This window comes from Sinohyriopsis cumingii, chromosome 7 (assembly GCF_028554795.1).
Source record: "Sinohyriopsis cumingii isolate HCF-2022 chromosome 7, ASM2855479v2, whole genome shotgun sequence".
In the NCBI taxonomy this organism is placed as follows: domain Eukaryota; kingdom Metazoa; phylum Mollusca; class Bivalvia; order Unionida; family Unionidae; genus Sinohyriopsis; species Sinohyriopsis cumingii.
In genome coordinates, this window is record NC_142967.1 from 23,969,850 (window position 1) to 24,030,797 (window position 60,948).

The following is a 60,948-nucleotide window of genomic DNA, read 5'->3' on the forward strand; positions in this document are numbered from 1 at the left end:
CGATCGTAAATTTTCTTACACCGCATCTTATTGAACATGCATACCTAGCGCCTCGTGATTAAAGTTATTGGAAACATTCCACAAATGCAGATCCTGTTTATTTAATTGCATTAGGAATCAAAAAGCACACTTGATACTGACTGGTTTGCATCAAAATACACCCTGTAATATTTTGACTGGCTTGCATCAAAATACACACTGTAATAGTTTGACTGGTTTGCATCAAAGTACACCATGTAATAATTTGACTGGCATGCATCAAAATACACCATGTAATAACTTGGCTGGCTTGCATCAAAATACACCATGTAACAATTTGACTGGCATGAATGAAACTACACCATGTAATAATTTGACTGGTTTATTCAAAAATACACCATGTAATATTTTGACTGGTTTGCATCAAAACACATCATGTTATAACTTGACTGGCTTGCATCAAAACACATCATGTTATAACTTGACTGGCTTGCATCAAAATACACCATGTAATAATTTGACTGACTTATACCAAAATACATCATATAATAATCTGACTGGCATGCACACAAAAACCCCATTAAATAGTCTGCATTGAACGCACCAAAATTCGCCATGTAACAAGTTTGTTACGCATCAGATTCACACGTTCATCGCCAAATAAAATCGCTGTGAGGAAATTTCCAAATGCTCGGCATTTAATTACGTAATATGTTTTGTAAATTGAAGTATAGCACTCAGTCCTCAGTTTAGGCAAAGTTAGAGATACTAGTATCTCACCAATGAGGCTATCTTTAGTACAAAATTAGTATGGACCAATCAAATTGTCAATCCGGATTACATGATCTGTGAACCTTCGCTTTCATGTCACTCGTGTTTCGCTTCAGACTGTACACTGGAGCACTCGATCATCGTGATGCACATCAGTTGTACCTATCACAGTTTGATAGAACAGAGGTTTATTTATATTTGCAATAAGCGCTTATTGAGCCCTCGGGGACAATAGACACCAGAATAATGATCTATATATCCAATTTATTATCAGAGTGACACAATTTATTGCTATCGCAACACGTAATGTCGGCTATTTGATTAAATATGCAACGAATTTCATGGTCAATACTAGTCATAGTGTGATAACATTTCAAGAAAACAATAATTTCCCAAAATTAAAATATAAGTCAGTCTGAAAACTGAAAATGTAAAACAATTTTCACAAAATGTCCGAATTACTTTTAAATGTCATATAATGCGTATAATGACACAGGGATTGTCTTGTCGCCTGACGAATATCAATATTCCTGATACATAGTGCCATGTCTGTACAACATTTGAATGTGTATCAAAATACAGCGTTTTTACTAGCCTTGTGAATATCGATAACCCATTTACATATGACCGTTTCGTTACAGATCTGTTACTTAAAACCTTGTAAAGATTTGCCCTGTGAAAAAAGATTAATATGTGATTATAAAACATACCTTACATGTACACCCCTCCCCACTGTATTGTGTCCCGGTTGTCAAACAAGAAGTCGCAAGTTCGAAACTTGCGGCGGAGTCCGGAATTATTTTTAAACTTTTTTTGTATTTTTATGTTCAAACTTTCTTTCAAACTTGCTTATCCCATTTTCCTTAGTTTTTGGTTTCCATTTTTTTTCTTCTTACGTTTATTATAAAAATTTATTACTCGCGTCCTTGGAGGGGCAATAGCTAATTCCTTAATAAGTTTGAACTTTTTTTGTCCACAATATCAGGTGCCATATTTAGTGACTAAGTGAACGAGTTGTTTTATTGCTTTAAAATGATCTTTTTTCTTAGTATTTTATTGATAACGATTTCAACAATAGATAAATACAGATTAGCAAGGATCATTGTTATACATTTATCCCTCTTTAAATATTCAACAGAGATGGCCGGTTGGCTGAGTGGTCCAAGACACTCTCCTTTGCAGACCACTGACGTCTCCCCTATGTCCGTGTGGGTTCCAGCATCGGACTTGACCAGCGTGAGTAGGTCTATGTGAGAAAGCTTGCCAGTAGCTTCCCGTATGTCTGTGTTTCTTCCCGAGGTTTCCCCGGGTTCTTCGTCCAACATATATATTGGACACCACGTATAGCATATCATGTGTTGAACAATGGCGTTAATGCCACAACAAACAAACATCATAGCGATCAGTCTTATCAATATTGCATTGTCACCAAAGTTTAAAATTAGTAACAATTCGTGTGTCTATTACTAAAAAAATATACAGAGCAAAATGTGAGCTTTAAAAGTGATGCTCAAAATTAATCTTGACTGAAATAATTGACACATATATTGAAAACTTTTATTGACACCCAAAATGTTAATCACGGAGACCACAAAATCTGAGATGAGTCATTTTTATAGAAAAATACATCTTAGAAATAGTTGTATCCTTATATTCGTATGAATAATTGAAACTTACGAAAAGATACAAGACCTATATATATATATATATATATATATATATATATATATATATATATATATATATATATATATATATATATATAAACTCCAATTACGAAAGGTAACACAAGAAAAGCAAAAGGAGTGTCACCTGGATGGAACCAGACGAAAATAGAGATTTATGATGTAGACTGGTATATGTAATTACCATCATTTAGGATACCATTGTAATCGGAACACGGTCATTATGTCTTGACAGACAAATATATATACTGTGACAAGATGACATGACAAGGCATCACAAACATTAAAAATTAAATCTCACAAGTTACATTATTAACAATTAAAACCTATTTCACCCAAAGACGGCCACGTGCATCCAAACAAGCTTTATATTCGGCCAGCTAGCAAAACTCCCCAAGATTAGGATTAAAATAGCAATAGTTATTCCTTATTTGTCAAATTTGGTTTCAATTATTAACGGAACACCAAGAAATCCAAATTAAATTTTTGAAATTGCCGGTTGGCAAGTTATTTGGAAACTCGACCTTGCCGGAGGCGAATTTGAGTTTGTCCCGAGAGTCTGGCAAGTTGATTTGTAAATATCGACACCAGTACTTCGCATGACATTGGAATGAAAGCATTCAAGTTTTGGGTAAAACAAAAAAGTGAAAACTTACATTTACTATTCAATCTTGAATTTGTAATTAAGCAAACGAAACTAAATTAAACTAGTACTTCTATGTAATTTATTTGATCTGTAATGGAAATTACTTCATACAGAAATAGTCATGACCATGGACGCCTGAGTGCAACGCTACTCTTAGGGTACCTGGAAGATACACTATCTTACAGAATTAGGGATAAACACATACAAAGATTTTGGAATTATCTTAGAAAGAACTGAAATAGATTTTAGACGATTACTTCATAATATTGAATATACATTATATATAGAAGATTTTTTTCAAGAATATAATAACTTGCATCCAGTTATAAAATTTACAACAAAAAAGAGATAAGAGTGAAATATGTATTCCTTGACATAATCGTCAGAATATCTTGAACCCAAATTTCTGCTGATGTTTATAGTAAACCATCTGAAACTCATAACCACCTCAACTTTCCATATTGTCATGCAAAACACAAAAGTGGAGAAAAGTTTTAATCTTGCCTCAAGGGTGATGACAATTTTAAAGGGCAAGCATATTTAAGAACAGACATATCACAATTATAAAAAAAAATTCGCATGCAAAACTACCCAGAGGAAAGTATCAGCATCTTACGGTACAGAGCCTGACCTCATTTATTAATATAGAGATCGAAAAGAAATGGACCCGTCAAGAGAGACAACCGTGAAAAACTTAACTCATCATCCAATATTATTATTTTAATTAGAACTTAAAACAAATTAAACCTTAACATCTTATTAATGGTACAAACATATAAACAAGTATTTCGGTGTAGTGATAAGTGATAAATAATCTGGAAAGATTGAAAATTATCTATCGTAAAAGAAAACAATCTGAAACAAATTCTTACCATTAATTTCATTGAAAAAGAGGGCAAAGAAACGCTAACAAGGTACGAGTGTATGCAAAACGTGTTTTGAAATAATAGAAGGAACCACGATTTAATCTGAAAATATAAGTTATTTCAAGTTAGCAAGATATGGATTGCAATTAAGAATATGATTTATGGATTGATATTCGGGAAATTTGAAGTCATTAGCAAATATGAACCAAGAGAATGCCAGTATATAGACATCGAACAAGAGAAGAAGCCAAACGTATGTACAGTTGTTATGGAGGAAGCTTCAGTGTCTACCCCTTACATAAAGTATTTACTGATAATGAATCGTTAAGTGAAGAAAGGGAATTTTATATCATACGCACCATACAACCAGACCTTAAAACTTTAATTCATTATTCAAGTTACATTAAAAATTGAAACGGGGTGCTTTGTATATTGTGTCAGTGCAATGATACATTGTAATAACATAACCATAGGAAGTGTACATTATTCTTCTTAATTTGTATGACCATATGACCATTTTGTCAATACAGTTTGAATACGAATATATATATCTATATATATATATCTATATATATATATATATATATATATATATATATATATATATATAATGCTTAAATGGTTTTAAAAGCAAAATTGAACTAATAAGTGCTCGATTCGATGCCGCATAGAATATAAAAATCAATACTTTCATCCTGTGTGTGCCAGACTTAACTAAACATATCAAAGGCCAGATCAATCGTATAAAATTTAAATTAGTAAGGTGTTTGTTTGTTGGGGGGGGGGTTTCAAGGTTGGGGACTGGGGAGAATTACCGCAATTTTAAGACAGTATTGACTACATTAAGTCGAGGAAATGAGAGCTTATTGCATTTCCCAGTGGCACACAGTGGCTTCTGATCTAGTGCTGGTCGGCGACGCTTGTATTACGAATCCAACGCTCCATCAACTGACCTACTGCTGACTCTAAAATAATAAAATAAATCTGACACTGCAATGGAGCAAAAATATAAATCTGACACTGCATCGGAGCAACAATATAAATCTGGCACTACTGGAGCAACAATATAAATCTGACACTGTATTGGAGCAAAAATATAAATCTGACACTGTATTGGAGCAACACTATAAATCTGACACTCTATTGGAGCAGCAATATAAATCTGACACTGTACTGGAGCAATAATATAAATTTGACACTCTATTGGAGCAACAATATAAATATGACACAGTATTGGAGCAACAATATAAATATGACACAGTATTGGAGCAACAATATAAATCTGACACTGCATTGGAGCAACAATATAAATCTGACACTGCATTGGAGCAACAATATAAATCTGACACTCTATTAGAGCAACAATATAAATCTGACACTGCATTGGAGCAACAATATAAATCTGACACTGCAATGGAGCAACAATATACATCTGACACTCTATTGGAGCAACAATATAAATCTGATACTGTATTGGAGCAACAATATAAATCTGACACTGCATTGGAGCAACAGTATAAATCTGAAAACTGCATAGGAGCAACAAAATAAATCTGATACTGCATAGAAGCAAATACTACTGATTATTCCGACTAGAAATTTCTCTGTATTGAAAAATATAATATTAAAGTAAATGTTTGATTTACTTTCTCATCACCGTGCCTTGTTCCTGTTGAGACTTTTAATTAACCGTCAAAAATACATGCTCATTCTGTCTGTAGCCGTCAATCTGGTCAAAGTGCTCTGTCACAAAACAGTCAATTCCTGTCAAAAGTGTCAGAAGATAATATATATGCTGCCATTTCCGACCGCCAGCAAAGAGTTTACAAATGAAAATAACAATTAATCAATCGCAATCATGTGCCATCGTTTGCTACGTACTGCAGATAATACTCAGCTTGTGTGCATTGAATCTCTTTTTAAAAAAGCAAAAATAATGGAAGGGAATAAAAATGACATTTCATTTAAAGTCGCAGACTGAGCCGTTATTCTACCCATTTCTTATGTAGTATGATGATACTCTAAAGATCATAATGCTCTGGACGCTATCTATCGCTAAATGAGGTCAGACTCGGCAGAGTAAGAGAGCTTTCATACATGTACATAAGGTATTTAAACTACACCATGATTGGCTAAATAGGATTTTTGGCAGGTATATGATCAAACCGTAATCCAGCAAAAGTCCAGAGACAGTGTTGGATAGCAAGGTGAAAGCACGTTGGAAAAAAAGATAGGGTAAAACAAAGCTAATCTCTCTCTCTCTCTCTCTCTCTCTCTTATCGTTATAATGACATATTATCCAAACGCAGGAATTATGTTTTGATTTCACAAATCGACGGAAAAGTTTAATTTCATAAATCAACGGAAAAGAAGTGCACAAGATCACAAATCAAAAAGATGCTACTCTATTCTGCACATTTATTTCAATTGTGCTTATTTCTTTCATATTTCTATGAACATGCAGTAAGTTCTTATTTGACCTCTGTGTAGGTAATGGGTAGCGGAATGGTTAGCATGTTGGATTTGCGACAAGAAAGGTAGAAATTCCAATCCTACCTTTACAACACCGAGTGGGTTGATGTAGTGTGCAAGGTGCAAAACACCTTACTCCAGTTTCATCGACATAATGAAATTCATGCGTCGATATGTTAATGTTATTCATGCATCGATATGCCTTAATGTAATTCTTGCGTCCATATGCCTTAATGTAATTCTTGCGTCGATATGCCTTAATGTAATTCATACGTCGATATGCCTTAATGTAATTCATACGTCGATATGTCTTAATGTAATTCATGCGTCGATATGCCTTAATGTAATTCATGTGTCGATATGCCGTAATATAATTCATGCATCGATAAGCCTTTGAACAGAATATTAAACCAAATAATTTTCCTATGCCATAATACTTGTAGATTTGGCCGCTGTTTACAACGATCTTCACCATTAAAGCAAATTTTTTTCCTATTCCATAACACTTGCAACTTTAGAACAAATCTTTTACTTAAGCAATAGCACTTGCAACTTTAGATCAAATAACACTTGTAGCTTTTCATGCTGCTTATAGTTATTTACACGTAATTTAGTGTCATTATATCGCGTTGTAAATTATCTCAAGATATCAGTCTGACTGTCCCTCATTTTAAAAGATTGGCAGTCAAGTTTGTCCATTTTACTGCACGCATTGGAACATGTATACCATTCCTTGGACATTTGTAAAGAAGCTTTGCTGAGAACATAGTTTTGATCACATTCTTACGCAGATTCTTAAATAAAAGGAAATAAAGTTCATGGTGGAAGGCATGCGTCTATAATATTACGAGTGACACATGGCAACACTTTTCTTGAATATTAAGGCATTAGTCTGTATCACCATTTGTTGCAAAAAGATCGTAATTTTAAGCGGTGCAATGTAGAGTGAAAAAAGCATCGCTAAAAGTCATTCTTGGTCTGCTTAAATAAATGCAACTTTTCTAAATTGCGTGTATCTGTGATTTGGAATTTTAGCGTAAATTTGGCAATGTTTGAGTCATATCGCTACGATGTCTGCAGTGTGGCAGTTTATAGTGACGTCTAGCACTGAGACATCATTCATGATGTATCATCTAGTAACATATCCTGACACCTGACCGACCAGTCCTTACACTAACTTCTTAAAGCTGAGATCCACGCAAAACAGCGGTTGTTCTCATTGTTTTAAAATAGGTTTATCCTAGGACTCGGCCAGGCTTCATATCAAAGCGGACGCTTTAAAAACTTAGGCCACCAGAACGGTTTTCTGAATTGTATTATATATCCACTTCGTACAATAAGAGTTATTATGTCCATCCGTTCTCTTCCCTGTCAATGTTTATCCAAGCTGTAATTCCTATTGTATCAAATATATTACTATCAAACCCTTACCATGGCTGTATTGTGAAATGAACATATTATGTGCGTTAAAATGGATGAATGTGACCATCTTTCTAAATTCATTTAAAAATTGCTTAAACATTTGACCAGGCTTTGATTCTAATTATGCCTTTTCACATATTGTCATCAGACTAATACTGAGAATACATCTTGCAATGGACGTGAGCCGTACCAAAACGTAACCCAATTAGTAAGCATTCAGACTGATTAAACCATGTGTATGGACTCTAATTCCTTTGCTTGTTGTATCCACCATACTAGCACTGATACTATGTCATGGGTATGAAGGAATGTCACGTTGTTTCCTCGAAACTATGACCTGATTGGAGCAATAGTTGGATCCGTATTTATTGAAACAACGGTCGCGTGGAAATACCTACAATTATATTATTTAATTGTCACGCTTTAAAGCTCTAAAACTGATCATTTTTAACCAACTTTCGATTTGAGCTGAAGTGTAGATATTTCCGTGGATCTTGGTCAAGTTCTACGTAAACATGAACATTTCAACATTTTAATTTATATGTTCGTCTAGATCCAAAGTGTGGAAACCCCAATCTGCATCTGTTTTGTTTCTGAGAATTCCATATATAGTCTAACTGAAAAGTCCTTTTGCAGATTACTCTTCGGCATGTTCTTGTCTCTGTCAGGCAATGCTAGCTGGCCTTTGAGAAATTCGGAATTTTTGGGCAACATTGACATAGAATATTGCAACCATTTAATCCTTACTCCGAAATGTATCGTAGATGATAAGCTTTTTAAAGGCCTCACTCATTATCTTGTCAGTGTTTATAATGATACTGTGCACTCTAATGACATTGGTACACTAGTCAAGAAAAGAGGTGATACAATTTGGTAAGCCCTCAAAAGCCTTGGATAATATATTGAGGTCTTCCGCAAAGAGCTCCACTGTCTCAAAATATGTCAGTAGCATTATCAAATCTTCAATAGATGCCACAAAATCTAGTATATCAAAATACAGCCTTTCTTTTTTTCATATATTTAGTTTAAAATGTGTTGCTTTTTCTCTTTATTTTCAGCTATATCTAACATACAATCGGGATGGAAACGGTTTTCTTCGTAATCCTACAGCTGATAGTGGTATGTGCCATTGTACAGGCATACTTCATACCCCACTACTTCCAGGGACACCATGGCTTCCATGTACCTTATGCCACCTACAACCCATACGGACACCCGGCCATGTACGACAGTGACGTATATGACTCCTTTTCATAAGGTGAGGCTAAGAGATCTCTTTTTCATAGTAAGAACTGCAGCGACTCAATGGTTAGACGCATAACTAGAGGAGTGCAGGTTTGGATCTTAGAATCTACTACCCTACAAGATATTGCTTGCTGTGCCGTAAAACACACAAAAACATTCATTTAAGTTAAATAGTTATTTCCTCACGTTTTGTTCTTTTCCATCCATTATTTCGGTTAATTGCATTACGCAGAAAGTATACATGCTAGAGAAATGACTTGGTTACTATTCGATATAAAAAGGTTTTTGCGTCAAAATATTTTTTGCAGTAATACCAACTTTTTTCGTGTAACTTGTGATCCTTAAATATAAAAATATAACATAAATACATGCACACATACATAAACATTTAATGCGTTCTGGTTTAATATTTCATCAATATAAAATGCATGTATAGCCCAAATGTTAACTCGTGTTATTTATTCAGAAACTATTTTAATATCAGTTTTATTTTTATTTCAATTAAACTTCGTTTCATGAAGAAATTAAAGAACGACTTCTCTTAATTCCACGTTTTTCTCTTTCTTTTCAGAGTTTGCAGGTTTAATGTTCTTGTTGTAAATGGCGACGTCATTATGCCATCAAAGCCATAGATTTGTTCTCATCTATTGATGATTGAAGATTAAAGGTTACATCAGTGAATGAAGCACACCATGTAAAAATCCCAAAGCTGTCAAAATAATTTGTCTGTTCTAATTGTTTGAAAGTCTTTTTCCATACTGTAAATGAAGCAAATGGCTGGAGAAAACAGATAATCACCACCAAAAAAAATCGCAAAAAATCGCATTGTTTCTTACATAAACTGGGTTTCCATCAGTGAGTCAAGTCTGATATTGAAATTCTGCGAAAAGGCCAAAGACCTTGAAAGATGTTTAAGTTGTTTCTTGTCTTTAGTGAACATTATGTACTTGTGCAATAACCACTTTTAACAAATTCAGATTATAATTTTGTTTATGTAATGGAATCTTGAATTTCCATTCGATCCTTAATTTTTGTCCATTTTGTTGTTCTTGTTATTTATCATGGAATAATTAAATGAATAATTTCAAGATATTTGATTTTGATTGTTTTTCTTGTTTTATGTCGGTATAGGACACATTTAACAAGAGTTCAAGAACTAAGGGATCTCGATAGGTTGTGGCACTTATCTTGACAAAGAGACATATATTAAGGCGGACAGAAAGAGAATAGCCCCCCCCCCCCATTATTTTTCATATTGAAATAAAAATTATAAACCTTACAATCCGAGTATTTAAGCAGACATTGGACTTACATGCTACCTGATACCCGTCTTGCTTGATCAACAGATAATTACAATTTAAAATATTGTCTTGACTTGTTATCGTTTTTTCTCACCCATGTGACAGAGAAGTCTAGCTGTTTTGCTAACTTTACTTTTCTTTTCTCAATCTGGTTGTCTCAGTCATGGTGTCCACGCGCTAGGAACTACTCTTTAAAGAAACCATTGTTGTCTTCTGATGTGCCTGATGGAGTTGTTATCTAATCAAACAACATCAGCAACAACAACAACAACAACAACAGGTACATACCAATAAGAACTTCACTCACACAGCAACTTATGTTCTCTCCAACTTTGATAACAAACAATACAAAACATTTTGAGAGAGACACACGCACACGAAGCCAAGCTATTTGGTAGAGCTCCAGACACACAGATAATACACACGGACAATATACATCATTGGCTACAAAAATCCAAACTCTCCCAAGAATTATTTCAAAACCAGAAATGTGCTATGTCAGACCTGCATTTTCCAATCTTTTTTGAACAGTCTAATCTGCCACAGTTTAATCAACGTGTTAATGAAATTGCAAATGAAAACTCCTGCACTTACCAATCAGAGTGGTTCATTCATCAGTCAACAGGCTATTCCATAAGAAGATTCCCATTTAGCATATCATTGTACAAATAATAGCAATACTTGCCATATGTCCAAGACAGAAAATATAAATTTCCAATAAATCATAAATTAGACGTCACTACACTCATCATTAAAACTGTGTGTCCAGTATTGTAATTTGTATGATATTGTACTGTCGTCTACCATATAACGTTTCCAAATTAGAACTAATGAAAGTTAAAAGTTATCGATATAAACGATATTAAATACTGGTTATTAGTTTCGTATGACATCCATCAACTAATTGAGATAGTATAGTAATAATATCAGTATTATTGTGGGATACCATAGGGCTTCTATGTTAAAACAGTGGGGTTGTACCTTAGGGTCTTTGGGAATCGAACATAAGGAAATCTAACATGGAGTGAATGGGGAATTGAACATGGCGACAAGGGATTGGGATACTTTAGTATCTATGGTACTTCTATGTTAAAAATGGGTGTTTGCACTATAGGGTCTAAGGGAATTTAATATGGATGGGACACTGTAGGTCAGTGGGAATTTAACATAGGGACTGTATGGCGTCAGTGAAAATTGAATATGGGGAATATTGGGGCTGTATAGCGTCAAGGAAAGTGGGGTTGTTGTATATTGACAATATGAGTGGAACAGATGTAGTGACGTCACGGTACTGGAGATTAGTATCAATGTAGCAAGGGGCTGACCTGAATACTCGCTACACTAGGGAGAGACAAATACAGGAGAGATATAGACAAGGACACACAAACGCACATATATGGAAAAGAGAATAAATATATTTTCAATGAACGTGAGTGGCCCTGAAGAGGGACTTTGGGTTTCTTCTTCCGTTTGTCTTCTATTCTCTTCTTTTTCTCCACTAACTTCTAATTTGTTCTCCTACTTTCTTCTTCTGTTTTGTTCTCCAATGTCTCCTTCTCCTGTTTCTCCTCCTCCTTCTCTTTTTTCTTTTTTTATTCTCTTCCTCCTTTTAATTTTTTTCATTCCAGGTTCCCATTCTTATTCTGTCTTCTTCCTCATCCTTGTCCTCCTTTACCGTCTTCAACAGCTCTCTCAGTCAGTCCTTCGTCTTCTTAACTCTGTCTCCATCTCAGTCCTGTGGAAAGTGTAGATAATATACTCCAATTTCATCATGAAATCCTCCACTATTCCAAGGTCATCTATTGCTTCTTGCAATATCTGTATGATGTCGATCTGATTTGAAGCCATCTTGGTTGATTATATGTAGAACGGCGCGAATTTTAGCTAGTTAATTTAGATTTAAAAGGTTTTCGCACAGTCGTGCATGTACCACTGTTTTATGCCTACACGGTAGGCTGTTTAATGACTCCTAGGGGAAGAATTCGAGCCACTTCCCCCAGGTTTGTATGTGCTCACGAAGTACTGTTTAATTGAAGCCGTCAGGCAGTGGAACTAAGATTAGTCACTATCTGCCTGAATGGGGGGGCTTGAAGGCGAGTGGGATTAGACCCATCACACACTCGACCTATTCAGTCGCTACTACTTAGCTGCATTTAGGTGTGTATGCGTGGGAATGGATCCATCACACGCTCATATGTTGGTACTGAATTTCCAGTAGTATTAAGGGCGTACACTGCACACTATTTATTTTGGTGTCTGGTCGTGACAAGGGAGGAGACGGTGGAAAGACGGCTCGAAGAACACAGGTCGGTGCTCCTAGACTTCAGGTATCTGGTCTAAATTGTGGTCCTACACAATTTTGAAAATAACCTCTGGACTGTCTTGAGTTTAGATTTAGCTTAGGAAGGGTATCTTAGGTAACAGGTTTTAGTAAAGTTTGCCACCTTGTGTGGCTGGTCCTGATGGTCTTGGACTTTTGAGACCACCTTATATGAAGGTTTCTGTTTTTAGGGTCTTACTAGTCTAAATTATCGTTGTTTTATTTGCAGCCTTGTGCTGCTGGGCTTGATGGTCGTTGGTTTTTAGACCACCTTATAGATGATGTTTTAGGGTCCTTCTTACCTAAGTTGTTTAGAGTTTTGCTACTTTGTGCAGCGGGCCCTGATGGTCTTGAGTGTTGGACCACCTTATACGCTCTAATTTTGGTTCCTAGAATTTCTCGTGGTATAGATATTACTGTCACCTTTGCCTAGAGTATTATCAGAGGTATTAGTGGTGTTACGTGCATACTAGGTTAGTCAAGTATTGTTTAAAGAAAGGGAAGAAGTAGTGGTTAGATTAAAAATGTAAAAGAGAAATAGATATAAGAATTTTGTATTTATTTTTTCAAGAAAAAATAAGTTCTTTTTCCCTCTTTCTCCGAAGAAAAAGGGGTGGAAAAACAACATTTTCCCCCTTCCTATTTCTGTTCCTAGTTGCCTTATTGTCAGGTGCTATTTTATGTGGTTAGATTTGTTTGGTGTTATTTTTATTTTCAGGCTAAGTCTATTTGATTAAAACAGATATCTTTGCAGATTAATCGGGTCGCTAAGACGTGTCAAAGACATCTGAAGTATTTTTCCTCTAAATGTGAGTTTCTTAGCCTGAATACTAGTTATGTGAGGTTTACTTACAGGCTAAATCTATTTGGATCAGGCAGATGTCTTTGCCGATTAATCGGGTCGCTAAGACGTGTCAAACACATTTGATCTTATTTGTTCCCTATGTTTAAGTTTGTTAGCCTGTACTAGTTATGTGATGTTTTCTTTTTTTTTCTGGCTAAAACTATTTGGATAAGATAGATTTCTTTGGCGAATACTCGGGTTGCTAAGACATGTCAAAGGCATCTGTTCTTATTGGTCCTTATGTTTGGTTTGTTAGCCAGTCTCCTAGTTGATAACAATTGAATTATGTAATTTTGGTTTTATATTTTGTTTTGTAACCCAGATTCATGTATAAAGTTAATTATATTTATATAGGTGAGATTGAAGTTAGGGTTGTTATTCATTAAAAATGCTGCGTATGTTTCCGGGGATCCAATCTTATTTTGCTCCATTTTTAATTTGGTTCTTTCTTTTTATAGTTTGTGGCAGGTGTTAAATATATGTGTTATGTCTTCTGGAACCTGGCAGTGGTAGCAGTTTGGGTTGTGGGGTTGGGGTCCTATGTATTGCCCAAAGCTGCTGGCCAATTTGGTTTTTCCTGTGTAAATTCAGTTTATGATAACTTGATCTTTATTGTTCACTTGTGGTGGTTTCCTAGATCTAGTGACGTTTTTCATGATGGAGTATAATTCTACCTGTAGTATTTCGGTTCCAGTTTTCTTGCCATATCCTATTGATATAAAGTTTGGTTATACTTATTAATTCACTGACACTGTAGTGGAGGTTAGTATAAGTTGGGTCATGTAGTTTTTGCTTCGCTACTTGGTCAGCTAATTCATTTCCTTTGATGTCAATGTGAGATGGTATCCACATGAAGTCAACTATTTGATGGTTATTATTAAGCCCTTTAATTGACAGATTATTTTGTTTAAGGAAATTTTCTCTTGAGTCGGTGTTATTGTTGAGGATAGATGAGATGACGCTTAGTGAGTCACTTAATGTTACTGCTTTTTATATTATTTTCTTTAATCCATCTTAGGGCTTCCATGATGGCCCAGAATTCAGCTGTGTATATGGAGCAATGATCCGGTAGCCTATTTCCCATTGTAATGTTCAATTCAGGGATTACTACTGCTGTTGCTGTTCTGGGGGGTTCTGCTATTTTGGATCAATCAATGTAAATTTTGACTGAATTAGGGTATTTAGTCATTATTTCTATTGTGGAAATTGATTTCATATTAAGCTCCTGTTCATTTTTGTTGCCAAGTTTCGTTAATTCTGTGTTGATTGATGGTTTGATGTCAGTCTATGGCATTGTGTCATAGTTTTTAGTGATTTCAGCCTGAAAGTTGGCTATTGGTAATCATCGAATAAATTTATGTACGTGTTTCCCTGCAGGTACGTTGGGTACTAATTCATTGCCGAATGGTTTATTATATTTATTGATGGCTACCCGGGTGGGGTGTGAATTTGGGTGGGTTGATAATTTAGCTGCGTATCTTAAGGTTAACTCTGCCTTCTTAAGCGCAGTGGTAATTCTCCAGTAAGAATTTGGAGCTCAGCTAGGGATACAGACGGCAGAGTACCGGTGCATATTACTAGTGCTTTCTTTGAATGGAGTCTAATTTCTTAAGATGTTTATGTGGTGCCGAGTTATATATTTTACACCCATAGTCTCATTTAGATCGTATTAACACCCTGTATAGTGTAAATAGAGATTCATGGTTGGATTCCCATGTGGTCCCTTTAAGGTTTTTAAGTAAGTTTTATATCCTTATTACAACTGGTAACTATTTGGTCTATATGATGTCCCCAGTTTAGAAATTCGTCATAGTACATACCAAGAAATCTAGCAACTTTAACAAATTTAATGGTTTTATTTTGTATGGTAAGTTTAGGGTATTTTGTTTTGATTTGAAATTTGGGTGAGAATGGACAGTAATGGTTTTTTCGTGAGATAGTTTGAACCCCCATTTATCAGCCCATTTACCTATTTTATTTAGACTATTTACGGCGCGACTGAGGAACTCTGTAGTTTATATACTTCAAGCAAGGACGTGAAGGAAAACATTCCTTACACTCACTACACATATTATCTACTATGCACACATAGGGGAAGAAAAATCTATTATATACTATCTAAAACCCGCAAATCTACTATCCAGCCACGGGAAGAGGGGGAAAAAAAATCCCAAATTTACTATCAACACAAACGTATGCGAACGCATACAAACACACACTTTACTCTCCACGCAAACTCTGAGAACTCCAAATGCACCTTTCTTAATGGTGGCACCTCCCTGGTCTTGCGCCACAGACACCTCGCCAACTTCAGTCCTGCTCCCATTGCTGAGTGTGGTTGGGAGTGCAGAGGAAGGTTGATTTGCTTCACTATCCCACTCCTCCATTTGAGGGATAGTGAACACTTGTTTTTGTCCCCTCTGTCTTCTGTGCCACAATCAGGGATTAACTGGTCTCCTTGCCTCCTGTGGACGCTGTACTGGTTGTTGATGATGTGGATGTGGTTAACGTTGCTTTGGTGCTGTTGCTAATGGTTGTGGAGGCTTCCTCGTCTCAGGCTTCACCTCACACACTGGTCTCAGTATCAAGTGAATCAGGATCCCTCGAGTCTGTTCCTTGTCCTCTTCTTTCTTTAACTCCTCTACCTCCTTCTCTATCCTGTCACGTCTAAAATGCGCCAGGCAAACCCCCGGTGCATTTGGACTTCCAACAATTTTACAATTCTATTATTCATAGTCTATGTTGACTAGCCAATGATGGGTAACCAGACTTACGAACGCTTTCCTATATACGGGTGAAGCACGGACGTGAAGGAAAACATCCCCTGATACTAAAACTTACAGTGCCAATATGATCACCTTGAAAACATAAAACGCGCGGACCTTAAAAAACGCTCACTTTGTATCTACAAACACTAACTACAAACACATACAGACTATTTTTCAATCTAGGGAAATGAAGTCCTTATAGACACACTTCTTTTTCGGACATAAAACAACCAAACGAAGTGCTTATAGACACATTTCTATTTTTTGAACGTACAGAAAAACACAAATACACACATTTTTGGCAATTGAACTAGTATTCCTTTTCTAGATGGGTGGGTAGCCCTGAAAAGTTAGGTTTGTGTTGTGGACGGGGGATATGGCAATCTTTTATGGTCTGAGATTGCGTCCACGTCTGGCGGCAGGTTTTCCCACAGGATAAGGTCTGCTTCTTCGGAAAGAAACGAACTATTTCGTGTCTACACGGCAGTCGGCAAAACGTCTGTCTGGCTCCTGCTGTTGCTGATGCCGTTGTTGCTGTTCTTTCTGCTCTCTTTGCGATTGAAGTCTGTACTTCTCCGTCCATTCTTCTTTCTCGTTCTTGATATCTCTCTGAAGCGCTCTTATACCAGACCTTTGGTCACTTTCAACATTCTGACATTTTCTATCTCTTCAGCTTCGGTTTCAGGCTTTGCCTGACACGGTGTAAATTTACGTAAGCTTCGTTCAGCTTTTCTAGTCTTGAACACATCTTCATAGGAGTATGAGTCAACAATGGATGGTCAGACTGATTGATTGATTATTTAAATTTACGCCGTTTTTGCCCGACTGGGCATGCACGACGGTTTTTTCTTGCACCCCAAGATGTTTAATTGATCCAGGGGGAAGGAATTAGTGCCTCATCCCATAGGCATTTATGTGTTCAAAGAACACTGATTAATTTGGTCATGAGGTCGTGGGACTAATTGGTCCCTAACGACCTGAATGTAGGGCAGTCATGAGTGGGAATGAACCCATCACGCACTCATGATAAAAGTTGGTATTTAGCTGTGATTGAACGCACCAGGTGTCAACCCAGGCAGTAAGTAACGTCCTCTACAATTGGTCGGCACTTTAGGACACCTGGTTTTTTGACGGGTGGAAATGGTTTCACATTTCCGTCAATGTACGTTGTCCGAGAGAGGCAAGGAAGGCAATGAACTCGGCAAGTCAGCCATGGATGGTGTGTACTCCCAAAAACGCATGCCCGTGTTTATTTCAAATCGAGTTCAGTTATGTAAATGGACAATGATATGCCAATAATGTGTAAGCCACATGTGCAATTGTTTAAATTTATTGTCAGAAATTTTGAAAAATGATTCATTCTAGAGTTGGAATTTAGTGTACAAAGTGTACATTCGATATACTAATTAAATACTAATCAGGAAAGTCGAAATGACTTGAAAATAGTTTGTATCACGCATAAGTAAAAATAAGAGAATAAAATTCTGATGGTGGTACCAAAACCGGTCAAATTAGGATTTAAAATAAAGATTTTATCAAAAACTGTTTTCAGCGAAATGAAAACCGTGTACATTAAGACAACGACTGCTTTTATGGTGCAGGCGTCTACCGAAAAATTGGTTAGCTGTTCCGGTATAAAAGGGCTTCCACATCTTGTTTCTCCGGTGGCGCCCCTGGACTTATATGTCCCTTTTTCAGAAGTCGACCTAGTGGTACGCCATCCCGTATAACTCTTGTGGTGCCACATCTTTCTTCGGTACAGCTAATATTGGTCTTTCACTGGGTGGACTCCATTTCTGCCACGTGTTGACTGCTTCCTCCTGTCTCTCTGTGTCAGTTTCCGTGAATTCGCTATCATCAGCATTTGGTGAAAGTTCGTACTTTTTAGCAGAATTATAGTACTCCTCTGGTAATTAATTAGTGCTATGGACACATTCTTTGTTCTGTGTTCCTACTGCACGTTTTTCCTGCTTTTCCCGCCCAGTCACCGCTCCTGGTAAGCCGGTCCTGCTTCTTGCCTGTCCACTGCCCGAATGGAATGGAATGATGGTCATACTGTTGTTGTTGTTGAGTTGAATGTAAGTGGTGTGCGCTTGCATTGAGCATGTAACACTGGTTTATGATGCCTCAGGCACCTTTTTGATTACTCCTGGTGGAAGGATTGGTGCCACTTCCTCCAGGCTTTTATGTGTTCACAGAAGACCTATTGATTGGGCCGTCAGGTCGAGGTACTATTTGTGTACATATCGATCTGATTGTAAGGCCTAAGTTGAGTGGGATTGGACCCAGCACACACTCAGTTTTCAGTTGCATTTTGCTGCGACTAGTGGGATTGGACCCGATCTAAGTTCGCCTTTTCTGCTAAATTATGATTCGTGCACTGCACGTATGGGTTTTGGTGTCTGTCCATGGAAAAGGGTGAAAGTGGTTAGGCTCGGGTGGTGGTGTCTTGCCACAGGCTAGTAGTGTTCTTCCAATCCAGGATATTTTTGGTCCTGAATTCCGTCTTTGAGATTGGTATAATAAACTCTGTGCCGTTTTGTTTTGAGAGAGAGCCTATCGAGGTTATTAGGTCAAGGTTAGTTTCTAGGTGACAGCAGTGAAATTAACTTTGGTTTTTGTTTTGCAGCCTTGTGCTGCTGGCCCTGGATGAAGTTGGTGTTTGTCCATCTTTTTGTTTTATTTGGGGTTCTACTTTCCTAGGTTTGATTTTTGATTGCAGCCTTGTGCTGCTGGACCTGATAGTCATTGGGTTTTTTGACTACCTTATATATGTAATTTTTAGGGTATTATTCTATATGGTTGTTACTTTGCAGCATTGTGCCGCCGGGCCTGATAGTCGTTGGGTTTTTTTCGACTACCTTATATGTATTAATTTGGGGTCCTATTGCAGGTGTCCCTGATGGTCTCGTCTTGCGACCACCTTATACGTTCCATTTTGGGGATGTATGGTTAAGTCTAGGTTTGCTGTAGCTGTCACCTAGGTATAGACGGTAGAGTTTTAGCTGTTAAATTAGGATGTTATAGAAGAGTGGTATGATAGGAATGGTCATACTGGATACTGCCTCGCTTTATATTGTTCAAGCACCGACGCGATAGAAAACATCCTTTTGTTGGGTCGGAACGCAAGTATTGTTGATTTTAGGGTGAGGGATAGAGATAAATCAAAGATCATATATAATGATACAAATTGAAAACAAATGATAATTAACAATAAAACAAACAATTTTTCAAATAAACTATTTTTGATAAGGTTGACAACGTTGTGAAGTGAAGTGAGATTTCCACTGATGGAAGTCATTGGGCCATTGATGTACATTACGTTTCCTAGACAAAAGATAGCTATAATGGTCACAAAACCATCGGTCTACTTTGTCATCGTTTCTAGAAGAGTGGCGAGTACGTCACTAAATGTTCTAAAGAATATCCAAGACTGCGTTGATGAAACAAATACACACAATATTGTCCACACAACATGGAATCTGTGCCTTTTAATTTCACATTATTGAATCGTGTCGTCTGGGCATTTCTTTTCATAAAGTCGATGATGTCGTCTTCCAAAGGTAGCAATCTATACGAATCAAAATACTCCACACAACCTTCTTTAGGAAGGTATGCGTCTACCTAGTGGGTTCCTGTGAGATGACTCGTCCGTGTTGCTGACATAAGCTTGATGGTCTTGAGGTTTGCGATGAGGCAGTTCATCTTTAGCACACATCCTATAAGCAGAGTGCGAACTTTTGTTCAAAGGTAATAACATTCCCAGGTATAAATAAATAATAAAGTTCCCAGGTATCCAATTTTAGTTTTTTGTTCTTGTTTTTTTATATAGAGGTAATCATGAGTCATCGATTCAATCCTGACTTTTTGTTTAAAAATATCTGACAAGTAACCGTTTCTTCACTTCGTCTTCGCAGTCTGAGCCAATAGAGCTTCAATGTGATGGATCACTAGAGCCATCAGTGGAGGAGAGGAATGATCACGCAAGTCTTTGTACCACTGATACAACACTGCTTCTTCCGAGATAAGACTCCAAAATTTGTCCAGATACTCGTCCATTTTTTTCTAGACTCAACATCAGACATATATCGTGTTGAATTTGACTGGGATGATCGTTTTGACATCCACAGCAATCTTTCTTGATCAATTCCGTAATTTGTTCTGCCAGGTGTTTGGCAAAACAGGAGACTAAATATTGTTCTTGTTCTGGCAATCTTGACCTCATCAATATGACCTCTTCGTATTTGTCTTGGGGTTCTGTTTCCACGGTATCCTTCCATTCCATTTTCATAGAGTCTCCACGATTCAAAGAGGGATTACAGTCTTCCATAGCTTCTAATAATCTAGAATGACTTCTCTCAAACTGTTGATTTCTATGTATTGTCGAATTCAGCATACAAGAGGACGTTAACCGTCTCGGTTAGAAGTGTAGCAAACTGAAGTTCCACACGAATCTGGTCGGATTTTATAGGGTGGAACTGTCCCTCGTCGCTGTCTTGGTCGAGAGTGAAATCAAAGGACCAAAAAGTATAACCTCCTGCATAATCCTCGTACGTAGAACCGTGAATGGTGTTAGTCCCCAACTGTAAGGTAGGTTCGAAAGGTCTGGTACATAAGGTCTTGCCATCGCGACTGACTTCAATCTTGGACACGTTGTGATGCTGAAAGTTTAAAGGATTTTGATCGTGGGCTACGTCAAAGTCTGCATTGCTCACGATACCAAGGATTAAACGTTTGGGTAACTGTCCTTGGAACAGATGATCTACGATCTTGGATCGGAGTCCAGTGGCAATGGTGAAGGTTTTCACTTCCACGCGTTGTATAGGATAGTTGGCGGTAGTTCTGCTCAAAGTGTGGCTGATGTCGTTTCCCACTTTTGGTAACACTTCCACGCGTCGCATGTAGAGTCTGACTTCCTCAATGATGGTTTTGTAATCGGCAGCACCATGGAAAGCGGTACTGCTGAGATTCAGTCTCAGGCGGACATACGCCCCGTTCAGCAAATACTTTTCTTGCAACCACTTGTCCAAATGCAAACGATCCATCGGTTCTTAACTTTGACTTTTTTCAAGTCTGTTTACGTTCAGGAAATCCATCATTGTCTTTATCTATGTCGTTGAATGTGTTTGCATCGTCTTGTTCCCATACCACGCAAGCATCCAGATGGGTGGTTTTGGCCCCTGTTCCGTATGTCAAGAGATTTTCCAGGTACGCTCGGAAAGGGTAAGAAACCATGTTGCTGCTGACAAGTTTGATATTCAAGTATAAATTAACCTCGCTGAACAAGAAATGCATGAAATTGTTGACTCTCGGTGCATCATTTTTATTTTCTTTCTTTCCTTTTCTCTCCGTGTGTTCTTTTAATAATCAAGAACGTGTAAGTCTCAGACGCTTCTTCTTTTCTTAGCATTTATAGGAGTTTCTTGTCGGCCCAAAATATCTTTGCCCGTCTTCAGCAAGACATTTTTGCCTGCTCTCAAGAAAGTTTATTTAGGCTTTTGTTTGTCGATGATGACATTTTGGAGAAATTCTTTGTCTTTCATCAAAGCGGCATCTTTTAAGGCGTGTAATCCTCGTGTTACAATCGGTTTCAAAACTCAGGCCACATAACGAAAGGCCGATTTCAACACATCTCCCAAACCATGTCGTCCCTGTCCAGCTACGCCTCGGTACACAAGATACATGATTTACGAGTCGTTAGAGAATCGTTTTCAAAAATGGAGTTTCACTGTGACTTTCCCTTTGGTGAATTGAATATTTTGTCCCAGATCTGCTTTTATAGCAATGTTGAAAGTGTCGAAATATGACTTTCTGACGAGCAAATAAAGAGGATGTACAAATGTGCGGTGAACACCTTCCTCATCGGCGGCTGTGGCAGAAATCAACTTCGAAAGAAATGACACACAGTAACGGTACAGAGTACACAAAAATCTAATTCAGTCCTTAGTTCATTTCTACAAGGAATCGAAAATATTTTGCAAAATCTAAGTTGCTGGTAATGGTTGGTATTTCGTTTTTACTCCTGATCATCTGTCCACCAAAAATGTCATACAATTCAGGACAAATATAATGGCCAACACTTTGTCCTATAAAACTTTCATCAGCAGACAATAAGCTATTTTATTGTACTCGATCGTGACATTTTTTGGTTTTGTCCAAGGCTTTGCCAAACAGTGCATCGAACCTGACATTAATCACGTTCACCAGATGTTGATCGCTAAAATAACAGCCTGAAGAAATTGATAACAGATAGGTGAACAATTTAGTTTTGGAGTCGTGTGTTTTCATAGTCAGCTGCAGTTGCGCGATCATCCAAGATTTTAAGCACTTTTCGTCCTGAACTTCGACCTTAAAAGTGTTTTGATTTTCAATGAAGTTTTTGATTTGTGTAGGGTGAATGATTTCGAACAAAGCCACTTTCCAATTGGCTTCGTGATCCAACTGGATGGCCTGAGGTAACTTGGCCGTGAAACAGCATAAAGTATTGTTGGGAAACATCTCCATGGAACTGTCACTGGGTGACGTTAAGTAAAATTGGTTGTTGTTGTTCATAATTTCATAGTTCTGCTGCCCGAGAGGTTACTGGAAGTCAGAGTAGTGTCTAAAAGAGAATTGCTGTTGTGGTTATTGTTGCAGTGGTGACTGACGTTGGCCGCAAGGCTCCCGTTGTTCCCGTCCAAGGAGTATTTCAGTTAAAGATTGGGGAGAAGGTAACCGATGCAACTGCTCTGTAAAATGGTCCACAAATGTTTGTCTCCTTGTTGCAAACTCAATCGGCAAAGGCAGCACCGATGACACAATACACCATAAAGATTTGGCAGAAAAAGATGATTTACGTTTTAGGTACACATTTTCCACACCACGCCCACAATGGTTGCTTTTGTAGATCTTGCAGAGAAGACCTCGATGCAGGAATGGTCACTGAGGTGGTAGCGGTTGGGGCTGTGTTGAAGGGCATAATAGTCACTTCTATTTACAGTCGATGACTTGCGGACCATCGATCCAGGAATTTAATTAATATATCAAATATTATTTCTAAATTAGATATACATACATAATATCATAAAAAATGTATAAAATAAAAGTTTCCAGAGAATCAAAGTATGAATATGCTTGTTTTATGTAAAGTCTTAAGAAATCGTTTGCTAAGACAGGGCAATACTACATTTCAACCTTGTGGAAAAATCGCTACATAAGCTATGCACATAATACCATATAATAAATCATAAATGCATATTCTTTTGTACTAAATTTTTGTCTATAGCAGATATGGTAATAGTTTCATAAAATTAAAAGGTCACAAAGCATTAATTAAATACCACAGACTAAAAAGAACACTATTTAATGGATCTATATTACAATCCTAAAGAGGTTTTGGAAATAATAATTAGTTGTGGAGGTAAATTAAACAGGATATCATGTTAAAACAGGATACAGAAGCAAGGGTAAAGTCCAATAAGAACTTTATTGTTCTATAGCATATTCTGAACTTAATGATTGGCTGGTAAAACATCTGACTTGTCCATTAGACAAACAGAACAACATATAAAAGAAGATTCAGCCAGACAAAGTTGATTAGTGAGATTATGAAAATTTCAACCATAAATGCAAATATATTTTTACAGTGATGTCTTCTCAAAATATACCTGTGTAAAAGAATAAAAATAAAAGCAAAGTGAGATGATATACACTGCACTTTTATAGATATATTTGAAGATAGATCAGAAAATTACAGTTTGATGAGGAAATTGAATTTTATAATGTAAAGGTCAAGGAATTGTTGGAAGAAGAACATGCTGAATATTTTTCCACTCACTCAGACAAAAAACTGTCAGTAGTTTCAATTTTATTCGAACCCTTCAGACTTATGAATGGAAATATTTTACCAACAGCAAAACCAAAATATGTGTTGATATATGACAAAACCTTATTGATGAATGCAATAGACTGTGTCATCAGTCAACAGACATGTCGCCCACTGAATCCAGCATTTTACTAAAAGTAAAACCAAAATATGTGTCGATCAATAGAAATGTCGCCCACTGAATCCAGTATTTTACTGAAAGCAAAACCAAAATATGTGATGATACATGACAAAACCTTATAGATGAACACAATAGACCATGTCATCAGTCAAAACACATGTCGCCAATTGAATCCAGTATTTTACTGTAAGCAAAAAACCAAAATATGTAGATATGACAAAACCTTACTAATGAATACAATGGACCATGTCATCAATCAATAGACAATCTGCCATTGATTCAAATATTTTACTGAAAGCAAAACCAAAATATGTGTAGATATGAGACAAAACCTTATTGATGAATACAATAGACCATGTCGTCGGTAAATAGACATGTTGCTAATTAAATTCAGTACTTTACTGAAAGCAAAACCAAAATATGTGATGATACATGACAAAACGTTATAGATGAACACAATAGACCATGTCATCAGTCAAAACACATGTCGCCAATTGAATCCAGTATTTTACTGTAAGCAAAAAACCAAAATATGTAGATATGACAAAACCTTACTAATGAATACAATGGACCATGTCATCAATCAATAGACAATCTGCCATTGATTCAAATATTTTACTGAAAGCAAAACCAAAATATGTGTAGATATGAGACAAAACCTTATTGATGAATACAATAGACCATGTCTTCGGTAAATAGACATGTTGCTAATTAAATTCAGTACTTTACTGAAAGCAAAACCAAAATATGTGATGATACATGACAAAACGTTATAGATGAACACAACAGACCATGTCATCAGTCAAAACACATGTCGCCAATTGAATCCAGTGTTTTACTGAAAGCAAAACCAAAATATGGGTAGATATATGTCAAAACATTATTGATGAATACAACAGATCATATCATAAGTCTATAGACATGTTGCCAAAACTGAATCCAGTATTTTGCTGAAAGCAAAACCAAAATTGTAGATATGACAAAACCTTATTGATGAATACAATAGACCATGTCATCAGCCTATAAACATATCACCAACTGAATCCAGTAAGGCTGCCAAATGTTGTTGTTGTTGTTGTTGTTGTTGTGGGGTTTAATGCCATTTTTCAGTGGGGTTTAATGCCATTTTTCAGCACACGATAGGCTATACATGGCTGCCAGTATTAATGGTGGAGGAAGAACCTGGGAAAACCATGGAAAGAACCACTGACCCACAAGTAGCTACTGGCAAGCTTTCTCACATACCCACACTGGCTGAATCCAAGACTCGAACCGGTGCAGACTGAGGTGAGATGGCAGTGATCCGTAACAGAATGCGCTTTAGACCACTCGGCCACTCGGGGCCTCCTACTGCCAAATGTACTGATTAACTTATTCGCATATCTTACAACAGACTATGGAAAACCCCACAAGTGGAGAAAGTAAGAATCTCAAAATGTGTCTATTTTTGCAATACAATATCTTCCTAATTTAACAAGAAATTTTTTATGATCCAAGAAGTAATTTTAGGAGATGCTGTAGTATACAAAATTGAAAGACTTGGAGAAAAATTTTGAGGAAATAGTTATGATTTCTATCTATATGACGAGCAATGTATGAACGATTAAGAATTTTTCCATTATTTTAAATTTTGAATGAATGACAGAATTTATGTGACGATAAAGGAAATAATATGATGAATTTTAATAGTAGGAGGCCTAAAGAAATATCTCAATGAAACAGTCCTAGCAAAGAAGTCCTTGTGAAACAATCCTAGCAAAGTCCTAGTGAAACAGTCATAGCAAAGAAGTCCTAGTAAAACAGTCCTAGCAAGGAAGTCTTAGTGAAACAGTCCTAGCAAAGAAGTCCCAGTGAAACAGTCCTAGCAAAGAAGTCCCAGTGAAGCAGTCCTGAATAATAATCCTCAAAATCAGTGAAGTATTCTTATGCAAAAATGTTTACATTTAAAATGGTGTCAGTTAGATGTTAAATGAGTGTTATCAAATGAAGTTTACTAATCAAATGGAACATCAAAATACTCACTTCAGATAGTGCAAAGATTGTACAATATCAAGAAATCTCAACTGTATCATAGTGGAAAAGATAACAAAACCAAGCAATGCAGCTGAACAAAAAAGTAAATGTAGAAAAGCAGTAAAACAGGCATGTTGTATTATCATAGAGAGGGTAGATTTCACGATAATTATATAAATAAAAAACTGTAGACTGGAACACTTTCCAATACAAGTTTGATTTAGATAAAATAGTACAATGTAAATGTGACAGAATGTTATTGACACAAAATGCCAAGACCTGAAAGAACTCAGTTATAGTCTCATTTAATATGTCTACCAATTTGAAAAGAAATAATAAGAATAAAACTTTAAAAAAAGAAATTACTGAAAGAAATCTACAAGATTAATTTAATAAACATTTAAATAAATACAGATTTCAAGACGTAAAAGATCCTAACAATATTTCTTTCTAAAAAGGACCTTAAACCATACTCGTGGAAAATAACAGCTAAAATAATTGGAGATTTACATTTAGTAAAGGTACACCTAGATTTAGCACTTCAACTTGTAAGAAAGGAAATAGATGAAGATGGAGTACTTCATTACTATTATGCTGATTGATATCTCAGAATACAAAGAAAGATACTAAAAAGCAAAGTTTAAGAACTTTTGATATACTAGGTACCAAATTTAAACCAGGTAACAAATTTACATATGCATTGTTGTTTTAACAGGATATATTATAAAACTTTACATGTTACATCAATACAAGGAACATCACAAATAGATTTACCGGAATGGATAAAAACGGTGGCCGGACAAAATGGTAGCAGACAAAATGGTACAGACAAAATGGTATGGACAAAATGTTAAGTGGACAAATTGGTATGGATAAAATGGTGCGGACAAAATGGTATGGACAAAATGGTTTGGGACAAAATGGTAATAGGATTAAATGGTACAGACAAAATGGTACGACTACAATTTTATTAATACGAAATGTAAAAAAAAACAGACAAGTCTTTACTAAATAACATTAATAGGCTGTTATTGTGAACTGACCATGGATGATTTATAATAATTACCTATACAAACAATTTTAAAATAAAAAAGCAATTCAAGAAAAATAAAGTACAAACTATAAAGCTACATGACAAAAGACAAGTACAAAACCTCTGACTACTATAAAATATTTTAGAAATAGAAAAAATAAACTAAAAAATGTCACACATCCAAGGCATACTCAAATAACATTTATCATATGAGGTCAAACTTTTTTTTGACCCAGTCGCAGTCAGATAACATTTATATTGGGCACTCTAGCAATATCTCCCAAATATGTAACTGGATCTCGGTTATTGTAATCGACTACTATGGTGTGAAGTGCTTCATTGATGCTAACATATGTTTTCTTCTTCTTTCCAGTTGTTGTTCCCAGTTCCATTTGACGACGCTGAAGTTGAGTACTATGCTGCTCCTGTTGTAGTTTCCGTGCCAATTTTGTGACAGTCGGATGAGCAAGACCAACAACGTTGTTAAAAGCATTGTGCCAACCCTTGAGTGCATTGTTGCTGCGAGGTAGGATATCAATGCATCTAGAATATTGGCTCCACAACTGAATTGCGAATCTTGGTGTACCTCTTCTTCCTCTCCTTGGTCTTCCGATGAAGTTGTGTTCCATGTAATTACATATTACTTCAATTTCTCGGTATGCTGGATCTGTGGTCAGAATTTTGAAGACTTCTATGATGCTATATATTGGAATAAATGCTAGAGCAAGAAGACGCTTGACAAGAAGCACAAAATCAGGTTCATCTCTATAACGTTCATAAAAAACCTTCTGATTGCAGTTTCCTCCAGACGCACTGACCTAAGTGAAACATGCATCCAGCTACTGTTGCCATTTGAAATATATTCTGAAAAGCTCTAATTGCTGCCAATTCAAAATCAAATACAACAGTAACTGGATCTAAACCTGCATGCAAGGTGAGAATTTCTTGAAGGAGTTGTTGATATGCTTGTTCGGTTCTTTCGGATAGTAATGCATACACTGCAGGAAAAACTTCGCCATTGAAAATGCCATGTATCGTGTAGAGTTGATCGTATCCACTTGGGCTGACTCGAAATGTGCCATCGGCAAACCAATGTTGGCATCTTGAAAGGAAATCCTGATGATCGTCGGCTGCAAAAATGATCATGTTATCTTGGTTGACACGGATGAATGGGTGGTTGCTCTGTGTCTGAGAACAAACCATAATGTCTTGTTGATCATTCGGTCCAGCCATTTGACAATGCCTTCATACATCTCGTGATAAGGTTGCTCATTTTGGAAGTAGATGAGCAGCTGCAACTGCAACACTAAGCAATTCATTGTGAACAATCGATCGTGTTGCTTCTTCGTTTGTTTCTGCTTTCCTTTTCATGTTGGCACGAGATGTTTCAACCTCGACTTGCCCATGCGTTACCGTGTGATTATGAACTCCAACTTCAAGAACGATTACATTCACTTGTGTATGAATTCGTGCCTTGCACGTTCTTCTTTCACAATGCCAGAGCTCCTTGCCATCATTGCCATCAATGTTCTTGGTAAATAAATAACCTTGAAATACAAGCTTGTGAGTTCCTTTATCAGAAGTAACATATTCTAACATGATGACTTCTTTTACAAGTTTAAAAATTAAATAATCAAGACAATAACGTCCTCTTAAAATGATATGCAACTGTTTTCAGTTTTAGATTCAAACTACAAAAATTAAGGCACCCCAGACATTAGCGGCAGTTCACTTTGATACTTTGATCGATAAACTCTATATGACATACAATACTGTTGTAACTCATACCGTAATTCAGTTTATTCTTCTCTAAACTGTCAGCTTTGTGTGACGCCAGAATGGCTATAATTTAGGTTCAACTCAAGCAGTTCGGAAAATGTCACTCGTATGACGGGACACCAAAAATTAAGTGTATGTAAGAGAAAAACAGTCATTTAAATTGCACTGAATTACTATTTGGTATCATTGCATTTTGTAGATTCGGCAAAAGTTATTTGCAGTTGCACTTTATTTTTCTAAAATAAAATACAATTAACATTTCCGAAGTTACACAAATTTAATAAAAATCACTTGTATTAGTATCTTTTTCAGTTAGATTATGCATGCGTGAATATTTTAATATGTGTATAAAAATTAAATTTTATTATGATTTTAGGTAATTATTATTTTCATTAGCAATCGAAATTCTAATATTATGTACCATTTTATCCCATTTTGTCCCATACCATTCTGTCTGCAACATTTTAACCATACCATTTTGTCTATACCATATAATCCTAGTACCATTTCGTCCCATACCATTTTATCAGTACCATTTTGTCCGCACCATTTTATCCATACCAATTTGTCCAATACCATTATGTCCACCTAACATTTTGTCCATACCATTTTGTCTGTACCATTTTGTCCGCTACCATTTTGTCCTAGTACCATAAAAACGTATGAAAAGGTCTGCGATAATGTACAAAATACTGCCAATAAATGTTTTCTGTATGCAACAGAATCAACTGGAAACTCACCTAGTGATCATTTTTTTAGAATACAAACATATTACCCTGAAACAGTGGTTTAGTAAAAGTCTAAAAAATATATGATACAAATTTTTTTAATTAATTTAATATTTCTGCTACAGTCTGTGAACCAGTACAAAAACGTACAAGACCAGTTAAATTAAAAGAAAAAGAATGAGCTATATAATTGTGTAGATCTTTAGATCACCAGTGAAGCCAACAATAATTGTCTCCCTTATCATGATTGTGGAATGGAGGATTTACAAAACAAAGGATAAAAACTATTTTAATTTGTAAGAAATGCTTGAATTAATTTTATTCAGGAATAAAAGTACAATAACACAGCACCAAACAGCTGAAAAAATATAATGTCATATGTGGGTTTTATCATTGGAATTAAAACTACTACAATCAACTAATGGTTCCATTTGTTCAATATTGTGATTATATATGTAGATTCAGCCAGTAAGTATGGAAGCTGCAAGCCATCAGGACTCAAAATATATTATGAATAATAATATAACAAAACACACACCATCAGTTTTACCTCTACCGTCAATTAACTCATAAGGGTTATGAGTTCACAATTACAGAGAAGACGATTGTTTAATTCAACTTTATGAATATTTTTAACCATCTGCAGAAATTGTAGATAAGAACTAAGAAGCATGCTCAAAAGATATCAATTAATAAAGTAAAATGACATCATTGTTCCACAAATATATATCTGTAAAATGGGCTTTGAAGTCAAAGAAGACAGCAAAGGCTGTTTTAACCAGATGTCCTACTCAGGAAAGTAATGAAATTGACGATGTGATCAACAATGAATTAGGACCATAGGTTATAAAATGTTCTGCCACTGTCACCTACAAAGTGAGAAATCACGATTACTTAACTGGGAAATACAAACGTAATTTAATCTAAATTATAAATAACCCAAATAATAATAAAAATAACAATAATAATAATGATGTGATCTAATGTGTTTGACCCTCCAAGAGTCTAGCTAGTTAATCTAATCTCCTACCTTGTAATCAAACTGATATCCCAATCTCATTAAATGTTCATTTCTTTTGGGAATTTTGAAAATACATTTCAACTATTTCATCTACATTAACTGCTGGTATTACATAATTTCATAAATTTCATTACAAATGTCTTCCATTGGCATTTTCTCTCATTTTCATGCCAATCTTCAATGATGAAAATTATACATTTGTAGGGTTCATAATACGTACCAATCAATGGTTATTTTGTTATACTGGTTGCTTTTTTTCTTTGTATAATCTTAATTTACACAACTGTTTACAAGAAATAAATTAATAGTTTCATCATCCTAGACACTTATGTAATTCATGATCAGGATCATTCTATACACTTATCTACTTCATCATCAGGATTATTCTATACACTTATCTACTTCATCATTAGGATTATTCTATACACTTATCTACTTCATCATCAGGATTATTCAAGATGCTTACTAAATTTATCATCAGGATCCTTCTAAAGAGTTATCTAATTCATCATCAGGATAATTCCAGACAGTTATCTAATTTATAATCAGGATCATTCTAGAGAGTTATCTAATTCATCATAACAATCATTCTAGACAGTTCTCTAAGTCATCATCAGAAATATTCAAGACAGTTATCTAATTCATTATCATGTGACCTGACTTAAGGTGCCTTAAATTATCCCTCTTGTTACCTGATTTAAGGTGCCTTAAATTATCTCTCTTGTGACCTGACTTACAGTTCCTAAAGTTATCTCTCTTGTGACCTGATTTAAGGTGCCTTAAGTTATCCCTCTTGTGACCTGATTTAAGGTAAGTTATACCTCTTGTGACCTGATTTAATGTGCAATAAGTGATACCTCTGTGATCTGATCAAAGTGCCTTAAGTTATTCTTGTGACCTGACTTAAATTAATCCTTCTTGTGAGTTTAGGTGCCTACAGTTATCCACTTTATTCTGAGTACTACTGTCCATTTATCACAGAATATTTCATTTTCTTTCATGTGGCAATATAAAAAGTTCATTCTTGAGCAAAATGGTTACACAGCAATAGTACAAATGACCATAATTATCAACAAGTATATAAATTATCCTTGTGTCCATCAGTGCTCAGTTATCTTTTGTGCTATGATGGCTGTTGTCCAGATATCACAAAACACATCAGTCACTACAAGCTGCTGGTCAGTAAAAAAGGCCACAGTCTGGAGAAAATCCCTGCTGGTCACATCACCATGGCACAACTGACCATAGCCATTCCAACCTGTGGTCATCAGGCAGCCATTATCTACAAAAAGCATTGATGTAACTAATTATAAAGTTCATTGCTATCAAGCACTTATTAGTCTCCATCAGCCATAGTACACAGTAATTATCATGCAGTAAACAGCAATTATATAGTAAACAGTAATTATCATGCAGTAAACAGTAATTATCATAGTAAACAGTAATGATCATGCAGTAAACAGTAATTATCATAGTAAACAGTAATTATCATAGTGAACATTAATTATCAGAGTAAACAGTAATCATCATGCAGTAAACAACAATGATCATTGTAAACAGTAAGTATCACAGTAAATAGTAATTATCACATAGTAAACAATAATCATCATTGTAAACAGTAATGAGCATGCAGTAAACAGTAATTATCATTGTAAACAGTAATGATCATGCAGTAAACAGCAATTATCATAATAAACAGTAATTATGATAGTAAACAGTAATCATCATGCAGTAAACAACGATGATCATAGCAAACAGTAATTATCACATAGTAAACAGAAATTATCATGCAGTACACAGTAATTATCATGCAGTACACAGTAGTTATCATAGCAAACAGTAATTATCATGCAGTAAACAGTAATTATCATAGTAAACAGTATTAATAAAGCAGTAAACAGTAATTATCATAGTAAACAGTAATCGTCATGCAGTAAACAGTAATTATCCTAGTAAATAGTAATATTCATGATAAACAGTAAGTATCATGCAGTAAACTTTAATTATCATAGTAAACAGTAATTGTCATAGTAAACAGCAAGTAACATTAAGTACACAGTAATTATCATGCAGTAAACAGTAATTATCATAGTAAACAATAATTATCATGCAGTACACTTTATTTGTCATGCAGTAATTATTATATTAAACAGTAATTATCATGCAGTAAACAGTTATTATCATGCCGTAAACAGTAATCATAGTAAACAGTAATCATCATGCAGTAAACAGTAATTATCATAGTAAACAGTAATCATCATGCAGAAACTAAATTCAGACTAAAAGTGATGTTCATGACAAGGCACAAAAAAGAACGTTCTTTTCTAAATTTAAGTAGTGCTGTGATGAGTAGATAAAAACAGTGATTCATGTTTTTTCTACCATTTAAAAACAAAATTCATGTTCTTAAAATCTGTTCCAAAGTTATTACCAATATCCAACATTATCAGCTAGACTGGTTTTGAGTTACAAAGCCTTAGAGTTACAGTCAGTGTGACAATACTGATGCATACTCATTCATATTATCATGCACAAGTTTAAGGTAACAAAATTTGTATAATGTAGTCATTAATATAGAAAGTTTACCAGTAAATATATATATATATATATATATATATATATATATATATATATATATATATATATATATATATATTTATTCCTACTTCAAACTGCACTGATCAGATTGAGATATACCATGAAAGAAATCTATGTGATCATGAGCTATATAAATAACAAGCATTTAGATTATGTTAGTAGAACCAAAAAAATGTAGGTCACAATGACCTTTTTGGCTGAAAAGGTGTAGTACTAACACAGATGCATCCAATTATCAATTTTCATGATTCAAAGATAAACAGCCAATAAAATTTCTTTAAATACAAAATTTCAACAAAGTCTCTAAAGCATGAAATTAAGGTCACAAAGACCTCTCCCTGTAATAAGGGTGAAGTATTTATCAAGCTGCAGTAAGGGTGTAGTATTTATCAAGCTGCAATAAGGGTGTAGTACTTATCAAGCTGCAATAAAGGTATAGTATATGGGTGTAGTACTTATCAAGCTGCAATTAGGGTATAGTATATGGGTGTAGTACTTATCAAGCTGCAATTAGGGTATAGTACTTATCAAGCTGCAATAAGGGTGTAGTACTTATCAAACTGCAATAAGGGTGTAGTGCTTATCAAGCTGTAATAAAGGTATAGTATACGGGTGTAGTACTTATCAAGCTGAAATTAGGGTACAGTACTTATCAAGCTGCAACAAGGGTATAATATATGGGTGTAGTACTTATCAAGCTGCAATAAGGGTATGTTATTTATCAAGCTGCAATAAGGGTGTAGTACTTATCAAACTGCAATAAGGATGTAGTACTTATCAAGCTGCAATTAGGGTGTAATACTTATTAAGCTGCAAATAAGGGTGCAATACTTATCAAGCTGTATTAAGGGTGTAATACTTATCTAACTGCATTAAGGGTGTAATACTTATCAAGCTGCATTAAGGGTGTAGTACTTATCTAACTGTATTAAGGGTGTAGTACTTATCAAACTGCATTAAGGGTGTAATACTTATCAAGCTGCATTAAGGGTGTATTACTTATCTAACTGTACTAAGGGTGTAGTACTTATCAAACTGCATTAAGGGTGTAGTACTTATCAAACTGCATTAAGGGTGTAGTACTTATCTAACTGCAAAAAGGGTGTAGTACTTATCAAACTGCATTAAGGGTGTATTACTTATCTAACTGCATTAAGGGTGTAGTACTTATCAAACTGCAATAAGGGTGTAATACTTATCTAACTGCATTAAGGGTGTAGTACTTATCAAGCTGCATTAAGGGTGTAGTACTTATCAAACTGCAATAAGGGTGTAGTAGTTATCAAGCTGCATTAAGGTTGTAGTACTTATCAAACTGCATTAAGGGTGTAATACTTATCAAACTGCAATAAGGGTGTAGTACTTATCAAGCTGCATCCCCTCACCAAGTTTCCTGATTCTAGATAGGATAGAATGCATATAGCATGCTAAAAAAACTCAAGTGGACATCATCTAAATTCAAAAGCTTAACCAAACTCAGCACTACATGAAATATACACCACAATGAGCTTCATTTGTTCTGAGGGTGGTACTAACAGAGATGCATACTTTCATCAATATTTTGCATGGACAGTGTCTGAATAATGAACATCAAAAAATGCACTAAAGCAATCTTACTAATACTTATAAAGTGAATGCTATTATATCAGTTGTAAGACCAATGGCCAAATGATAGCCTACATAGGTAAGATCGGTAGTGTCATGAATAGAACTATGAAACAGATGCTAAGATGAGATAAATATATAAAACTTACCCATTTCCAACCATAGCAAAAGTTATACTGAAATATTATATGAGTATTCTACAACACATACTAGAACTACACCTATTTAAATGCAGCTATAGCAATGTGAAAAGATGCTTTCACAATATGTGCAGGTATCTACCAATGGTATCTAAGTGTGAGAAGATGGCAAAGTGATGACACTAAACAGCCAGAAACTTGTCACCAAAGAAAGAAAAACCAGAAAAGTTGAAATTTTTTAGATGGAGTACATTTCCCCTTTGAAGAGAATACTCCTCTTTCTTTAAGGTAGAAAACTTCCGAAATGCTTGAATAACGATTGCAAGGCCTCTTTGTATGATAGCATGGTACTTGGCACAAGCAGAAGTAGTAGTTGAAGAATTCACTGGATTTGGTACTAATACCTTATCATGGGGAGATCACTCTATCTAACTGCCACCTAGGTGGGCAGAAAACTTTAAGCTTATGGCCAAAAAGATTTAGCTTGGAAGGGATGGATTTGGAAGTTAGTAGTTCTCCTAGGGTATTATGATCAGGAAATGTGTTTGATGAAGAAACTGAAGTCCAATAATTATTTCTAGATGTCAACCACTACTAATGAAACTGGAATCCCATGCATATCTCTAGATGTTAACCAATACTTGTGATCTATATTATTTTCTTCTTCCTTGAAAAAGCATAATCATATTAGTACCATAATAAAAAACTTATTTTTCCCAGTATAATACATACCTAGTAGTACAGCAGTATGCCTTGATCCACAACTGACTTTTGTGACCTTTACAGCCTCTGGAAGGTCCAGAACTTGTGGAACACCTTGTATTTGTACAGGTTCTGTGTCTTGATGGAAAACCAAATGCATCCTTTGTTGGTTTAACTTTACATTGGACCTCTGTTCACCAGTTATAGCAGAAATATGCCCTTTTATATTTCTTGCAAAACTTTGTCTTTCATTTATATCTAAATCAGTGTCCCCTGCACCAACTGAACAACCAGTGTTCCAAGAATTGGAAAACTTTTGTTTTTTAGCTTCTGAATTGTTCTGATATAACTTTTCATTCACCCCTGAACATTTGCTTCTGATATTAGATAAATCTTGATTTCTGGAGTTTCTTGAAAAACCGATATCAGATAAATCTTGATTTCTGGAGTTTCTTGAAAAACCGATATCAGATAAATCTTGATTTCTGGAGTCTCTTGAACAACTACTATTGCATGCTTTTGAAACACTTGGTTTGTCAGTAAGTTGTATGGCAGGTTTTTCAAGATTGCTGTTTGTTACAAAATCTGTTTTTCCTGAAACATCACTGCAATCTTGGTCACTATCAGCAGAACATCGTTTGTTCCATGCTTTCAAAAAACTTGTAATCTCCGACTGAGATTTCTCTACATTTTTTGATTGACATGCATCACAAGTTTTGATAAACATTTGCTCATCCTGAAGAATGTGAGCTGAAACATCTTCACCTTCATTACAAGAATGCCTTGCGTTCCAAGCCATGGTATTACCTGACCTATCAAACTGGAGAAAGGTTGGATTAACTGATTGTCCAAATTTCCTGATATCCCATTCTTTTAGAAAACTGGTATCACTATACCTTCTTAAATTCTCTATATTCTCAGGCTCAAGTTCGTCTGAACTGATTGTCTTCTCAAGTGCAGAAGTGACTTTTGTGTTAGACTGTGCCAGGGTAGAATCAAATTCTTTCGATTCTTGTTTGCCATTTGTAAGTCCAAGCTGACCACTTTCATTCCATCCCCAAACATAGAGATCTCCTTCAGCTATAATAAAATATATTGTATATTATTTACTTTTGTTCCTTAGCAGCTTATCATAGCAGAATTATAGTAATTTGTTAGTGGCTCACATTGTTGTAATTCTGGGTTGCAGTCAATACAATTAACATCAGTCATCATTAGGCCAGCCCCAGACAAACAGTACTGCTGTATGGGCTGCCAATGGTACAAAGTAGCAAAACATAACACTGAGGAGAGGCAGCTATCCACAAAAAATGCTTGCAAAGTTTGTTTCATATATAGAAGAACTTGCCAACAGGGATGTGTAAAGTCTCCTGGAGAACATACACTGTTAACTACTTAGACTGTTGTATGACTTACATGTATTCAGACTGTGATAAATATTAAATATAAATTTTTATGGGAAAGTATTGTTTATTCATTAATTTATGATAAAAAAAAACAAATTAAAAATAATAAAAGTCACTGCTGTGCCAACTTGATTCAAATGTTTGGCCACCATGTTGAATATTCACTGGAGAGGACAGGCCATCCAGAAGTGACAAATTGCCTTCTGCACTTACTTACTAAACAGCCTTGATATATTCAACTGCTTCGAAAAAATTCAAACTTCCTTACAGATCATAAGGTGTGGTAAAACATTTTCAATATCTATGATGAAAACATAACTGGAGTAAAAATGTAATGAACTGGTAAATACAATTCAACTGCCCAAGACAAAAAATTAAAATCTTTTCAAAATGCTAATACACCACTCCCTCGATAACTCGCGCCGTGATAACTCGCAAACCCGCTTATAACATGAGGTCAGGCATGGATCCCATTTTTTTAAACCAGTAAATACAAAAACAAAATTATCCCTATTTCTTAAAACTTGACGAAAATCGCGATCAAAATTGATGTATCACTCGTTTTATTGTCAAAAATGGTAGATAGGACCTCAAAATTTTAATCAACATTTTGAAATTATCAACTTTTAATAAGCAGTCATATAAGTGGTTATATTTTCTTTCCAGACAACATTCTTTGTACACCATAATTGAAAATATTCAAGGAAATTTTGATCAATGAAAATGTCACTTTCGCTTAGTGTAGACAGTACATTAATACTTAAATACCAATTACATAATTTTTTAAAGTGAAATTTGTGTTTAATTCTATCTTTTAGTTCCTCTTAAGTGTAATCATCATAAATGCAATGTGTATTTAAATGTAAAATTTGTCAATTTACCATAACAGCTATGTCTGCAAGTGTTTCTCTGCAAACCTAATAAAGTGCCAACAGTGTTTTAATAACTGAGTTGTGGAAGTATTTGTTGTAGTGTTGCACTGAATTAAAAGCTGGCCTCCTTTGTATTATCCCATTAATTATGTCTTTTGAATCAAATAAAGGAGGTGGATTAAAAGAAAAGTTAAAAGACACGCAAATCCTATAAACGTAAAATCTAGCGGCCCCGGTCATATATAGGGTGAACTCACTTCATGGATCAATCAAACACTGTTAAAAATATTACCGTGTATGTAACATAAACTATCTTAAATTAACTGACTCATTCATAATGATCAAAGACAGCAAGGAAACCAAACTAGAAGAATACTTCATCACAGATATGGACCATTGTGGGCAAGTGAGTTTCAGAGAATTCCTGAACTGGCACTAAGAGATATCCTCAAGGATGATAAGAAGTTTCACCGTTACTTCCAATAAAATCATGACATCAATAATGTACTAATTGAATAAATCAAAAATTGAGTTTTGACGTAGACGATTGTCTCACAAAATAAATGTCACTTGTTTTTTTTAAAAAAAGGAATCTTGTTTGGTGGTGTATCAACAGTCAGTCTAGTTCCCTGCTAACAGTCTCCCAATTTGGCAAGATACTTTTAAATACAACTCCGGTAACCAAACTTCTCAACAAAACAGAAAGCAGTGACATATTACACATGTTTTTACATGCATGTGATGGTCGTTCAAACCAGTTGGAATGATCTTTCACATCTTGAACATTTCATTTTTAAGATAAATGTTATTTATACATAATAATGAACAACTACATTAGAAAAAGCTTATTATTAACAATTATTATCAACGTGATTGTAAAATGAGGATTCAGTCATTAAACAACATAGTCCCCTAACTCTCCCCCTTGCAGTTTTCTTGATGTTTAAGCGGATTTTTTTTCTCAATTTTTGGAGGTCCCTCTGTAACTTGCACCCTTGCTTATAGCGTAGTCAATGTTTGTGGACCCCACTGTGCGCAAGTGATCAAGGGAGAGGTGTAATGAGAGAATGAATGTAAGTATTATATCCACTTGGCAAACACACTATATAGAGATCAAAAATTATTTGGCCTGATATCAAATTTTGTAGCAATAAAATCTAAAATAAGCAGTTGGTAATGCTAACACCATAATGATTGCAGAGTTATCCTGGTGACATAGAGCAAGCCAGAATTACATTTCTGACAATTCTTCCATCTGAATTTCCAATGTGACAGAGTGGAAATGACTCTTGCAATTGACAATTTGTAGAAATTCACAGCAGATATTTGTCCTCCTGAATCTGCTGACTCAGTAAATTTGGAATTGCAATTATCAGATAACCATGAACTTTCCCAAATCCTCAAAGATACCTATCCTTATAGTTTCGTGCAAGCACCTATCCTAAGATACCTATCCCTTTAGTCTGTGCAAGCATCTATCCTAAGATACCTATCCCTATAGTTTCGTGCAAGCATCTATCCTAAGATACCTATCCCTATAGTCTGTGCAAGCATCTGTCCTAAGATACCTATCCCTATAGTTTCGTGCAAGCACCTATCCTAAGATACCTATCCCTATAGTCTGTGCAAGCATCTATCCTAAGATACCTATCCCTTTAGTCTGTGCAAGCATCTATCCTAAGATACCTATCCCTATAGTTTCGTGCAAGCACCTATCCTAAGATACCTATCTCTAAAGTTTCGTGCAAGCACCTATCCTAAGATACCTATCCCTATAGTTTCGTGCAAGCACCTATCCTAAGATACCTATCCCTGTAGTCTGTGCAAGCATCTATCCTAAGATACCTATCCCTGTAGTCTGTGCAAGCATCTATCATAAGATACCTATCCCTATACTTTCATGCAAGCACCTATCCTAAGATACCTATCCCTATAGTTTCGTGCAAGCATCTATCCTAAGATACCTATCCCTATAGTCTGTGCAAGCATCTATCCTAAGATACCTATCCCTATAGTTTCGTGCAAGCACCTATCCTAAGATACCTATCCCTATAGTTTTGTGCAAGCACCTATCCTAAGATACCTATCCTCATAGTTTTGTGCAAGCACCTGTCCAAATCCTCAAAGATACCTATCCCAGGCCAATAGTTTCGTGCAAGCATCTGTCCTAAGATACCTATCCTTATAGTTTCGTGCAAGCACCTGTTACTGCAGTAGAATGCCAGCCTCCTGCAGCTATTCCTGTAACAGCAAGTCCTGACAGGGTTTCTACTGGAAGTGGAATTGTCTGATGGTCAACATAAAGGTCACCATAACCAAGCTGACCACGGCTGAAAAATAATAATCTTTTTCACTATTGAATAAATTTCATGGTTTAGATGGCTTCTGGTGTGACTGAACTGCTGGTATAAATATGCACAAGTTTTAAATGGTTCTATAAATTTCATAACTCTATATTTTATACTCATTAAATTTTCTGCCAGTTGGTTTTGTACTTTTGCTAAGTTTTATCTATACTTAACTAATGCGCTAATATATCTAGTTTTTATAATTCTGAGCTCAAGCTTTTTAAATGATAACATTCAAAAAACATAAAGATATCCAACAGATTGTTACTTTTTAATGCTGGACTCTAATATTTAGGCAAAATGACCTCTTTTCCAGCCAGAATTGGGTAAAGTTGGCATAAATATGGAGAAGTGAGTGTTGTTGTTGCTGTAATGTTTAACGCCATTTTTCAGCACAAGATAGACTATACATGGCAGCCAGTATAAATGGTGAAGGAAGAAATGGGAAAACCCTGGAAAGAACCACCAACCCACGAGAAGCTACTGGCAAGCTTTCTCACATACCCACATTAGCCGAATGCGAGACTTGAACCCATGCAGACAGAGGTAAGATGGCAGTGATCTGTAATGGTAAGCACTTTAGACCACTCTGCCACTCGGGGTCCCTTGAGAAGTGAGTGTAAAAAGTTCATAATTTATCATGTTCAAAGCAGTCATATAACTCTGTGAATATTTTTATGTTAGATGATTAAAAACTGATGCACTACAAATATAAGTTCATAAAAAACATTATAAATATTTCTTATTTTGCCTCAATATAGTTAATGTACTTCACAGTTACTGTTCAAAATGGCACCCAAAATTTGAACAGAGAGCACACAACTTGTAACCTTCCTCAATCAATAGAAAACTGATATAAAAGTGAATTTGAATTTGAATAATATACTGCGATGAAACAAAAGTGTGTGTGTGTGGGTGTGTGTGTGTGTGTGTGTGTGTGTGTGCGAAACAGAGAGGAAAAGAGAGAGAGAGAGAGAGAGAGAGAGAATGGCATGATATCAAAGCAAGGCTAATGAACTCCACCCTCTTGGCATATTGCAACATAGACATAAACTCAGGGGTAACAATTTCACGGTAATCATCCCTTACTGTGGACACTGCTTATTCTCTAACTCCCCCAACTTATGCTTGTTATTAATATAGTGCTGACTTGGGTCAGTGAAAACCCTGTCTCAATGATGTTCACTCACTTTATCCTTTCTTTCTTGTACTTCAAAATATTACAAATATAATTATACTTATGATCCTTTATTCATATGTTTGACACATGTCACATGTGCCAGCATGCTTGTCAATTGGGATGTTGTGAATGATACTTGAGCCAAATCCAACTTTTGGAAAATAATCTGCATTTTTCAAAATATGAAATTTTTGTTAGTTATTTATTTACAAGTGTAGGTTGATGTGTTAAGTATGAGTATTTCTTTGTAAGACTAACAATCATCCTAAGACTTTTAGGAGAGCAGTTTTCTTTTTTGAACTTTTTGTAATTTCTCAAGTCCACTAAATATTTTCTTGTTTGTTGAGTGTTTTACATTAACTGGGCTAATCTAACAAATATCTTTCAAATGTCTGTACAATGTCTTTCACATGGTGTCCACAATAGTGTAAGCTTAATCATCCTACTATAGTTACAGTTTTTCACGGTGTTCACAATAGTGTAAGCTTAATCATCCTTAATTAGTTACAGTTTTTAAATTACAACTTACCCAACAATTAACACTAACATAACATATTCATCTCCTATTTATTTTATTTTTCAGGCAGGATTCTGATTTTCGTTTGAGCTGAGATATTTTATTTTCAGTTATCTTAAGATAATTAAAAACATTTTCATCAATTAGTATAATGGATATAATGTGATGTTATTTGGCTATAAATCATAGCAAGGTGTGTGTGTGTGTGATTTGTGTTGGCAAGGTACATGAAGGTGAGCATGTACTGGCAGGATCCATGCAGGTGAGTATGTGTTGGCAAGGTACATGAAGGTGAGCAAGTACTGGCAGGGTGCATGAAGATGAAAATATACTGGCAAGGTACATGAAGGTAAACATGTGTTGGCCAGGTAGGTGAATATGTACTTGCAGGTTACATGAAGGTGAAAATGTACTAAAATGTACTTGCAGAGTACATGCAGGTGAACATGTACTGGTGGTCTACATGCAAATGAGCAGCACTTTCTGCTTGGTGACCAAATAATGTACTGTCAATTTTGGAACATTTGTATTGCTAGTCTTTGTGCATACATACAGATTTTAAGTTTAACATATATTAGTCTAATCGAACAGGCCATAGTTTTAACCAATAAATCTAGAAGGACACTGTTTTTTGGCATCTAACCTAATAGGCCACTGTTTCTGATACATGGTCTGCATGATATCACATGAAAAGGTCTCCACTGGCAAAAACAGCTTGAAGCATGTGATACTAAACTCAAATCAAACTGCTGAGCTTATATACTGGCAAAAGTAGATTTTTTTAATTTGAAATTTTTGATGGGGTCCTTAGCTGTATTATATATAAAGAAGAGATGTAGTGAGATGGGGTCCATGGCTGTATTATTTATAAAGAAGAGCTGTATTGAGATTAGTCCCTGGCTGTATTATTTATAAAGAAGAGCTGTAGTGAGATGGGGTCCATATCTGTACTATTTATAATGAAGACCTGTAGTGAGATTGGGTCCATGGCTGTACTATGTATAAAGAGGTGCTGTAGTGAGATGGATCCATGGCTGTATTATTTATAAAGAAGTGGGATCCATGGCTGTATTATACATATAAAGAAGTGCTGTAGTGAGATGGGGTCCACAGCTGTATAATTTATACAGAAGAGCTGTAGTGGGATGGATCCATGGCTGTATTATATATATAAAGTAGCTGTACTTAAATGTTGTATATGGCTGTATTATAGATAAAGAAGCGTTGTAGTGATATAATCTTACTTTCAACTTGGCATGACTTTGATCTTTAAGGTATTCCATACAAGAACACAGATAGTTTGATTGTCCAGTCAATAAACCTCTCCCCCCAATTGATAATAGAGCCAACAAACCTCCCCCTCCCATAAGAATACACCTCTCTGGTATAGGACAAAAGCAGCACATGTTCCTTGCCACAACTGACAGACTGAATCCTTAGACTTCCACACATCAAGTTCATGGTCAGTTTTACAGGTCCTTCCACTAATTGATGCAGGCAACCACGATAAATATGTTGGTCCTCTGTAATGAGATAATACATGTTTTAAAATAAGTGGAAATGGTTGTGGGTTTTTTTCATTAGAATTGAAAGAATGTTTTAAGAATGCATATACGATAATGAGGGAAAAAAGTTCCATTACCTCTGGAATATAGCAATAATGAAACGACAAAAAATTAAATCCTTTTTTTAATGTTCAGAGAAAGGTAAAACTCCCATTATCTCCCCTGACCACCACTAGTGTTACAAAATACCTGATATGACTTGGCTAGACCACCATAGATTCCAGTATTAATAAGGTGACATGTTCGGTGCACCATAGTATTTTTGTAAGTGTACTTTTTCCTTGTATCGCATTACGCCTACATTGCTTGCATGGCATGTGTCTAATACATAATACCATGCGTAACTATATATATATTACTTAGGGATCTTGATGAGGACAGCCATTAGAGGGAAGCTCTTTGTATGTTTAGCTGTCGGGGTGGGACTGCCATTATGTTTTGCCTAGTTTGAGCCAACAAGTTGGGTGAGTTGTATTCTTTTCAGTTCAAATTAATGTTCAGTTTCGCAGAACACGTTCAATATTATAATATAGACTTGCACTGTTTTATCATACTTTTAGTTTAATTCACCAAGAGTGTATGGCTTATGTAATCTGGTAGTGAGAGATGGTACAGTGTAGATTATTTACAGGGATATGAGCATATATGCAGTACTCCTGTTTGAACGCTATTTTGTCACTATTATAACTAATATTGAAGATGTTTGTGTATATATATATATATATATATATATATATATATATATATATATATATATATATATATATATATATATATCAGAGTTTTGGCATATCCTATTTTTTATTTAGCCAATCAATGGTATATCATTCGTACATTACAGAAAGTCGTACATAAGGAAATATTTCAGTTGTGTTGATACTGATTCGACTGAAATGTCCAAATGTTATTAATCTAAATGATAATCAGAAAGCATATTATTTGGAAAGTTGTTTTCTCATATTCAGCTGACTAGGTGTGGATGACTTGGTGTGGATAACTAGGTGTGGATAACTGGGTGCGGGCTAACTAGATGTAGCTAGAGACTGCTGTAGCAAGGAGAGATGAAAGACCACCAGGAGAAGCACCAACGTGTGTGCTCATGAAAGGCCTGGGTGGTTGAAGTGACCGAGCCGGAAAGCGGGTCAACGAAATGTCAAGTAAACATTGGCTGTATGTATGAGAAATGTCAGTACAGTGTTTGACTATAAAGAGAAATGTCATAATAGTGTTTGACTATAAAGAAAAATGTCATAATATCATAATAGTATTTGACTATAAAGGGAAATGTCAGTATAGTGGCTGACTATAAAGAGAAATGTCATAATAGTGTTTGACTATAAAGAGAAATGTCAGTATTGTGTTTGACTATAAAGAGAAATGTCAGTACAGTGTCTGACTATAAAGAGAAATGTCAGTATAGTGGTCGACTATAAAGAGAAATGTCAGTATAGTGGTTGACTATAAAGAGAAATGTCAGTATAGTGGTCGACTATAAAGAGAAATGTCAGTATAGTGTTTGACTATAAAGAGAAATGTCAATATTGTGGTTGACTACAGAGACAAGAGGCTCCACAGTGTTTGACTATCTAAGGTAATGACATAGAGTAATTGAATATTGCAAATAATTATTTATTTGTTTTTCTTCATTGTTTTCCATTGGGTCAATACTATGTAGTCTTGTATTTATTTCAGTGTCTTGTTTCTTTATTTTATAATCATTAGGACAAGGGGATAATACATTTTTTCATTGTCGCTCACATCATGTTTGTTATTTCTTAAATCCCATTCAGTCTCATAGGATGATTGCTTGCTTATGTTACAACTAAGTGGCTATGGTTGTTTGCTCAGTTTTGGATTGAGTGATACATCAACAAGGTGCACACATTTGCAGAGATGTTGAAAACCCTCCTGATATTTCCTGGATTTTGACTACACCAACTGAAAACCCACAAGATAGTTCTTGGATTTTGACTACACCAACTGAAAACCCTCATGATATTTCTTGGATTTTGACTACACCAACTGAAACACTCCTGATATTTCTTGGAGTTTGACTACACCAACTGAAATTGCTCATGATATTTCTTGGATTCTGACAACACCAACTGAAAACACTCCTGATATTTTTGGGAGTTTGACAACACCAACTGAAAACACTCCTGATATTTTTGGGAGTTTGACAATACCAACTGAAAATACTCCTGATATTTTTGGGAGTTTGATAACACCAACTGAAAACACTCCTGATATTTTTGGGAGTTTGATAACACCAACTGAAAACACTCATGATATTTCTGGGAGTTTGACAACACCAACTGAAAACACTCCTGATATTTTTGGGAGTTTGATAACACCAACTGAAAACACTCATGATATTTTTGGGAGTTTGATAACACCAACTGAAAACACTCCTGATATTTTTGGGAGTTTGATAACACTAGCTGAAAACACTCCTGATATTTTTGGGAGTTTGATAACACCAGCTGAAAACACTCATGATATTTCTTGGATTCCGAGAGGTATAGGATGTAATGGTTGCTCATCTGGTGTGAAAGCTAAAACAGCAAACAACCATAGCCACCTAGAGGTGGTCATGGAAGGTTAACGGTAAGATATCTTTTCCTTTTTCTGTTTACTGAAAGACAAGAAAAATTACATTTTCATCTTTTTTTCAAGCATACTGAATCTGAAATATTGCTCAAGCTTTTTTCCCAAATGTTAATGTGACTGGGGTTAAAATATAAACTGATTCAGAAGTTTAAATCTGTACAAAAATTTTAAAATTAGTGATATTTTCATGTCTGCTTAACTGAATTACTCCACGAGCAGTGTTATGTAATGGTCTAGCTTTGAAAGGATGGTGAAAGAGAGATTGATAATTAGTTTCAATAAATAAATTTTACAACTCAGTATACAACAAGGTAAGAGCATCTGACTCATAATCAATAGGATGCAGGTTCAATACCCACCTAGATCAACCTGGGCTGACTACCTCAGTGTATCACTGGGAAATGTACCTTGCTCCCATTTCTTCAGAATAATATACACAATAATGAGTTGAAAGCTCTATTAAAAACCACCAAGCAAACAACATATTCAAGAAAATTATGAAAACAGAATAATCATAATTGAAAGGTGTATGTTTATGTTACCTTTGATCCCTTGGATTATACCGCATAATTATATCAGCAACTATACTTGCACACATTTTCTAGGCAATGGGAGATACATACAAAACACTTCAAAAAATCTGTGGAATAGTTTCTGAATTAAAGTACAATTAAAGCTGCTGGTACAAGATACAAATAACTACTGTAGCACTGCTATATCATGCTATTTTGTTTTTGTAATAAAATATTAACTGTGCAAGCTTGTCCAAACACTTATCTATCAAACATTAAGAAAGTAAGAATTTACCTGAAAACATTTTGTACATAGTTGATAACTATTTGGTATTGTAACACAACAGAAAAAGTGTATGTACATAATCAAAACAAACATAAAAATAAGCTTAGATTTAACCTGAAACTACTGCCAACTCCTTATCACATCCAGCTACTTCTTTCACTTGAATCTTTTCTGTGATGTCCATGTCTTGAACAGTTATCTCCCCTTCAGCCATAAGGCACAGCTTTTCTGGAGTTCTTTTCAATATAGTGAAATTATCACATGTTGCAGCAATATCTGGAGAAACTTGATCTGAATGGTTATACAACATATTATCATCCCTGTGTTTTAACCCTCCAACATAGAGCTGTCCTTTACCTGAAAAGAGATACACAAAATAAAAGATATATAAATGCCAAATGACTGTCAGGTAGATATATACCACTTACAAAAAAGGGTATTGGGAAATGTTGTGTTTCACTCGCTATGCTTTTGTATAATTAAAAAACTTAGCCCAGTCTCTCCTGCAAGAAAGCAAGTCATTGTGACAAATATTTTAAGGGTGGTGTGAATGTAACCCCTGTAAGTATTACAATTGTAAATGCAATGTGATTGTGAAAATGGAACAAAATGCAAAACAGCCTTATGTGACCTATTTTTCCTGCAGTAAATAGTGTCACTCACTATAAATACATTTTACATTTCATACTGAGATATTAAAATATATCAGTGTGAGAAAATACTAATATCTCCACATTGGACACAGTAAATCTACAAATGCTTTCTTTTCTCAAGTAGAAGATATATCTACCCTTGCATATCTGATAATAAAAAAAGCAACATTTATTTCCATATTTAGGTCAAATCCAATTTCCTTCTTCTCCTTCCCTCTCCTTCACTTCCATCATCTCTTTCACTTTCCATTAAGATGAACTGATCATAAAATACGGCAGCACTGTACACTTATGTCATCACTGTACACTTATGTCAGCACTAAGGATATGCCATCTAAAGCATGCATATGAATGAACTTCAGGTACCATTACTGCATGGAGATGCCATCTAAAGCATGCATATAAATGAACTTCAGGTACCATTACTGCATGGAGATGCCATCTAAAGCATGCTTATGAATGAACTTCAGGTACCATTACTGCATGGAGATGCCATCTAAAGCAAGCATATGAATGAACTTCAGGTACCATTACTGCATGGAGATGCCATCTAAAGCATGCATCTGAATGAACTTCAGGTACCATTACTGCATGGAGATGCCATCTAAAGCATGCATCTGAATGAACTTCAGGTACCATTACTGCATGGAGATGCCATCTAAAGCATGCACATGAATGAACTTCAGGTACCATTACTGCATGGAGATGCCATCTAAAGCATGCTTATGAATGAACTACAGGTACCATTACTGCATGGAGATGCCATCTAAAGCATGCACATAAATGAACTTCAGGTACCATTACTGCATGGAGATGCCATCTAAAGCATGCACATGAACGAACTTCAGGTACCATTACTGCATGGAGATGCCATCTAAAGTATGCACATGAATGAACTTCAGGTACCATTACTGCATGGAGATGCCATCTAAAGCATGCACATGAATGAACTTCAGATACCATTACTGCATGGAGATGCCATCTAAAGCATGCACATGAACGAACTTCAGGTACCATTACTGCATGGAGATGCCATCTAAAGCATGCACATGAACGAACTTCAGGTACCATTACTGCATGGAGATGCCATCTAAAGCATGCATCTGAATGAACTTCAGGTACCATTACTGCATGGAGATGCCATCTAAAGCATGCATCTGAATGAACTTCAGGTACCATTACTGCATGGAGATGCCATCTAAAGCATGCATCTGAATGAACTTCAGGTACCATTACTGCATGGAGATGCCATCTAAAGCATGCACATGAATGAACTTCAGGTACCATTACTGCATGGAGATGCCATCTAAAGCATGCATCTGAATGAACTTCAGGTACCATTACTGCATGGAGATGCCATCTAAAGCATGCATCTGAATGAACTTCAGGTACCATTACTGCATGGAGATGCCATCTAAAGCATGCATCTGAATGAACTTCAGGTACCATTACTGCATGGAGATGCCATCTAAAGCATGCACATGAATGAACTTCAGGTACCATTACTGCATGGAGATGCCATCTAAAGCATGCATCTGAATGAACTTCAGGTACCATTACTGCATGGAGATGCCATCTAAAGCATGCATCTGAATGAACTTCAGGTACCATTACAGCATGGAGATGCCATCTAAAGCATGCACATGAATGAACTTCAGGTACCATTACTGCATGGAGATGCCATCTAAAGCATGCACATGAATGAACTTCAGGTACCATTACTGCATGGAGATGCCATCTAAAGCATGCATCTGAATGAACTTCAGGTACCATTACTGCATGGAGATGCCATCTAAAGCATGCACATGAATGAACTTCAGGTACCATTACTGCATGGAGATGCCATCTAAAGCATGCACATGAATGAACTTCAGGTACCATTACTGCATGGAGATGCCATCTAAAGCATGCATCTGAATGAACTTCAGGTACCATTACTGCATGGAGATGCCATCTAAAGCATGCATCTGAATGAACTTCAGGTACCATTACTGCATGGAGATGCCATCTAAAGCATGCACATGAATGAACTTCAGGTACCATTACTGCATGGAGATGCCATCTAAAGCATGCTTATGAATGAACTACAGGTACCATTACTGCATGGAGATGCCATCTAAAGCATGCACATAAATGAACTTCAGGTACCATTACTGCATGGAGATGCCATCTAAAGCATGCACATGAACGAACTTCAGGTACCATTACTGCATGGAGATGCCATCTAAAGTATGCACATGAATGAACTTCAGGTACCATTACTGCATGGAGATGCCATCTAAAGCATGCACATGAATGAACTTCAGATACCATTACTGCATGGAGATGCCATCTAAAGCATGCACATGAACGAACTTCAGGTACCATTACTGCATGGAGATGCCATCTAAAGCATGCACATGAATGAACTTCAGGTACCATTACTGCATGGAGATGCCATCTAAAGCATGCACATGAATGAACTTCAGGTACCATTACTGCATGGAGATGCCATCTAAAGCATGCACATGAATGAACTTCAGGTACCATTACTGCATGGAAATGCCATCTAAAGCATGCACATGAATGAACTTCAGGTACCATTACTGCATGGAGATGCCATCTAAAGCATGCACATGAATGAACTTCAGGTACCATTACTGCATGGAGATGCCATCTAAAGCATGCATATGAATGAACTTCAGGTACCATTACTGCATGGGCAGCAGTCTGAAAGAATTAGCTGAATACAAAAGAGTTAATGATAAGGATATTCTCAGATTAGTAATGGATGAAAAACAATCTTAAAATTCCTAAAAATAAAAAATCTTGTATTATCAGCCAATATCAAAATGACTCTTATTTAATGTGGTGGTATGACACTATTTATTTGTCGAAACCTATCATTTACTTTTTTGTTTGAATTGTATAGTTTGAATTCCTTTTTTAGAAAATCTAGTGTATGTTGTAGAATTGAACATAAGTGATATATCTCTTTAAGAGGTGATTTCATAGAAGAGGTGGTCCCTAATCCAGACTGAACTGTACTTACATGTGACGACACATATCTTTGACCATGTAGATACAACTCTGACAGCATGAGACACAACTGACTTCTGTGGTGATGAATAATACATGTGATTTTTGGAGGTGCCATTTTGGCTGCTTTGACCTAAAAAAAAAAAAATTACGCTGTTGAACAAAGTCCTTAAGATCTTAGATGAATATCCTGACCCAAACATAATTAGTTCTTTGTCATGGTCATTCCCCCCTCATCAAATCTGCACTGCAGAATACTTGCATGTAACTCTATATACTGTTCTTTGCTCTCTTTTTAATTTTAATTAATTTTGTGCCTATATACAATAAAACCTGTCATTAGCAGCTACCCATGGAAAAAGACCAAATTGGTTTTTGTACATATGTGATCTCTGTATGCAGGTTCACCTTTCAAACTCTTTTTTTTTAACAATATCATGCACAGAATACCCTTATTATTATTATTATTATTATTATATACAGATTTAGATATGTGCACTATTCAACATAATCATAAAATACATCAATATATGGTGTTCTCTTCCAAACTTATGTCCCATTCAAGATTACTGTAATTGACTCACTTTAACTGATCCATTAAATAAACTCAACAGCAACTCTTAAAGCAAAATTAGTTTTTGTATGCACCATTACAAACAATATTGGCAACACTGAAACTTCACATGCCTTTATTGAAAAGACCTACACAAAAAGGAATGTAAGTTACATCTCTCAAAATAGAAACATTTTTCATTGTAGATAGCTTAAATTCACAAGCAATTAGATGCAGATATAAAAACTGTACCTTTCACACTGGCATTTCTAATGTGACAACATGACTGGTTTGCCCACCATCCAGCATATGAATTACTCTGACCCTCCTACTAACGATAGAATCTGCCCTGCTTTTGAATTTGAAATACTGATGCCTTTGAGTTACACTTAGAATGTGATTGAAGTATGGTGAGTGCAAGCAACATGAGAAATGTTTGCACATTAATTGACACAATATGACACAATATGCCTTTATTTAAGCAATGTCCTTGTGAAGCAAAAGTTTAGCCTGCATTTCCATATTGTTCAGTCAGTGACAATACACTCCAGTGACCACTTTAAGCAGCAAGAAACCACCTGGCTGCAGACCATTACATACAGGACATTTAAATGGGAAATTTACTGGAAGAAAATCAGAATGGCTGCTGTGATCAGGTGACTGCTATATCAAAGTGAACATCTGAATAGATTTGACTGTACATATATGCAAACTCCGTTGGACTGAATCTTCTGCCATTGATGTTCCACCATCACTTACGACCTGGCCCTTGAAGAATGGGTTAGGTTCCAATATTACAAACTAAGACTCGACTTAAAATTTAGGCCAGGAACAATTTCATTAAACATCACAAAATGTTTCTCCTTGAATAGGCCCAAGTTTCATCAAACATCACAAAATCTTTTCCTCAAGTATTTTTTTAAAATATCTTAGTAACAATTATTTTTTTTTTCAACTGAACATTCAACATCAATCTGGGATTAAACGAGTCATTATTGTTTTGGGGTTTAATACTATTTTTCAGCGCAAGGTAGGCTATATATATATATATATATATATATATATATATATATATATATATATATATATATATATATATATATATATGGTGGAGGAATAACTCAGGAAAAGCTGAGTAAGAACCACTGCCCCATGGGAAGTTACTGGCCCATTCCTACATACCCACATTGGCCAAGCCAAGACTCAAGCCCATGCAGACATAGGTGAGATGACAGTGATCAATAAAAGAGAGCAGTTTATACCATTCAGCCACCAGAGGCCCCGATTAAAACATTCATACAAATTTTTCTTAAAATTATTCTAGTCTGATCCATTTAGTGTTTTTGAGGATTTCCTTGGATTTTATTCATTTTTAGCTTTTTTCAAGATTAAAATGATTTCCATGCATTACAATTTTGAAAGAAGTGATCTTTTTAATATTGAGCATTTCATTGAAACGGGGGCTGTAGAGACAAAACGTTGGATGTTTGGTACAAACTTGTGTATTCTCACAAAACATTTATGGACAGAAAATATTTGTCCATGTTATGTTGTTGTGTATACACAGCTATAATGTTAATAAACATAACAGAAATTCTATACCAATTTATGATATTCACATGCATGAATGTAGTCTAATATTGATATTTGGTCTTTTTGCAGTACATTCAATATTTTAGGTTTGGACCAACTCATGTGCAAATCATGTGACACTGATGGAATGGCAGTCATTAAACATGTTTACTGTTTAGTGATTCTTGTTATTTTAAGAAGACAGCATGCACATGCACCTTATTAAACTGAAATAAATACTACATTTCTAATTAAGGAGTGTATATAATTTGATTACATCTATAAACATATGTGCATCTCATGTAATATTTACAGAACAGAATTGGCAGTCATGGTAAGGTGATTCTTGTCTTTGTTTAGGAAGGTTACACAATATAACATTGCTTTGCTTAAAATCCGATTCTGAAAGAATTTACATTGAGTACTGTCGCAAGACTTTATAGCAACAGCAGAATTTACATTGAGTACTGTCGCAAGACTTTATAGCAACAGCAGAATTTACATTGAGTACTGTCACAAGACTTTATAGCAACAGCAGAATTTACATTGAGTACTGTCGCAAGACTTTATAGCAACAGCAGCATTAGGTCAACAATAAGGACCAAAAAGTTTCCTTTGACATCAAATGCTTAGTCCAGAAGTCACCCAAAGCAAGTTGGCATGCCACTGAGTATACATAAAAGCCAAGAGGTGAATAAAAAATCAGTATTATATATTGCAACTGAAAAAAATGCAACAAAATATAAATGTAGGACTACATCAATATTTTAAAGTGCATACTTGTACTAATACATTACAGACCTAACATACTAAATAATTAATACATTGTACATAAATATTTCTCAGAATTGCCATTGACAATCAAATTTTTCAAGAAAGTTGGCAAATTAAGGGGCAATGAATAAGCTGATTACAAAATATTATCAACAGATATGGTATAGCTACTTCCAGCACCAAACCTGTAAATTGCTGGCTCTGAAATATTTTATGAATTTTAAATAGAGAAATAAAATTTTGTTTGTCCATCCTTGTTACATGAGTTACATTTTCTATGCTAATAAAATTTTAATACCAATATAATGGAACAATAGTGTATCTTTTGTTGTTTTGTGCTAATTGCAAATGGTCACTAACACATTAAGAAATACTAAGAAAATGTTTCACATGAGAATATTCGTATTTGTAAATTCCTAGTCTAATGTTTGAGGTTGCTACTTGATGGAGTGCATGATAAATGGACACATTTTATGTACATCTTAACCATGCTGATGCTGCCTTTACTCATTATGTAGCTGTAATAGATTTATGTTAATTATTATCCAGATAATAAAAGAAATCAGTTAAATATCAAATTTGTCATCCTGTTACTTGAGTTACAAGTTAATAACAGCAATGCTCTGAAAGCAATATTTGGAAAGGAAAACTGACAGTTATCTTCCAGCTGTTAGTTTATAGAAGATGTGATACTAGGCTAATAATAATCCTTAAAAAATCTGATGTGAAAATAACGCATTTAAAATATGGGGTATTTGTCCCATAGGATTGGCTGAGGAGTTATTCCTTTCTGGTCATATTGTCAAAGTGCATTCTCCATGACAGGGCATGAGTTGTGATACAGTATGGTGATACTCTACAGTTTCATATTTTGCATAGGGTTAGAATTTTGAAGAAAATAAACTTCCCAGGATTTTTTCACTGTTTATACTGGCTATATAATAAAAACTTTGTATGTCTTTGTTGTTAAAAGAATTTAGTTTCTAGAGTCTACAGCTTGGGCTCACTTAAGATGTGCTTGTATAAAACAACTGCTAGCTCCATATGGTCATTTTCAGTTCCTGGACTTCAGAGGTAAATTGTAGAAAAAAGATCAGATAACATTTTTACTTTTACTTTTCAAATATTTTGTAATTCATTCATTGCACTTTCAGAAGCTGCTATTGCCTACGTCAGTAAAGTTTGTTTTCCCTACTTTAATAACTGCTAAAGTTAGTGTACTTTTGATTAATCCTGGTTAATTTGTCAAGCACATGGGAACATCCATTTTGTTATACCATGTGCTTAAGATCATGTACAATTTCCACAAGTACAGTATCCAAAGAAATGTCAGCCACATTACATAAAAGTAGCATAGAGGTATGACGACATTATCTCTACTGTGCATGTTACAAATGCAAACAACTTCACCTTACACACGTCGCTCTCTGAAAAGTACAAAATAACAGGTGAGTGCCCTCATATGAATAAGAACCCATTTTTAATATAAAAAAAAGCTGAGGAATAACAATGTCAGGGATATGCCATGAAATGCATATATATTAAATTAGGAGGGTTATTTCTCTGAAAAAAAAGAGACAAAACAAAGTTTAATCAGCTATCCAAATTGCAGATCTAGATAGTGTTGCCGAATGTGTAGTATTGGCTCTTGAATGCTGTCATATTAGATTCTGTCATACTGCCAAATTAGATTCTGCCATGCTGCCATATTAGATTCTGATATGTTGCCATATTTGATTCTGTCATACTCTGGTGAAAGCTTAACTTTGTAGTAATATTCATATTTGACAATGTATTTAACTTTACAATTACATACACAAAAAACAGAGAAAGCTAACCTGAAGCTTTTGTCTTACGATAAGGACTTCATCAGCAGACTGATGTGATCTCTACTGACTGTCAATCTCGCTCTATGAAACTGTCCCAGAAGCATGACAGTATTGGCAGCATGACAGTATCTAATTTGACAGCATGACAATATACAGATTCTGTAATGCTGTCATTTTAGATTCTGGCCAAAATATAGTGGAAACATTTTTACAATTCTGCAATGCACTTTTGATAGGTTAATGAAATGATACTACGTCTGTAAAGTACTTACAGTCTTTGCAAAATTGATTTATCTGGCCAAACCCATTGAAACCACATAGATACAAGGAAGACTCATCCATTGTTGTGTAGCCCAGAAGAACGCATTTCCTGAAAATGAAAAAGAGGCAATAAAAGTTTGCTGCTGCAGATGATGATCATAATGTTAAAAATACATCTTCTGATAATCAGAACTCTCTATTATTTTAAAACTACATTTTCTAGGACCACCATAAACATGCATAAACCCTCAAACGGAGATAAATTACCCTCCCCCACATTGTCTTATGTGCCAGTACCTAAACTTTGAGGGTTGTTTCTTATATTCTATGGGGCCCCGAGTGGCTGAGTGGTCTAAAGCGCTCTCCATTACGGATCACGGCCATCTCACCTCTGTCTGAGGCGGTTCGAGTCTCGGATTCAGCCAATGTGGGTATGTGAGAAAGCTTGCCAGTAGCTTCTCGTGGGTCGGTGGTTCTTCCCCGGGTTTTCCCGGGTTCTTCCTCCACCATTAATACTGGCCACCATGTATAGCCTATCGTGTGCTAAAAAATGGCATTAAGCCCCACAACAACAACAACAACAACTTATATTCTATTAGACAGTGTACAAAATGAACCATTACACCCTTTATTTGAAATAATTAGTAGAAACACTAAAAACTGAAGATGATTTGTATTTAAATGAAGGGTCCAACTTGAGGCATTGTAAGCAGTGAATCTCATTATGGATTATGATCATTTAATTATGGGGGGTTGGCATTTTATTCTAAAGCCAGATTTTTTTCTTTCACCGCAAGATAATTAGATTTTTTTAAACTAATTATAACAGATAGCTTTTTTCCACAAATCCAAAGAAAAAAATTGTTAAGCTCTTTGGGCCACCACCAATCCACACCCCAAAAACTTTATGGTTAGTCATTTTAAGATATATTCCCCGATTATAATACAATAAAAAAAATGTAATTGTCAAGTTGGATCTTTAATCACATGATAGAGGAAGCTCCGTTTTTACTCAAGTAGCTAGCTGGAAAGCTGCGTACAAAAGATGAATATCTGGAATCTTCATTTGACTCAGCTAGCGAAGTGGAAATTGAAGTGATGTCCCCGAATTATAAGTTATTTGATTATTTTTTTTCTCTCTCTCTTCCTGCATTATACTAACATATGGTTACATACTTCATGTCAAAAACTTAAATGTTGGCAGTAGGTCAGTCATCTGTACACATCTTATCTACCGGTTTCAATTTTCCCTGACTGCAAGGCATATACATCATTCATTGATAAAGCCAAGAAAATGAGCACTTGTTCCTGCTTTAAACTGTTTGTTATTAAGTTCTGCACTATCAGAAACATGAGTGTTATATTTAAGGCTTTCCTTCATCTTTCTCACACAAACGTTACTATTTTCAGTTACGTATGTTACATAATGTTTGAGTCAAAATGAATTATCTATTGTTTTGATATAAAGGTCATCTTCGGAGTTACTCCCCTTATTCCACAAGATTGTACTTTTTAGATTAAAAATACCTCGATATACTGCAATGATAATGATGTTATCATGCATCCTACTCTGCATGTATACAAGTTGTGACTTCTAATTAATTTATGCGATGTTTATTAACACAAGTTAGTACACCGAACTGGGGACTAAAGCCTAAATACTGTGGAAATGTGAGGCACACAGTATTTTATAAGAAATACGGTAAGAAAATTTCTAGTTTGGAAAATCAATTCCACAATGAATGAGATAATATCACAATGTCCTAAGTAAAATATATTCTATTTTATCGCAGCATTTGTAATTATTTCACACATATCTGTCAGGCTGGTTTACAAGATTTTACTTTCGAACTCAAGTATTATACCGATGATTGCGTAGTAGCAGTCAAAATTAGCTCTTCGGCATTGAAGTCATGAAAGGCTGTCCATGTTTTTTTGCAGATTTTGACAGGACATAAATCTTATTCATGATTTGTGAGGAAAACTTCAGTTGTGATTTCTTATTTTAACGTAAATGATTCTCAGACGTGTAAAGGTAAAACTTATTTATCATACTGGACATATTCTAGCTATCACTTCGTCCTGGTATTCCTTTTAATCTAAATATAAAAGTTGGTCGTGTGCTTGACATTTTCCGACTCATTATTGTTATTTTGTACGGTGCTAGGGGTTTTAGGGTCCAATGACTTACAATCCAAATATTATATTAACTTATATTAACCTTATATCTCACGTAAAATTAAAATGACAACTTGTGATTGATTAAAATAATCTAAATATTGTGCTAACCGCGCGAACGGCTTTTCAGAACGAGACGTTTCTTAACAAATCTAGTTTGTCATATTGTATTCGCTTACCCTCTAGCTGTTGGAGTGAATGCCCTCTGTTGATTTAAAATAAAAATAAAAAAAAATCGCACAGGATATTAAAGTTCACAAAATGTAGTGATTTCATTCAGTGATTGTCGCCAGGTAGCCCCTACGTATCTTGTTCTCGTTTTAAACAAATGGAAGTTGTCGAAGTAAACAACCACATAGATTGCTCACTGTCCTTTACCTGTTTCATTAACAGTCTATTTTCATAAACGGATGTCATCTGCATCCAATATTTGCAATGTCAAGTTTTGATATTTCCAATATTTGCATACATTGAAATGATCAAAGTCCCAGCATTACAGAAATTGAAGAATTATTAATGTATATTGATGGTGAAGTAAATTACTCCTTTTGTCTGATAAAAATAGACTCACCCAGGCAGATATGTAGTCTGAGTTTCCTCTGATCCTTCCCACCCCATTTTTGATATTTGGATATTTATGTTGGGCTGTAGGGTCAGAGTCCATTCCCTATCGAAAAATTGGAATTCGCCGACATTATTAGGTTTTGGCATGGGGTTGCCACTTACTAGCCAGTCTAGAAAACTTGAATGACTTTTCATTGAGATATACTTGCATGAAATTGATAGGAACATGATTTATTTTCTCAGAAAGCGTGAGCATAGCATTCGTCATGTCTTTAATCCGCTGACAGATGACACGAAAGTATGTCGTTGCTGAAATTCAACCTGGATCTGGCCATTTACATCACTGAGTCACATGACTATACAAATCTCATAAACAACATGTCATTGCTTTTAGAATTTACATCAGTTAGTAGGATTCTTGAATGGATCTGGAATTCTGGAAAAGGGCTAAAATGTGGAAATTGCTTTTCCAGGTCTTGAAAACATATTGAAAATGACTAAAAATTATTAAACCGATAATGGGACTGTTCTTTTGCATTTGGGAGAAATTTTTATTTATCTGGAAATTTTTAAGTTTTGGTCTGGAAAAGAGCTGAATCTTTTTAATTTGTGCCAGGAACCTTGTGTTTGGTTTGAAATGCACAGATATTGGTAAAGGGTACAAACAGATGGCAGGGAAGCAAAAGCATTAGTGAAATTTGTGTATGAGAGATTTCATTCTTTAAACTTGTTCAGCTTTTTTAACTATTAATTTTTGTTTGTTTTATTGCACTTATGTTTATCTACAAGAAGAAAGAGGGTGCCCTGAGTGGCCGAGTGGTCTAAAGCACTCTCCATTACAGATCACTGCCATCTCACCTCTGTCTGCAGCGGTGCAAGTCTTGGATTCAGCCAATGTGGGTATGTGAGAGAGCTTGCCAGTAGCTAGCTTCTCGTGGGTTGGTGGTTCTTTCCAGGGTTTTCCCGGGTTCTTCCTCCACCATTAATACTGGCCGCCATGTATAGCCTATCGTGTGCTGAAAAATGGCATTAAACCCCACAACAACAAGAAAGATAAAAATGAAGAAAACTTATTTTCACAAAATAGGACATTATTAATTATGGGAAAAGTGGTTGATATTAATTTGAAAATTAAAGGATACATATTGAGAATGAGTATCAATTTTGTCCCCACTGTGTGTGTATGTATATATGTGTGTGTGTGTGTGTGTGTGTGTGATAAATTGACAACAAACATTGTGAAACTAGTGTTTAACTTTATTATGCTTCAACTAGTTTGTTTCAGCTTGTTGCTGATACTGTAAAATATTTGTATTGACCTAGAAATTGATGATCCATAGCAACATTTGTTATTTTATGTAAATTTAGGTAAGAACAAATTAAAATAAAATTGAAATAAGCTACTTGAAACATAATAAAGCTAAATGTTTATTTCCTGTAAAAACAGCCATGTAAAGTTTTGCAAACATAACTGTTTTTCTGTTTTATTTGTTTGTCTTGTCTATGTATTATATTTGCCTTTGAAAAACACTCATTAAAAAGTCGAAATCACTCAGGCTAGTTAGATACTAGTTTCACACTGTTCATTGTCAGTTTATTACAAACACACACATACACATATAAATATATATATATATATATATATATATATATATATCAGGGCTGAGCAAATCCCATAGCCCGACATCCCGGACTAGTCATTTTTGAAGTCGGGCAAGTAAAATTTTCCAGGTCACTAGTCCGGGACAAGTGCTTTTTAAAAAGGTCGGGCTAGTCCTTATTTTCGTGCTTTAATCACTATATCTACCTTTATTTGGCCAATCATGCCCTCTGGGCGTACTGAATACTTGATTCTACCCCTCTTTGTGTATACATTTACATCCTATTACCGCTTGACTGCATATTGGGCTAAGCGACCAAATTATCGGCAAATCAAAACATGTCAAACAAAAGAAAGCCAGTGTGATCAATTAGCAGTGTTGTAAGCGGTTTTGTTGCAATGAGTTGACTCAGTCTAGATCATAACGAGTGGCTGACCATGATTTTAATCCAGCGAGTCAGTGTAATTAAATTAATGAAAGGTACTTTACCAACATCAGTGTTGGTTTCCTTTATGAACTGATTAAATGACAGTAATGATTCTTTAATTTATAATTGATTATACTGATGATTAACTTCCACTTGCAATATTGTTTGAAGCAAAACAATTACGCTAATTAATGAGCTGTTTCAGTTCATATTTAAAAGAGAAAATTGATGTTATGATCACTTTATAAGTAGTTGTCAAGCAAGCTGATACTCTGTGGATAAAATGAGTTTGCTAAATT

At 35.4% G+C, this 60,948-nt stretch overlaps 1 protein-coding gene and 1 long non-coding RNA gene across 5 annotated transcripts; one reads left to right on the forward strand and one right to left on the reverse strand.

Annotated features, from left to right (window-relative positions):
* The first annotated feature begins 6,070 nt into the window (after positions 1–6,070).
* On the forward strand, positions 6,071–10,077 carry LOC149794895 (uncharacterized). Its single transcript, XR_016422074.1, has 3 exons — positions 6,071–6,182; positions 8,900–9,099; positions 9,658–10,077. It is a non-coding gene; the product is annotated as an uncharacterized LOC149794895 (long non-coding RNA).
* Positions 10,078–30,144: 20,067 nt separating this feature from the next.
* On the reverse strand, positions 30,145–57,690 carry LOC149794896 (uncharacterized). 4 transcript variants are annotated; one of them, XM_089964535.1, is made up of 8 exons: positions 57,407–57,690; positions 55,891–55,988; positions 50,904–51,023; positions 47,334–47,576; positions 43,601–43,769; positions 40,404–40,531; positions 35,954–37,003; positions 30,145–32,160 (listed from the first exon to the last, which is right to left on the reverse strand). In XM_089964535.1, exons 2-8 carry the CDS (start codon positions 55,958–55,960, stop codon positions 31,979–31,981), a joined length of 1,962 nt encoding a protein of 653 aa, XP_089820661.1. In that variant the 5' UTR covers positions 55,961–55,988; positions 57,407–57,690; the 3' UTR covers positions 30,145–31,978. The 4 variants fall into 4 exon arrangements, with proteins under 4 accessions (XP_089820661.1, XP_089820660.1, XP_089820658.1 ...); XM_089964534.1 differs by having other exon boundaries at positions 57,115–57,690; XM_089964532.1 differs by having other exon boundaries at positions 57,056–57,690.
* Between the last annotated feature and the right edge of the window lie 3,258 nt (positions 57,691–60,948).

What these genes read in the sequence shown, in the direction of transcription:
- LOC149794896 (XM_089964532.1), bottom strand. An exon ending in AAATCAATTTTGCAAAGACT is followed by an intron (nt 51,024 to 55,890) that starts GTAAGTACTTTA and finishes TTTTTTTTTTAG; the next exon opens with GTCAAAGCAGCCAAAATGGC. An exon ending in AAAGATATGTGTCGTCACAT is followed by an intron (nt 47,577 to 50,903) that starts GTAAGTACAGTT and finishes ATCTCTTTTCAG; the next exon opens with GTAAAGGACAGCTCTATGTT.